At 38.5% G+C, this 72089-nt stretch overlaps 1 protein-coding gene across 1 annotated transcript; it reads right to left on the bottom strand.

Moving 5' to 3' along the window:
* Positions 1–29800: 29800 nt before the first annotated feature.
* On the bottom strand, positions 29801–68922 carry LOC149772827 (uncharacterized). Its single transcript, XM_089947236.1, has 9 exons — positions 68800–68922; positions 59566–59722; positions 47553–47695; positions 45876–45972; positions 39551–39666; positions 33077–33200; positions 32341–32483; positions 30482–30608; positions 29801–30178 (listed from the first exon to the last, which is right to left on the bottom strand). Exons 1-9 carry the CDS (start codon positions 68840–68842, stop codon positions 29962–29964), a joined length of 1167 nt encoding a protein of 388 aa, XP_089803362.1. The 5' UTR covers positions 68843–68922; the 3' UTR covers positions 29801–29961.
* Positions 68923–72089: the final 3167 nt, after the last annotated feature.

The following is a 72089-nucleotide window of genomic DNA, read 5'->3' as shown; positions in this document are numbered from 1 at the left end:
CACCCAGCAAGGCAGGTGAACTGTGGCGGGACGGCACCTTATTGGCTGGGGGCTGCCCAGTTTGAGGCGGGCGGTAGCTGTCCAGTGAAACATGTTGGTCTCTCCCATCGTCGGAAGCAACCCCTGGCGTCTGGCTCTACGCCAATCGAGCAGTGACTTATAACCGGTAAACTGCTGCTTCCCGTGTTGTGTCGACGCTATGGAGCGAAGCTGGAGTGTCCTCTCCAGGGCGCAAGCCTAGGCAGGGTGATATGGAGAATCAACTGTTGCCCATGCAGCTGATCCCCCCCTCTCCACGCAGCTGATGGATCCAAGGGAAAGGATAAGCCGATACGTCATGGCACCAGCTGCGTCGCAGGAGTTGCCGAGATGACACTGAAATCAATGCCAAGTCGCCTTAGGGACTCCGACTCCGGATTTTCTGTTGGGGTTTACTCCCTTAGCCTTTCCTCTGAGAGGGTATAGTCGCAAGGCAGCGATGGTTTGAAATCGGAGTTTACCTTCTCCTAGATGGGCGACCACCCAAGGTTAACGAGCCCCATCTGCCCGAAGCATCTGGTTTTGAGGCGCCAGAAGCTCGCCTTCATCCCTTCTCCAGTCAGTTTAAACAGGTTCCGCCACTCGTGAAGGCCTGGAGCTGGATTTTGTTGTCAGAGGCTCTATCAGACGCAAGCCATTGGAAGATTTCCAAGGGAAGTGGGTTCTTATCTCCCACAACCGCCCCCGGCGATGACAGCCCTTGAAACCCACAAAGATAACAGTGTAATGGCATTGGTTCAGGACGCGGACCCCCCAAGCATCATCATCAACAACTATGAACTTGAGGTGGTGAGTCGGTTCATGTACCTCGGCTCTACCGTCACCAACAACCTCTCGCTCGATGCTGAGCTCAACAAGCGGATCGGAAAGGCATCAACAACTCTCTCCAGGTTGTCGCAGAGAGTGTGGAACAACAGCATGCTGACCATGAACACTAAGATCACCGTGTACCGTGCATGCGTGCTAAGCACTCTCATGTATGCCAGTGAAACCTGGACTCTGTACGCCTCACAAGAGAAAAGACTGAGCGCCTTTCACATGCGATGCCTCCGACGCATACTCGGGATCACCTGGAGCGATCGAGTAACAAACAACGAGGTGCTCGAGCGTGCCAAGATTCCCAGCATGATCACACTCCTCCGCCAACGCCGCATCAGATGGCTGGGCCATGTACGTCGGATGGTTGACGGACGGATCCCCAAAGACATTCTTTATTCGGAACTCGCCTCTGGCAAAAGGTCGATCGGACGGCCACATCTCCGCTTCAAGGATGTCTGTAAGCATGACATGAAAGCCCTTGATATTGATGTCAACACCTCTGAAGAGCTCGCTCTAGACAGATCAGGCTGGCGACATGCTCTGTTCACTGGTCTGAAAGCCGAAGAGGACAAGCAACGCTTGCTAGCTGATGAAAGACGATCGCAGAGGAAGAAGAAGCAGCTTCATCCAACACCTGACACAACCTTCAAGTGCAGCAAGTGCAGCAGGGACTGCTACTCCCGCATTGGACTACTTAGCCACAGCAGACGCTGCACAACCACCAACCGGGACATCTCTCATGGGCGCAGTTCCATCGTCTCTCGAGACTAACGGATGCCAACAACATTATATTTGCACAAGCTTGGTTAATCCTTTCTTACAGATCAATATTAAGATGCAATGGATACGAATGTACTCTATTTATTACCCTGTTCATATTACTAGTATTATTGTGCAAGCTATAAGCAGTTTACAATGTTGACTATGCGTCTTACCATTATCTTAACTCTCTCTAATACTGTTCATTGAACAGTAAAACAACGTGTTCAAACATCATTTAAATTCTATTAAAAAACCCAACGTTTATTATGCTCTATCTAAAGGACATAATATTTTCAATAGATGTAATGTCTTTTGAAAGTTACATAAATATTAACTTAAGCCTATTTGACTTCAACCCTCATTTGTTCGTTTAGGATTTTGAGAAAATAGTCCTTCACTATAAATTATTGTACGGTAGGAAAATTCTACCATCCACTGTTGATCTTTTAGCAGAATTTCATTATAGGACAATGACACTTGATTCTATTATCCAATGCCAGTCTCTTTGCCGCATTGACCTTTTGCCCAATTAGTACTTGGAAGTGGGGGTGGGTGAGAAACTGATGTCGGTGCATTGAACTGGCACGATTCAGAAGAATACAGATAGGAAACAATAGACCTTTTAAATAGTCAATTCATTTTAATGTTCAAATTCTTCTAGTTTATAAAGAGTAAAAATAAGTTTAATCTTTGTCAGGGACTTGGGTACAAAATCAGTCTCTCAACCGGCCCACAACATGTTAATTAATATATCGTTTTGATTTTGTGTAGGTCTATAGTGTCTCTGAGGAAATTATATGCTAACGTATATCTAGCTGTAATCATGCATACATACATACATATATACATGATGGAGAGTTACACATATATATAAACTCTGAGCCATACATACACATGATTATGAGCAATTATACTACGTTGCCAAATAGTAAGTCATATACGTCAGCGTATATTATTATACCTTCTGTTGACAATAAATCGGTGTCACAAAATATGTTTTTCATATCTTTTGTTTAACCGAGTTTTAATGACTTTTAACATTCCTTAAAATATTTCCCAAATAATATATGCTGCAGGTAAAATAATGACTAGAACAACAATAATTGTAGTGATATGTTGTTACATGCATGTATCAAATTATAAGTTCTCGCCCGCCTAAAGGAGCATGTGCATTATTTGTTAATTTTTATTCCTTATATGCCATTGTACTGTAACATTTTATGTTGAATTTAACCTTGTCCAAAATCAAGTTGACTTTCTATTTAATCTGAATTATTCACTTTTTTATTTTGTAAATACTTAATGCTTAACTAAATATTCTTTTTGTGTATTGTTTTAATATTAGGATTATTATTAATAGAAACAGACATGTTTATTTGGGAATGGGTATAAGTTATGGGTATTGCCCTGGCATACCTAACATGTTGATACTTTCTATATAATAATTTTAATAACGGAACTTCGATTTATAACTAACATTTTGTCTAGTAAATATTTAGAAATTTCCAGATTTAAATTTTCCATTACATAGTTTTTATTTCTAATGAAAATTGCAACCTGAGAACGATATAATCATGTGACTGAAAAACGACGTATTCAACGTTGATTTAAGATCTAGCATAATCAAATGTATTATTGTTATGTCCAGAAATGTATTATGGCTAGAACTTATTTATTCAAAATTATTTCATTCAAGTAAATAAAGTCTGAATTTTATGTAAACTTTGTGAAATACAGAATGTTACGAAAGAAATAAGATTCTTGGACAGTGACATTCATTAGATTTTATAGTGAATTAAAACCTGGAAGTATAGTACTGTGCTGCAACTAATGACTGTTGGTATATCACCACAATGCAAGCCACCACAAACTTATCAATGCTTTCAACGTTGGATTTAATTTTGATTTCCACTAAAGTTTATCCAAAACTTGTATTATTAGGTCTTGTACTTTTTGGATCATTTAGGATTTAATTCGCAGTATCATTGGTTCTTTTCTTCAGAAGGTGGCTTAGATGAAGCGACCATTTGGCCAGATTTTAGACAAACAAAAGTGGGTGCACATTATTCAGTGAGTGTTATCTGAGATAGATTCATGTTTACGAGCAAATATTTGGCACATGTTCGAGTGTTTCCTGAGTTGGTCGCTGGGAACAATTGCTCATTCTATTTAAGTATATATCTTGCATGGTTAACCATATTATGTCTACTCTTTAACTGGTCGGATGCCAAGCTTTGGAGGACACGTTGTGAGTCGCTCGGAATTACTAGTTTAGATATTGGGGTAGTTTTGACGTACGTTAGTGCGGCTAATATTGCCGTGAATTCTACAGCATAAATCGCACACTTTTCCTGTAGTCTTGTTCCAAACGAGATGCTTGGTTTTGGGATGACTATTCCTGCTGCTGTTTTCATTTAAAATTTGATCCTCTTATTTATTATCTATTTCAGTTAATATTACCCCCCGCATTCTTTCTGTGTGCTCCCTAATTCCTGAAGTTTGAACCCTATTTGTTGGTTTTGGTTTTGGGGTCTTCGCGGTCTATCAGTGCTTTTGATGGTGCAGCCTTGTGCTGCTGGACCTGATGGTCTTTGGAGTTTAGACCACCTTATATGTCATAATTTGGGGTCTTTTGTTCCTAAAGCTGTTGGAGTTGAGCCACTTAGTGTGGCGGTCCTGATGGTTTGGTTTCAAGACCACCTTATATAATCTAGTTTTTGGGTCCTGTGAGTAATTCTAGGTATTAAAATATGGCTGTCATCTAGGTTGAATGAGTAGATTCATAGTAGTGTTAGTTTATGCAAGATTGTTTAGACGTTGTTTAAGAAGACAGAGAAAAGAAATATAAAATAATGTTTACAATTTTTAAAAAAAATATAAAGTGTGAGGTCCTATTTTTAATTAATCAGATATTTAGAATTCCAGGCTAGATATATTTTAGTTTCAGACGCGTGTCTTTGCCGAGCTTTCGGGTCAATGGACGCTCAAAGTTTGAGATCCTATTTTAATCAGTTTTTACTTTAATTTAGTGAGTTTTTAATTGGATTATTGTTAGTAGTAAGGTGGGGTACATTAGCGACAATGGGAATTAGCATTACAGAGACCCCTGGGTCAGATTAGCGACAAGGGAAATTTAACATGGCGAAAAATCGTGGGTCAGATTAGCGACAAGGGAAATTAACATGGAGAAAAATCGTGGGTCACTCTAGCGACAAGGGGAATTTAACATGGAACTATAGTGTGGGTCTGTCTAGCGACAAGGGGAAATTAACATGGGGAATAGAGTTTGGGCTTTTGGAATTTTTTTTTTTTAATTTTTTTTTAAATTTAAATTTAAATTTAAATTTAAATTTAAAAAAAGGGGTAGGCAATGGAAAGGCTATCTCTTTTCGAGAAATATGGCTGGCCCTGAAAAGGGCCTTTGGGTTTATGTTAATGTATTCATTAACATAAATGGTACCGCATTGGTCTTCTTCTTGTCCTTAGGCTACGTCTCACTGTTGGTCCGTAAATCAGCACTCTTTTCAGGCATCCTTGTCTTTCAACGTAGATCCTACGTATCCACAGGCTGGTGTTTGTCCTGTGGACAACGGTCCACTTGGATCGGACATACATAAGCATGTCCGTCCGGAACATCATGGAAGACACAAGCGTAGAAGATTGCACATCGGTCCACATCTTGAAGCGACGAGAACAAGTGAATCAATGCAGTGAACTGCGCTTATTTATAGGTACAGGAAGGATTGAAACGGATTGAATTCATTCACCAATCCTAACACGCGTTACAAAATTCAGTCAGCTCGCATCCAATCCGAAGAGAGCAGTCTGTGACGTCACGTGGTCTATATAGATTCGTTAGCGCTTGTGTGCAGTCAATCTATGCGACAGTGATTCAACATGACGGAAACTCAGAAAACGATCCATTGGGGTGCACCAACAGGGGAGACTGCCCAGGGGAACCCGGACTTACTTTCAGAAGAGGTACATTGGGATTTTGTGGATTTTCTTACCTCGCAAGAATTTGTTCCGGAACCTTCGTTACCTTCTTCATTACCGCAAGTGGAGAATTTTAGACAGAGACAGAAAGAAGAATTGGAGAAATTTATGCAACGACAAAAGGAAGCGGAACAAGCTTTTCTCCTACAGCAACAGCAACAGCAACAAGAAGAGGTAAGAAAGAAACAACAGCAACAACAGCAAGAAGAAGTAGCAGCAAAGAAACAAGAGGGTGAAAATCAAACGGCTACGGTACTGTTGGATATTTTAGCGGAGTTAAGAAGTCTGAAACAAATGTATCAGACTTCTTTATCACGACCGAAGAGAGTACGACCTTCGCGAGCTAAACACGCCAACCCTGTGACTAAGCCTGTCGTACAACCCTTAGTGATTTCAACCCAATCATCAGAAGTAGGCCTTGGCCGTGGCAAAGGCTTAAGGCAGTTAAAGTTGATTGGTTAAACTCACTCCTACACCATAAAGAGAAAAGGCCCTTTTCAGGGCCACCCACATTTCTCGAAAAGAAATACAATTTCAATTTGCCAATAACTCAAAAATAAACCCCACCCATTTTACCTTATAGTACGTGTCTGTGTATGAGTGCGTGAGTGTAGCTTCTTATTTTAAAATCAAAACTCAAAGACACTTACCTTATATCATTCATGTATTCTTTTATCCATTTTTTTACAATCCAATTCACAATTCACCACAGAACACTTTAATTAAAAGTTCATTGACTTCTTCTTTCTCCTTGTTTAGTCTCTCTGTTTTTTTAATTTCTTCACCGTTTTTTCCTCATTTTCTTCCCTTCTTCTTTTCTTCTCCTGTTTCTTTGCTTCTTTTAAATAGAATTGTCTTCTTTCTTCCTCTTCTTCCTCTGAAGAATCCCTCTCTTCTTTCGAAGAATCCCTCTCTTCTTCCGAAGAATCCCTCTCTTCTTCTGAAGAATCCTTCTTTTCTTCTGACTCCTCTTGTTTCTTTTTTGGGCAATCTGGAGACCAATGTCCTTTTTCTTGACAATAATAACAGGTATCTTGACTTTTGTCTTTTTAGCCCCTGTTTTTTTTTTTTTTTTGACGGTCTGGACACTCTGAAGACCAATGCCCTTTCTTCTGACAGATATAGCAAGTATCTTGACTTTTATCTCGAAAGGAAGGAGAGTAGTCCGTGGGCTGGTCTGAAGAGAATTTTCTAATGACCCCTCGCAAAGCTCTGACGAAACGTTCCATCTGGGTAGTCTCTTCCATTGTTGTGCTCGGCTTGAGAGTGAAATGAATAGTGAAAGGACAAGACACACACCCTTTTTATATACGCTGGTTTGCCAAGACTATAAATTAGTCTATGGTGTTTAAACTTGAGTCATTTGTCGTTTTGCACTCAAGATGAAACGATCCCATTCATTCGAGAAGAAAGAAGAAGAAGAAAGTAAGAGGCAGAAACGTGATCTATCGCCTCGTACCAGGGCTGAAATCTTGGCACAAATTCATGCCAGTGATTTTGAAGAGGACATGAGTGAACCAGAATCCGAACCCTCTAAGCCAAGTTCACCACCCTTAGTCAACCCTGAAAAGTACTATTCCATTCGAGAGACGGAAAAGCGCTCCTCTAGAAAATTTAGAACCACGGCTTACACCTACACGGTGAAGTTTAAAGATTTCAAGGCCGACGTACCCTTGGAGAAAGCAGAAGGGTTTATCACCGAGATGTGGGATTCTTTGCTCACCGCACTCAAGCGACAATGTCAAGCCAAAGAAGACGATCGCTTGACACTATCCATAGATCACGACGGTTTGAAATCCCCTGTTTGGATCGGGTTTAGCAGACCCGCAGAACTGATCCCTTCCAAAGTCATGGACAAGATACAACAGGTGCAACAATCTAATGACCAGTTTGACATCACCGATGGTAAAGCCACATTGAAAATGGCCCACGTCTCTCCTCGTCATGGAACTGGATGCAAAAAGATGTTATTGGTGGACGACCTTCGCAACACCAAAAAGAGTCTCGTCCGAATTAACAACCCTCAAGACCAGATGTATTTAGCCCGTGCCATCGTGGTGGGACGAACCTATGCCAACAAGAAGGACACGACAGAATGGAAAAGAACCTGGAAAACTATTCAACGATGCGATCGAGCCAAACAACGAAATGAAGCAGAACTCCTGTTGCAAGAAGCCGGACTGTCCAAAGACACACCCTGTGGCATTCCTGAGTTGCAAAATTTGCAAGATGCCCTAGCTCCACGCTACACCTTGAAAGTGCACCCTCAAGAAATGCGTGGAACTCTGTTGTTTCGAGGCCAAGATTTTAAGGACGGAAAATACATTCATGTCTATCATCACGATGACCATTTCGATACCATTACCAGTATCACTGGATTCCTGGGATACAGTTATTATTGTGAGAAATGTGACTATGGTTATAACAATCGAGAGCAACACAAGCATTGTGGAATGAAATGCCCAGGATGTTTGGCCTCTCCACCCTGTCTGAGCGAAGGACCAGTGCCTTGTTCGACTTGTTTGCGCACGTTTGTCAGTCCTACCTGTTACCAACAACATTTGAAAACACAAGGTTCACAGAAGAAATGTGCTTGTCAACTCCTGAGATTGTGCCCTACCTGTAGACAAGGCATACTTACCAATAATGCCAAGGCACACGTATGTCGAGGAAAGAAAAAATGTCACATTTGTCACCACATCGTGGACTTGGAACACCAATGCTACGTGCAAAAATACCAACCCCCACCAGAGAAAGAGGACGGTCACAAGAAGAAAGGCAATTTCATCTTTTTCGATTTCGAATGCATGCAAGAGACTGGCATTCACATTCCTAATTTCTGCGTGGCTCATCGAGCGTGCGAGAAGTGTATTCAAGAACCTATCTTCAGTCATTGCCCTCACTGCAGCGAGATTCCTGGAGGACGTGAAAAAATCTTTCGGGGACCAAACACGTTAGCCGATTTTGCCCAATGGGTCTTAGACCCCGTCGACAAGACGTGGAGCCAAGAGGACATCGAACGTTACGGAGATTGTCATCGTCATGCCACGGTGATGGCTCACAATTTCTCCGGATACGATGGACAGTTTCTTCTCAGATACTATACGGAACAAGGCAACGAACGTCCTAAAGTGACTTTGAACGGAGCCAAAATCATTTTCATGCAAGTGGGACAAGTACAGTTTAAAGATTCGATGAGTTACTTGGCCATGCCTTTGAGCCGAATGCCTAAAACGTTTGGAATGACAGAAATGGCTAAAGGGTACTTTCCACACTTTTTCAATACGGAAGCCAATCAACATGCCGTTCTACCCCATTTGCCTGAGGCTCACTATTACGACCCCGACAACATGCGTACCGAACAACGAGAAGCTTTCTACGCTTGGTACCAGGCTCATGCCTCTGACCCCTTCGACTTTCAGGAAGAAATGTTAAAGTATTGTCGTTCCGACGTGGACATTTTACGGCGTTGCTGTGGAAAATTTCGAGAACTGTTCATGGAACACGGAGGGGTCGATCCTTTGAAAGAAGCTTGCACCATTGCCAAAGCGTGTTCCTTAGTGTACCGCCAACGATTCATGCCTGAAAACACCGTGGCTGTCATCAGTCCTCAAACGACCCACTATGTGAAACGTCAATACTCGGTCAAAGCCCTACGTTGGTTACATTACTTGTGCGACAAGGAAGATAAATGGATTCAGCATGCCCGCAACGGAGGAGGCGAAAAGACCATCGGAACGTATTCGGTCGATGGCTGGGACTTAGAAAACCCCAAGATCGTGTACGAGTTTAACGGTTGCTTATTTCACGGATGTCCCGTCTGCTACCCTGACCGTGACACTAAAAATCAGTTTTTGCAACGAACCATGGAAGACTTGTACCATGACACTTGTCAGCGACGCCTAAAGTTAGAACAGCAAGGATACCAAGTGGTGGAAATGTGGGAACACGAGTACGATCACCGTTTGAAAACCGATCCCGAGTTTAAACGCCTCGTGGAAAGTTACCAGTTCATGGACCCGCTGAACCCGAGGGATAGTTTGTTCGGAGGAAGGACCAATGCCACCTGTTTGCTGTACCAAGCCGACGAAGAGAAAGGAGAAGAAATCAAATACTTGGACGTGTGTTCGCTGTATCCCTACGTGTGCAAATATTGTCGCTTTCCTGTAGGGCACCCGCAATTGTTGACGGAACACATCGACCTGAAAAACATTCGACAATACGAAGGCTTGATCAAGTGTAAAGTTTTGCCTCCCACGAACCTATACCATCCCGTCTTACCTCACCATTGTCAAGGCAAACTGATGTTTCCCTTGTGCCGTACTTGTGCCGAAACGTGCAACCAGGACCAACCTTGCCATCACAGCCAGGACGAACGTGCCTTGACGGGAACCTGGGTCAGCGTGGAATTGTTCAAAGCTCTGGACATGGGATACCAACTGTTAGAAGTGTACGAAATTTGCCACTTTCCCAAGACACAACAGTACCACAAGGGTGACCCTACTCAGAAAGGCATTTTCGCCGACTACGTGGATGCCTTTTTGAAACTGAAACAAGAAGCCAGCGGCTATCCTTCCTGGTGTCACACTCCCGAAGACCAAATACAATTCAAAGAGAAATACTATGCACAAGAAGGCATCTCTTTAGACCACATCGAAAAAAACGAAGGCAGGCGATCGTTTGCCAAAGTGATGTTAAATTGCTTGTGGGGTAAAATGGCACAACGACCGTGTTTACCCAAGACGGAATAGTTGACAGAACCTTCCCGCTACTTCCAGATGATTCACGACAAAACCAAATACATGAAACACGTGGACGTCGTTCGAGAGGATTTGATCTTGGTCAATTACGAAGAAGATCTGGACTTTGTACAAGACGACCCTTTTGGAAATGTCATCATTGCGGCTTACGTGACAGCTCATTCTCGCTTAAAATTGTACGAAGCTTTAGAACTGTTAGAAGAACGCGTCCTGTACTTTGACACGAACAGTTGCATTTACATCCATCACCCGATTCAACATCACCCTAACATCGAAGGAGACCGTTTAGGAGCCTGGACAGACGAGCATCCCGACGACAAGATTCTAAGTTTCGTCAGAGGCGGTCCCAAAAATTACGGCTACGAATACCGTGACAAACAAGGAGAAGTGCACACGACGTGCAAAGTGAAAGGACTGACTCTGAATTATCGTACCAGTCGTGTGGTCAACTTTGGGGTATTGAAAGAAGCCTTGCAATCGGGAGAGGATGGAAACTTTAAAGTGACCACCTATCAACCGAACAAGATTGTACGTTTACCCACTCACCACATCGTCAGTCGACCCTTGGAAAAAGTCTATCAAATTGTATACCAGAAGCGAGTGCGACTTCCCAATCATTTCACCTTACCGTACGGTCACGTCGGTATTGGTCTGTATATAAAAAGGAACCCTAGGCAAGATCAATAGTTCATTGTTCATTGAAGTAACTTACCATGTCGTTGACGAAGAAGAAACCAGATTGGTTAGGAGTCAAATGTTGGACATCACCGAGACCAGGGTTTTGAGGCTTGGACACAAGAGGTGGCCCAGTATGCACGAGAGTTATTCAAGGAAGAAAGTTACTTTTCAACCTGTGTTAGTGACGGTGCCAGAAGAACCCGTCACCCAGGACAGGACTGTCGTGGACAGGCCTGAAAGACCCTTTCGGGAGGACACTTGTGTGACCTTACCCCCTACTATAGAACTGGTTAGAACTTTACCCAAAACATGTTGTACAGACACTTGTGTTTATTCCACGTTCATGGTTATCATGTGCCTTTTTTTCTTTTACTTAACCCTTTGGCTTTTATGTATTTTTGTCTTTCGTATTCATGTTTGAAAAAAAAAACATTCAATAAACGTGTTCTGAAAAAGTATATAAACTCTTGTCTTCTTTGTTTTTCGTGTCACAAGTGACATTTCTCACACCATGGCTACCTCTGCTGTCTCTGCTCCCTCTTCCTCTACTGTCAAAGTCATCGACGAACACTTAGATCGTGCCAGTTGGGAGGCTTTGTATCTTCGCCATCCCTTTAACATGCTCATTGCTAGACCTAGCGGTTCAGGCAAAACCGAATTCGTTAAACGTTTGATCGAACATAAAACATCATTTGATCGATCGACCCCCTCAACGAATCGTGTGGTGTTACAAAGAGTGGCAATCGGCGTACAGCCTCTTGCGAGAAAGTCAAGGCGATTCCATCGTGTTTGTGGAAGGCATCATCTCTGACTCCCGTCTAACCCATTTGGTCATTTTTGACGACATGTTAGGAGAAGACGAAGAAGAAATTAAACTGTGGTTCACGCGCAAAGGGCATCACCGTAATGCCAGTGTCGTTTACATCACCCAAAATTTGTTTCAACAAAGTAAAGCCCATCGCGCCATCAGTCTCAATGCGCATTACGTGGTCTTGTTTAAAAGCCCTCGAGATAAATCGCAAGTGCAAGTCTTAGCCAAACAGTTAGGAACGCCTTGGCTGACTCAGGCGTACGACGATGCCACTCAAACTCCACACGCCTATTTACTCGTCGATTTGAAACCTACGACCCCCGAGGATTTGCGATTTCGTACCCACTTGTTTCACCACTGGTGCCAAGACGGAGGGCCTGTCCTGTACACGTCTCCATCCTCGACTTCATTTCACTCCCCATAAAAAAATCTATAAAAACCTCAGACCCTTTTTCGTCTGTCTCACTCTCAGTGCGAACATGACGTCCCTTCAGTCGCATCTTCCCGTCAAATTGATTCGTGCCTTGTATGGCATCAGTCGAGAAAAAGATCCACAAACACGATCTCGTGTCTTAGAAGCTAGTCTCAAAGAAGTCTTACGATGGTTCACGGTGACGGCACGTCAATTACTCCAAGGAATCATTCAGATTCCTCATCAAACCAAACGCTTTTTCGATCGAAACAAAGTCGCTTTGGTCCAACTGGCCGATCCCCGCATCGACACTCAAACCAAAAAACAAATCATTTTGAAACCTGGAGGGAGCGGTACTCTAGGAGGGGTCATCATTCGCTCACTCTTTAGATGGGATCCTGATGCCCCCAAAGTTATACCCAAGACAAAAGTCCAACGAAGCCCCAAGAAGAAAAGACCAGGTCCCCAAGGAGAACTTCTCCAGTGGCAGGACCCTCCTCTGACCAGACACCACCCCGGAAAAAGAAAAGAAGCCCCCAGAAAAAGAAAAGTCCACAGAAAACTAGTCGCAAGAGAGGCACTTCGGCCAGGACGCAACCTTACACTCGCAAACCACGACCTGCCACAGCGGTGACTGCGTCTCCGGCAGCTTCACGTTTGTCCTCTTCTCCGTTAATGACACCCAGAACTGAAGAGTACTTGGAGACGTTGATCACACCAAGAACTTCTCCGTTGATGACCCCAAAAAGAACTTTCCCAGTGGCAGGACCTTCCAATTTAGTGGCAGTGGCTGCTGCTCACAAAGTACCTTCTCCCAAAATCAAAGTTCAAGAAAGATCGGGCATGTTACAAAGTTTACTGGATTTGTGCAAGCAAGAACTGGCTCGATTTAGTCCGTTGCGTACCCCTGCACGACGTGTCATGCCTGTCCTCAAACTAATACGACGTAAAGACAATCAGTGGCGACGCGTACCAGTATAAAAAAGGCCTGTGACCAAGTCGGTATCAGTGTTTTTTTGGTGCTCCTGAAGACTCAAAGATGTCACCCTCCAGAAAACCCCAAGGAAAGAAAAGGAAAGGACTGCCACCACGTTTAGCCAAACATGGGGACATGTTATCTGTCCTGTCCAAAGCTTCTCCACCCCTACGAAAAAAACTCATTCAAACAGCCTCCAAAGAGGTCATCGATACCGTGTGCGAATGTTGTTTGAACGTTTTGAAAGGCACGATCCCTTTGTCCAAACACCAGAAACAATGCTTAGGCAAACATCGTCACGTTCTTCGCCAAATGGTTCAAAAGAAAATTCCCATTCGTCAAAAAAAGAAGATGTTAGTGCAACGTGGAGGTATTTTACCTCTCTTGTTAGGCCCCATACTGAAAGGAGTCTTGGGAACCATGTTGGGAGGACTGGTGGGAGCAAGATAAAAAGGCCTCGGAAGTTCCCAGATCTCAGAATCGACCGCTGACAACCCCATGGAAGGACGAAAACTAGCTTTAGTGCCTTACAAACGATGGATGGAATACCATCGGTGGCAAGAACAACGCACCCCGCATTTACCTCCCAATCCCCATTTGAGCGAGATGTCCCAGTTACAACACGAATTGCAGTCCTTGATGGATCGCCAAGATTTGTCCGAAACAGAAAAATCGCAAAAGTACGGTCAACTCTTGCAACGACTGCAACTCTTTCACCAGAAAGCTTTAGACGAAACAGCTCTACCCACTCTGAAAGATTTTAAGACCTTGATGAAAAGTCCAGCACCATCACCAGTACCAGTACCAGTACCAGTACCACCAGTACCAGTGACCAAGACAGAAAAAGGAGAAGAAGAAGAAGGGTTTCAAACTCCACCAGAAAAAGTACGCAAGTTAACAACACCACCTACCTCCAGAATTGGATGGATTAAAAAGATGATGGCCACCCCTTCTTCATCACAAGAGAAAAAGAAAGTGAAGACAGAAGTGAAGACAGAAGTGAAACAAGAACCGATATCCCCCGCTCAGACGTCCTCCTCCTCTTCAACACCTATTGCCGGTCGCACACGCAAAGCATTGCAATCCAAGAAAATACCCCAAGAGAAAAAGAGTAACATCCTCCAAGAGTGGGTGTCTTATTAACACACCAACCAACACAAAAAAATGGAAAAAGTCTTAGCCAGCATTTACTACGATGCCTCCCATCCTGCAGGTTACGCAGGAGTTCAAAAATTGTATCGTGCTGCCAAAACGCGACTGAAAAGTCTCCGTTTACCTCAAGTGCAACGATGGTTACAAGAACAAGCTACCTACACTTTACACAAACCCATTCGACGCAAGTTTGCCAGAAGTCGCACCCGAGTGGAAGGCATCGATCATCAATGGCAAGCCGATTTAGCCGATGTCTCTCATTTGGCCAGCTACAATCGTGGCTACAAATATTTGTTTTGTGTCATCGACGTCTTTTCCAAATTTGCCTGGGTCGTGCCCTTGACTTCCAAATCGAGCAGCGAGTTAGTGCGAGCCCTGCAACGGGTGTTGAAACAAAGCGGTCGTCACCCTCTTCGATGGCAAACGGACAAAGGCACCGAATTTCTGAACCAAGCTTTCCAAAAAGAATTAAAGAAACGTGACATTCATTTTTTTACCACCGAGAATCCAGAAACCAAAGCCAGCATCGTGGAACGTTTTCAACGCACTTTGAAAGAACGCATGTGGAAATATTTTACGCATCACCACACTCTGAAGTACATCGACATCTTACCGCACCTGGTGCAAGCGTACAACCAATCTTACCATCGAAGCATCGGACGTGCCCCGCAAGACGTGACTTCCGACAACGAAGTGTTGGTGTTTGAGCGCCTGTTTGGTACGTCCCCGACGAGGGCTGTCCCCAAGAAAAGTGGAGACTGGGCCGTAGGAGATTGGGTGCGCATTGGCAAAACCAAACGCACTTTCGACAAAGGTTACTTACCTAACTGGACGACCGAATTGTTTCGCGTCACTGGACGAGTGCATGGCCGTCATCCTGCCGTCTATAAATTGGAAGACATGAACGGAGAAGTGCTCAAAGGAACGTTTCATTTGCCCGAGTTACAACGTGTGACCAAAAAAGAAGACGACGTGTACGACATCGAAAACATTCTCGAACCCAGAACCCGTAAAGTGGGCAAACGACGTGTCAAAGAAGTCAAAGTACGTTGGAAAGGATATCTGCCCAGTTTTGATTCTTGGATCGACGCTTCGCAAGTCATCGACTATAAAAAGAAGTGACCATCATGCCTTTTCACACAGCAGACGCAGCTACGTCGACCACTCCTCCTTCCCCTAGTTCTTCTGTGCAAGATTTACAAAAACAACCCTTGTGGGTGTGGTGTGGAGAACGTGTGCCTAAAACGCAAATGGTCTTTTTCTGCCAAATCTTCGTGGTGTATTGTGTCATCGGGGCAGCCATCGCCAATTTGAGTTTGCAACAAGGAGACAAACAATTGTGGACCATTTTATTGAACAGTTGCATCGGTTACCTGCTTCCTAATCCCTCCCTGAAATTCACCTCGAACGGGATCCCCGGGAACCTTGTGTCCAGTGCCAGTGCCAGTCACCACTTCAATCACAACCAGAACCCCATTTTAGACGGAGACACGCCTCTGACGTCCAGTAACCCCTCGGGCAGCCACAGAACTCTGGAATTATGAGTCACCAAAACCAATTTTACTTAACTTTACCCAGTGACAGTTCCATGGAGGTGTTTCCCAAGAACACGTTGTGCTGTTACACGGCCGAATTACCTCAGGCCATCCAGTTAGATCACGAAGCCCATTGAGAAGTGGCTTTAGTAGAAATGATTCACCCGACCCAAGTCCTCAATGTCCTTCCCAATCAAAATTTTTTTGATGTGGAAGTTCATGACGAGCAAATGCAACAGTGGATGGATAGCAATGTCAAATATGACAAGAAAACCCGTACACAAAAGTACACCACCTATCACTTGTTCATTCCCCCAGGCTATTATTTTAGTGGTCAACATTTGGTCAGCAAAATAACCTCCAGGTTTAATGTCGTGTTTCTGAAAGCTTTGGAGCATGTCAACAAAAATGTCACCATGGAGTACCACAAAGCAGCTCGTCGCTTCTTGATGAAATTTGAACGAAGTAAAATCCTGTCCATTTTATTTTGTCCTGAATTGTTTGACATGTTGGGCGGAAACATGGACATGAGAAAGACCATGATGAAGAAAACGAATTACCCATCGTTTACGACAACGAGTCTTTTAGCAAGTTATTTCGTGCCCCGATAGAACTGAACCAAGGACTGAATTTGATGTTCGTGTATTCCGATGTGGTGGAGTACAACGTGGTGGGACACACCTCCGTACCGTTACTGCGTGTCATTCCTTTCAAAGTAGATTCTGCCACGGACGCTGACGAGGAAGGTGGAAACACTTACCACGTCCACCGCGAATTTGTACATCCTCACTATTTGCCGGTCAGCAAGTCGTATTTGGACTCGGTCAACATTATAAAAGGAGATTTGGGACAAAATATTACATTCACCAAAGGAAAAGTCACGGTGAAACTCCATTTTCGAAAACGGTTCTCTCACGACTCTTAAGTCATGTATCCAGTGTACCGAGGGGTTGCTCGACAGCGAGGACACGGCTTAGGAGACATGTTAAAATCGGCCTTTCGTTCGGTGGCCCCGGTGTTGAAACCGATGGTGACACGCGGATTGCACGCCTTGAAAGATGCGGCACTGACGCAAGGCAAAGAATTTCTCCAAAATGTCATCATCGACAAACAAAACCCTAAAGAAGCCTTCATGAGGGCAGGCAAAAATGTCTTGCTGCAAACGGGCAAAGACATTTTAGGCCAACGAGAAACACCTATAAATGCCCTGCACGCTACCGAGTCAAGCATTCAGCAAGGACAAGGCAGAAAGAGACGACGAAGAAAACACCCTTTCACCAGACTTCAAGCGAGAAAGGCCAAGAAAAGAAGAACCGTTCGAGACTGAGACGTTTTCGATTATTGAGAAAAGAGACAAAAAAAAATGATGCACCGAGAATCTTGCGCTTGTTCCAAGACGGAACTGGATCTGTTTGCCATGCCCCCCACGATGATGACGATGCAAGAATCACAGTGGGTGGAATTTCACCCCGTCTCCTCACTGACCGATTCCGCTCCCATCGAGTTTGAAATCAAAGGACAGCCCGAAGATTACATCGATCTGAATAGCAGTTACTTGTACCTGAAAGTCAAAATTCTAGATAAGACTGGAGGTGCTATAGTTACTTGTACCTGAAAGTCAAAATTCTAGATAAGACTGGAGGTGCTATAGACGATGAAGCAGTAGCTCCCGTCAACAATTTCATGCATTCCTTGTTCAGTGGAGTGGACTTATACTTGAATAACAAACTGGTCAGTAGCAGCATGGATACTTACCCTTATCGTGCCTACCTGGAAAATCTCTTGACGTACGGAATAGATGCCAAGAACACTCATCTCAATGCCTGTGTGGTATGGGAAGCTGACGAACCTACCAAGTTTGAAATATTGGAAACTGATGAAAAGAAAGACAACAATGATGGATTTGTAGAACGAAGAAAAGAGAATCACGGGAGCCGACACAAGTTTAGAACTGATGGATCGTTTGCATTTGGACATGTGGTTGCAAGAAAAGTATTTGCTGAACGGGGTGGATGTCCGCCTGAGACTGAATCGTAGCAGTGCCGCTTTCCATTTGATGGCTGATAGTGACGGTTACAAAACCAAAATCCTAGAAGCCAGACTCTACGTACGCCGTGTGGAAGTGTTACCTAAAGTGGGAAACGACATCAGTCAGACGTTGAGCAGAACGACCGCCAAGTATCCCATACAACGCGTGGAAGTGAAAACCTTCACCATTCCCAAGGGACAGCGATCCATGATCGAAGATCATCTGTTCCAAGGACAGTTACCCAAACGTTTGATCGTTGGTATCGTCGAGAATACAGCCTTCAACGGAGCTGCCGAAAAAAATCCATTCTACTTTCAACACTTTGGCGTGTCCAAAATCGAAGTCAGTCGCGATGGCAAGACCTTGTGTACCCGACCTTTCGAACCTGACTTTACCATGAAGAATTACTTGAGATCGTACTTGTCCCTGTACGAAGCCACCGGACAGTTAGGAACCAATACCAGTCACGGTATTACGTACGAGGATTATGCAGGAGGCTACGCTTTGTGGGCTTTCGATTTCACTCCAGACCATGGCAGCGACGAGGGACATTTCCACTCTCTAAAATCCGGCCAGATTCGTGTGGAAATTCAGTTTAAAGACCGAGACCCTGATGAAACGGTGAACGTCATCCTGTATGCAGAATTCGATAATACCATAGAAATCAACAGTTTGAGAGAAGTCATCCTAGATTACTAGAAACCATGGAAGACTGTTATCCCTCTTTACCTAGTGGAGAAACTTTAAAGATGGAATGTGATGAGACTGTGGAAAAAATGTTGTGTTTTGAAAAAAAATTGTTTGATGTTATGATGTTGGATTATTGTTAAAAATGTTAGAGTTGTTGTTTAGTGTTAAGTGATTTTTGAATAAAAAGTGTTGTGTTTTGAAAAAAATTGTTTGATGTTATCATGTTGGATTATTGTCAAAAATGTTAGAGTTGTTGTTTAGTGTTAAGTGATTTTTGAATAAAAAATGTTGTGTTTTGAAAAAAATGCCTTTGTCTTTTGTTTAGCTATAAGAATGTTGGATTGATGCTCTTTCATTTCTTACTATCCCTCTCATGACACTCACTAAACGTTACGACTCAAAAACCGTGTGGGGGATGTTTTCCTTCACGTCCGCGCTTTGACTTTAAGAACCGGGTTGTTTCCAGTCTAACCATCCATTGTCGACTCATCCTCCTAAGAAGATGTGCTCCAAACTAGCTAAACTCAACGAAGCCTACGTGAATTTGCATAGGGTCAGACACAGTCTGATACCGAAGCCAGAAGAAATAGAGAATGTGAGAATGTTAAAAATCACTGAAGACCTGATAGAAGAGCTCTTCAGAGAAGAAATGAACAGGGAAAAAGAAGAATGGACAGAGAAGTACAGACTTCAGAGACAGCAGCAACAACAACAACAACAAGAGCAGCAGCAGCAACCTGAAGCTGACAGAGGCTTTGTCGATTGTCGTATCGACACCAAAGAGTTCTTCTTCTCTTTCCGAAGAAGCAGACCTATCGCCAGAAAGTCTATCCTCAGAGGACATCGCATTCTTAGAAACTAAAAAGAATGCCATAGCAAACAAAAAAAGAGCCCTTTTCAGGGCTACCCAAATACTCTAGAAAAGAAATAACGATCGATTTGCCAATGTGTGTAGGTAGAGTAGTGTGAAAATAAACACTAACTCTTTTTTAAAAAGATGTGAGGGTATGTGTTTCTGTGTTTGTGTTTGTAAGTGGTTAAGTAAGTTGGTATGGATAGTAGATTAAAATGATGTCTTTTTTTGGTGTTTGAGGTGTATATTTGGAGTTAGATTGGATTGCTTTGCGTATGTGGATAGTCTATTGAAGTGATTTATAAAAAAATTTAAAATAGTGATGGGTGGCATAAAAAAGTGAGTGAGTGTTTCTTTTAGGTCCGAGCGTTGTTGTTTTTTGGTCATGATCTAGGTAAGATCAATTTTATGTTTTTAGGGGGATGTTTTCCTTCACGTCCGCGCTTTCACTATAAATTGAAACTCGTTCGGCAGTCCAACTACCCTTGTTGATTGATCAACACCAAAAATGAACACGAGACTGGAGAAACTGTTGGAACTTCATGTGCATCTGGAATATGCCAGGCGCATATTAAATGAACTGGCCGCGGAAGCCATTGTGGAGGAGGGAAGGATAAGAGAGGAGGAGGAAAGAAGAAACAAAGAAGAGGAGGAGAGAAGATATAAAGAAGAAGAGGAAAGAAGATACAAAGAGGAGGAGAGAAGATACAAAGAAGAGGAGGAGGAGGAGGAGGAGGAAAAGGAGAGAAGAAGAAGAAATTTCAGAATCCCAGAGAGCGAAAATTGGGATTCTGAAGCGACATATCCTGCCTCTGCTCTCTCCCCCCAAAAGGTAAAAAGTAACCGGGGGATAAGATGTGTATGCGGCGCCAGGCCTGGAAGGTGCCACCATTAACCAGGTGTCCATGAAGTTCCAAACAAAAAACAGCCCTTTTCAGGGCTACCCAATACTCTAGAAAAGAAATAACCATCAATTTGCCAATGTGTAGGTAGAGTAGTGTGAATATAAACACTAACTCTTTTTTAAGATAGTGTGAGGGTATGTGTTTGTGTGTTGGTGCTTGTAAGAGCTAAGGTATGTTTGTGTGAATAGTAGATTATGGGTTTCTTTATTGTTTCTTAGCGTAGGTGAAGAGTATAGTTAGGGTTTTGTAAGCGCTCACGTACGATTGTGTGGATAGTAGATTATGGATTTTGTTTATTGTTTCTTAGCGTATGTGGAGAGTATAGTTTGAGTTTTGTAAGCGCTCACGAAAGATTGTGTGGATAGTAGATTATGGATTTTGTTTATTGTTTTTTAGCGTAGGTGGAGAGTATAGTTAGGGTTTTGTAAGCGCTCACGTACGATTGTGTGGATAGTAGATTATGGATTTTGTTTATTGTTTCTTAGCGTAGGTGGAGAGTATAGTTAGGGTTTTGTAAGCGCTCACGTACGATTGTGTGGATAGTAGATTATGGATTTTGTTTATTGTTTCTTAGCGTATGTGGAGAGTATAGTTTGGGTTTTATTATATCAAATGAAAAAGTAGGGGATGTTTTCCTTCACGTCCGCGCTTTTAGTATAAGACTCCACAGTATTCGTCGTTCAAACCATTCTACAAAGAATAATCTAGACAAGATGACGCAAATGACTGATTTATTTAATCAATTGAGGCATATCTATTTCTGGATAATAGATGCAGAATATGCTATAGAAAGGATACAAAAGGAATGGGAGTATGAAGATAAAGAACACCTGGTAACCAGTCAAGTCGAACGTATAAAGGCCGCCAGACATATAATAGAAGGAATGATAGAAGATGAAGTCAACAAATCAAGAGGATTTATTGACCCACCTTATGTAAGAGTGGGGAGTTTGAAGGAAGCACTGGATTATGTCATCCAAGTCCGGTGCTTCCTAGAACATATAGTGTATTGGACGGAGTTGTCATATATGAAGAGGGGACTGAACAGGTTGAAAAAAGGAGAAGAAATAATGAAACAAGTGATGACCCAAGAAGTAGAAAACATAAAGGAAAGGTGGACTAAAGAAAGAAAGGAAGAACAGAATAAGAAGAAGAAATTAGAATTCGACCAACTGAATAACAACTGGATGAAAATACAGGCCAAGTTCCGAGCCATGGGTCACCCGGACTGGATACCAGAAACAGAAAAGAAAAAGAAGAAAGGAATGATGGACAAAATAAGAGGATGGTGGAAAAAGTTAAGAAGTTAAAAGAAGAAGAAGAAAAAAACCAAAGGCCCTTTTCAGGGCCAGTCATATTTCTCGAAAAGAGATAGCCTTTCCATTGCCTACCCTTTTTTTAAATTTAAATTTAAATTTAAATTTAAAAAAAATTTTTAAAAAAAATCCCAAAAGCCCAAACTCTATTCCCCATGTTAATTTCCCCTTGTCGCTAGACAGACCCACACTATAGTTCCATGTTAAATTCCCCTTGTCGCTAGAGTGACCCACGATTTTTCTCCATGTTAATTTCCCTTGTCGCTAATCTGACCCACGATTTTTCGCCATGTTAAATTTCCCTTGTCGCTAATCTGACCCAGGGGTCTCTGTAATGCTAATTCCCATTGTCGCTAATGTACCCCACCTTACTACTATTGTTTAATTTTTGTTTAACTTGATAATAACCTGTTTTCCTATATTTTCTTTAAGTGTGAGATTCTATTAATTGGATTTATTATTTAGTTTTTTAAAAACACTTAATTATACTTTGATTGCTATTTATTGTTGTGGTTGAGATATTTAGAATTTCAGGTTATGTATTATTTTTGTTCCAGATAGTTGTCTTTGCCGAGTTTTCGGGTCTTGTGGACGCTCAAAGACACCTGATCTGGACCCCCTAGTTAATAAGCTTGTGTTTCTAAGTGTGTGTACTGATTTATACTCCGGTGCAAGCCCGTAGCGCTGTTTTTATTTGCAGCTGTAGTGAAGTTGAGCTCGTAAGAACACCACATAACGGGCCACGAACGTCTTTTGGTCAGACAACATCACCCCTCAGTTCGTGCCTCTGGTTTCTACATCCCGGTTTGCAAATTATTTGTGTTTGGTTTCTTTTTTGTGGGAACTTAAATCCCTATGTATCTGCCCATTTACCTATCTCGTTTAGCCCTTGTTGTAGTTGTCCAGTTACTTCTCTGCTTGTGGGGTTGTCAGATTTCCACATGGCGGCATCAATGGCGAATTGTGATTGGTCGAGATGGTTATGGTGGACAAAGATTTCCAGATCATTCATCATGATATTAAATAATGTTGACTGGTGACTCTTCCCTGTGGTGTGCTATTATCGACTCTGTATTGCTCGGAGAAATCTTTAATGATTCCGACTTGTTTCGTTCTGTCAGATAGAAATTGGGCAATCGTCTTATTACCAATTATGTTTTTAGTATTTGCGATTATATATCAGTTCTTTTGCCCACAACAAATCATATGCTTTGTCCACGCTATTTAGTCGAAAGGGAATAAATAAATAGCACAAACTTAATTATCTGTGACCTAGCATGTAGGATTTCATTGGATTGAATCACTTGCAGAGACAATTATAAGCTATGCAATAAACATTCCACCAGTGTAAAGTCTTGTTTATCGAATGCATATTACGCAAGAATGTCGAAATGCAATCATTTTAACTTCAAAATAAATAGCAATACGAACACACACTTTACTCACACAGAAAAATAAAAATAACGATAGCCTAAGTCCATTGTATCGATGTCATTTTGTTTTCCATTGTTCATTGTTATTACCCAAATCAAACTGAAATCATCCTGCTTACATTCTCGTAACTATTTCATGCGTAAAGACATATTATCCCGCAAACCTAACCTCACCCTAAGTTGGTCGTAAATCAGAAGAGAAAACTTTTTAGACCACGTATTTCAAGGTGACAACAGACTTTGATTAAGCAAAACCTGCAAATTGCTCGTTGAGTCTGTGGACGCTTGGCCAAAATACCACAAATATTCGTGTCCTTTTTAAATGGTTATTTGTTTTTTCTGTCTGAATAATTTAGTCTATAACTAAGAAAATTGTTCTTTTGATTATTTGCATTATCGCAAATAATTTGTGGCAGCATATGCAACTAATGTTTTATATCACATGGCATTAAGCAATTGAATGTAATCCTCGATGAAAAGAGGAAAGTTGAAATTTCCTTTTGTGGATGTTAGAATAATTAAAAAAGAATTGTTATTCTTCATATATTTTTGTCAGATTCAAGAAAGAATTATTATTATCCATATCTTTTCGTCAGATTCTCGTGGTCATCGCATATTTCAATTATTACGTAAATTGCGTATTATTTTTAGAAACAGGAGGTGTCTGAATTTTAGTAACACAGATTCAGAGTTGCGGAACATGGCATTCAAATTTTTCCGATGACCTGAAGTGAATTTTTTAAACGATATATACAAAAATTTGAAATGATTGTACCAATAAAAAGGTGTTTTGTAATAACACAAAACTGAATACGTACTTTGCTCCATGTATTGGCTTTTCGGACTCGACATATTTCTGCACCGTATCAAACTAGTTCTTTCCGCCAAGTCGGAACAAAACAATTATTAGTTTTATATTTTGTAATGAGATATTGAATTATAAAATTGGATGAAAAATTATATACCCAAAAATGGCAATAACATTTTTATGGCCACATCATTTTAGAGAACTGCTTTATATTTCCATTAAGGAATTATTGTCTGCCCTTATGCCTTTATGTATTTTATTTTGACCTGTATTTCCATATTTCGGCCTAATTCAATTTTTCTCATTTTCCTTCTCTTTCCGTCTCTCTCTCTCTCAGACATACGTACACACAAATACATACACGCACGCGCGTGCGCCCTCTCTCTTTCCCTCTCAGGATTAATGGATCTTAAAAATGTGTCACACAGGGCCGCGGACAGGATTTATTGGCCCCCATGAAAATTTTTCCTGTAAGCTCCTACTAAGCACAAATTGTGAAGGCGGTGGGCCACCTGACCATTTTGGGTCAGCATGACTTCTGTCATATTTTTCCTACCCTGTCCACGTTTCAAGACTGTTGACATACGAGTAAACAATTTACGTAACCAATGAGACGGCGCCATCAGGAATGCCTAAAAATAAATCCTAAACAACAAAAGGTAGGCTCCTAGTCTTCCTTATATACAGTAAATCATATGCGATTTATTCTCTCGATGCCCAGTGTGAATCACTATGTTAGGATTGTTGTACACTTCTTAGCGGCCACATTGTTACTGGCAACTAGTGATTTCGATTCGGGGTCTTTAATAAATATCTGAATATAATGCCAATTGTATGCCATGAACAATCAAGTTTCAAACTTTATTTCAAAATTATGCAATTTGAAAATTAATTTTCAATTTCAATTTTGAGAAAGAACATATTCGCGACTACTGTCGATAAGATTTAATATTATATTTCAAAGTGCGTTCGTTTAAAAAACTCATAAATAAAAATAGCAGGATACTTCTAAGACCTTTCTAAGTAAAATCAGTTAGACATACGTTCAGTGTTGCTCAATCAGTTTTGGTTTTCACTGTCCTTGTTTGAAGGAAGCTAAGGGGAAACAACCGTTTGGGTGAATTACAAGTTGAGGGTGATGAGATATCATTCAGTAAAATCAGCACCATAATTTGATTAAGCTTCTTACAAAATAAACAAACAACTCCCAATCTATAACATTTTCATGTAAAACCTTATATTTATATCCGATATCACTGGAAAAATACTCAGCCGGTCGCACCATAGGTTCTAATATCAACAGCAAATTCTATCAGATTTGTTGTTGAATACATTATGTTATGAACCCCAATCTGTTTTTTCGAAGTTCTCCTCGGTTAAATTTGTAGATATCTAATAGTCCGATATAGAACTGTCACAAAACAGCAAAACTAGACCATTGGAGGGAAACAGATTGACACGTCTAAAGCTTTGTAGTACATAATGTTGTACTCCTTTAATGTATCAGAGTAAATCTTAGAAAATGCATTTCCATATCAAGTGTTTCGACATAAACTTTTACAGTAAACAAACTGTAACAAATTTAATTGAATTGGGTTAATTCAGCGAGGTAAAAAAATTATGTCACAGTGACCCACTATTGTACCATTACATATGTCATTGGGAAAGACATTTTTTCCCACAATAGCTACTACTAACCGAAACCTTTGCGATTCTAAAAATGTAGGTCCGAATCATCTCAGTTTGGTTAAATGATACAGCTCCGTGGAAATGGGTCATCCCCATTAAATTTCCAACTATACAGTAATTATTGCCCGGGATGCACTGTACCTTATTTCTGTGAGAGTCAGCAAGAAAATAAATGCAATTTTGAAATTTAAAATATTTACAAATTGTCTTATAGCCAATGAGAGATGAAAAAACAAGGTGTCATGTAATTTGATACCCTGTGATGTCATACTTGCTGATGTCAGCATGTTCGTGTTACTTTTGTGTAGAATGCATGCCATACAAAGATAAAATGAAAATACAAATGCAGAAAACAATTATTTTAATAACAGGAATAAACCACTAATAAGTACAACACAGCACAAGCAACATGTAATGAGGATGCAATTTAGCTAAATAAAGTGGTATCACATAAAATGCCATTACACTATTATCTTTGCACAAGCTTGGTCAATTCTTTCTTACAATTATGCTCCAATATCAATGAGTGAAATACATCTATTTTTAGAACTTTTAAATCTGGTTATAGGACACGTTACTAATTATATGGAAAAGCTGTGAATCAGTCTTGAAATCAATGTACAAATAATAGAGTATATCCGGTTTTTGGTGGTCCATAATTGGTTAAAAATGAAAAATACAATTTTAGTAAAAATATCTTTTGAGAACTTATACTATCTGTAATTAAAAAAATATTGACAAGTTTCTATTGATCCAATTTTAGTATTTTTACAGACTTGACTTAAGGAGTACTCAATAATGAAAGTTGCACCTGATTCGTTTTATTGCAGAATCGATAATACGTGTTTCATGCAAATATAGATGAAAGATATGCAGCGGTACATATGGTGTTCTCCACACAGAAACCAAGGATAGTTGTGCATGGAGAAATATAGCTCTGATCATTAACATCCATAAATATTAAGTTATTGAATTTTGAATATGATGGTGTTTCCATATGTTTACTATGGGATTAGAATTAGTACCTGAGTCCTACAGTAAAACCTCGTCTAGCCGACTTCCATTATCATTGTGTTAAATGTAAACACTTTGAGTGTATAACGAGACTGTACCGTGTCTCAGGTTCTGTCTTAATTGCACTGTATATACGTTGATCACATGATCACGCATTACGGATACAAATACTTTTATAACTGAGCTGTGTATTCCCCAGGGCCAAAAATATAGGCCTCACTAGAAGTTAATATGATTTCCTTTGGTGATAAATATCACGAGCTGTAATAATTGTAATAATGAATAAGGAAATGGACAGACGGACAAGACTTTGATGACCAAAAATGTAAATGAGGACATGACTAACGATGAAAACGTAGAAGACGACAAATGATGACGACGATATGGTATGATTCGGCCGGGGATAGAATCCACGACCTCCCGCATCCGAGGCGGACGCTCTAACCACTAGACCACCAGAACGGTTATACAAGTGGAGAAAGTTACTGCAGAGCAAAGAGAGGAGAGTCAAAGTGGGAGGGGTTATTAATCTTATTATTAGCAAGCTGCTCAATGTATTTAAAGATGCACAGTATATCGAAATCACAAAAGATGAGCTTACAAGCCTCATGAAAAAATGAGAATCTTAACATTAAGGAAGAAGACAACTTGAAGTGAAATAAAATGAGATTGTAAGTTAAGGAAAACAAACTTAAGTTAAAGGAAGAGAAACTCCAAAATTTGATTAGGAGGAGGATATAGTGGAGGACAAAAAAGGAATCCATTAAGTGAAATGGAGCAAAAATAATATGGAAGAAAAACAAGGTAAATATTTAGTTCATGGAAATATGGAGATCTCTATGAAAAAGTGGAAGAAGATCAAAAGGGGGATTTAATAAATATAGAAGAAAAAAAGGAGGGGAAGACAATATATAAAGAGAACATCATCGAATATTGTGAAATATACAAGTGGAGAAAGTGACAGCAGATTAATGAGAGGAGAGTGAAAGTGTGTGTGAGGGGAGAAGTTAATCTTATTAATTAGCAAGCTGCTTAAAGGGAAATAGCCGAGACAAGATGGATTAACGGCAGAATTTTACATTACCTTTAAGATAAAAATTTTACCAATACTTGAGTCCTTTTACAAAATCATTTTCCTGCAAGGAGAAATGTCATTGTCCATGAGAGAAGGGATTATAGCAATCATAAGTGGCGAAAGAAGACATTACAAATTGGAAGCCAGTATCCCTCCTAAATGTAGACTACAAAATACTCAATCGTCTATAAGCACGAATAATTAGGGGAGGGATAATTTAATTATGAATAAACATCAAAGTTTGGGGCGATGGGGGTAGAAGGAGGGCGAGACATACAAAATAATAGTTTAACCATTTATACAACAAATGACTACCTAAATGTAAGATGGACACAACTGAACATTAGTTTTATTTGATCAGGAGAAAGCATTTGACCAATTAGAACATAACTATATAGACAGGTTGTAGAGAAATTTGGCTTCCAAAACAATTACGAAAGTGGACTCAAAATCATGTAAACTCAAATCGTATTCTATAGGACAGGTAAATGGAACATTAATTATTCAGGGTACAGGTAAACAGCCTTAATTCAAAAATTTGCATACCGAAAGATCGGTACGACCGGGATGTCTCCATTCAATAATGTTATAGGCCTACGTAATAGTAAATGAAATCTTATGCTCCAATATAAAAGACAGAAATGATATATATATATATATATATATATATATATATATATATATATATATATATATATATATATATATATATATATATATATAATACATATACCGAACTGGAAAGATGAATTAAAAATGTTGCAAAATGCTGATGATTATAACAACTTTATAACCAACTCAAGCTCCTTTAATCACCTAAAACAGAAATTTGAAAATTTCGGGAAAGTATTTGGGTCGAGAATTAATCGTCACAAGGCGGAGATTTTATTAACAAGAAACTAGAGAGGGAACCAGCCTGTGCTCCCTCGCCATAAGAGACAATGTGAAAGCCCATTGAGTTATCATAGGAAAAACTTAATAATAGATTACTAAAAACATTTTGGGAAAAAAGTGGAAAAAAGAGAGTTCTGGCCTCTACGCCACTAAGCATCATGGAGGGAGCACAGGCTGCAAAATCCTACGTATGTTGCAATATTAACTACATATTACAAACAATCGCTCCGTGGCCTACTCGTTGGAGCGTCCGCCCAGGATGTGGGATGTCGTAGGTTCGAACCCTAGTCAAGTCATACACAATGACTTCAAAAAATGGTACTAACAGTTACCTCGCTAGGCGCTCATCATTGAAAGTTTAGTGTTAGGACTGATCGGCCGGTTGTCAGAATAATGTGTCTGGGTGGGACATCTTACTACACGTTTTCGGCATAATACCCCAGTGCTAATGATCACTTTGCGCTGCCAAGCTGCAGACATCGTAGCGATATAATAATAATAATAATAATAATAATGAGGACTTTGTATAGCGCCTAATCTATAGAAGCTCTAAGCGCTTTGCGACATTAGACAACACCTATAAGAGAAAAAAAACATATAATGAGATGATTACAAAAAACAAAGATACTCGTAATTCATGATATACGTGGGTAGTTTACCCTTATTTGCAGGCAATTCTGGGAAGTTTGTGGTTTCGCATATGCTACATGCGGAGACAGTGACTCCGTGATCTTGTCAGGTAGTGTGGACTTTACAGACAGTTTACAGGAGCCATATGGGTAAGTACAAGTTTACTTTCTAGCATTAATATATCTTATCAAGACTAATGTGATAGACCAGGGGTCTAAAACTCGAACCACCCAGAGGGCCCATTGAGGACATTTTCGATGGTCAAGGGCACCACTACCTTTGTTATTTCTCATGACACTTTGTGACGCCAATCATTTTGCGGGCCACAGGTTACGGCTTAGACGGTCGCGTGTTTGTTACCCCTGTAATATACAATATTTGATAATACGAACCTAGTTTCAGGCACATTAAGTGACAGGTTGCTATATAGATATAATTCAGAGAGTAAACAATGCAAGGAAGAAACCATCAGACAGTGAGGTCTTAAAGATAAGCGAATGGAACAGTTCATGTACAGTGCCGAGATTGCTGTTACAAATAAACGGAAAATAAATTTGAACGATTTTGAATCGAAACTAAATTTTAATTGCGCATCAAATGCTGTTGTAGGGGAAGTAAATCAGCAAAAAATAAAAAGTAAACAATGGGCAATCGAGCGAACAAGGAAGAACAGCAGGCATGGTATTCAGTTCTTAAAAAGGAAAAACAAGACAAACGAAAGCTGAATCAAAATCAGCATTGTGATCTTTTCCGTGGAACTTGCAGAGGAGACTTTCCAAGAACCACATCCTTCATCCAAATGGAACACGGCCGGAGACCACTTGATGTAGTAGTCAACAACGTCCTGTCCGCATTTTGTTGCGATGTTACTATTCATGCAGTTCGAAATTCCATTGTATATACTGTAAGTAGAAAAAATGATAATATTGTACCAGCTGTAGTTTGTACAATATATCGGCAAATGGATTTAATTCAGAAATTAAAAGAATCGTGTATTTGAAAACGCATAAATAGGCCGAATAAGATAATATAAATGACAGGATACATAAAATGTGAATATGACCTTCAACTATAAATAGGACTGAATACGCAGCAATGTTATAAAAATAACATCTTATGAAAATATCACGAGTAAGTAGTATAAGACATAATGTCATACCCCATCCAAATACAGGTAAAAGAGACCAATAGACATGCAGACATACCTGCATGGTATGATGTCGTGTTCCATAGAAGGAGCAGGGCTGATCGTGTTGAAAATCGTGCTAAAACATTTTTCTAACGCCAGTGATCCAAATTGTTGATCCAGACATGTAAGCTTCGACGTCAAAGCTGTAACAGAGACAAGACATTTAAAATATCAGATATAATTGATTTTGATTGAGCATTGTGTTGCATTATGACCTTTGATACTCCCTTTGTCACTCTTGCATCACTCGTTGGATATATGCCATTTCAGGAACTATCGACAACGCAGTTAGTTCGTAGGAACGACTTTTTTATAACCGTAGTCAAAGTCACAATCAGACCAAGACTTCATAGATGTTGGGGTAACCTATAAGCATATACATACATACATGTATGGTTTGGGGCACCAGTCTCTTCGGACGCGTTGAATGGAATCCCACCTCTGCCACCATAAATGTTCTTGCTACAAGCCTGGGATATTTACTTGACCGAGCAGTGTTAAACCCTGAAGCGATTCCCGCTAGAAAACATTTAGTAAAGTTTTCCCCAAATTTCCAAAGACTTCCATACAACTTCAGTTGTAAATTAGAAAGCCAACGTGTCCATTATATACATAATGTTTACTCTAATCAATGCAAGACCAGAAATTTCACAACTTACCAAATATAAATCAACCACAATTCTCCATGGTTTCTCTTCATCATGTTTCCGTACCGTCAGCAGTTCATGACATAGAAACTATACAACTATCCCCTAACGCAGGGAACTATTTTAACTAAGCCACCTTAGTCCAGTCAATTCATGGTTTCAAGGAATATTTCGCCAGTACAACTGCATCACATCTGCCACCATAACGACATAAACGGTATCTGCCGAGCCCCTTCTTATTGACTCCACTGTGCAATTTACCGGTGTCCTACCGTAAATACTGCCACTGCAGTCTCAACTCCAATGTACACCATTAGATTTCAATAGGGACTATGGTACGACAGGGTAATTCATATGGTTTTGACCTGAATTCACTACTATTGAACCAAGTCGTCAAGGAAACTTACTAACGCTTTACTCCGTGACGTTTCCTCCTAGAAATTGGCTAATTTGTTCGGGCTAAGGAATATTTCCATTGCACCGAATTCCAATCATCAGACAAGTACTCACACAAATCTAAGATTTCCTTAAAACGGGGAGAAATAACCAAATGCGCATAGTCCAAATGTATGTATCTCTCTCTCTCTCTCTCTCTCTCTCTCTCTCTCTCTCTCTCTCTATATATATATATATATATATATATATATAGATAGATAGATAGACATACTTCGACCAGAAGATGTATTTTATTTTCAAGAAAATTTCGTTTCGCTCGCCTATTATTGATAAAATATATTAGGAAGGTTGTGTAACTATAACTTAATTCGCATGCCCGAGATGTTTAACAGAAACACAGACGCACACGCACACACACACACACACACTGATTTGTTCCATTATTAAGAAGTCAAAAACCGACATGGTTCAGTTCTTTTAACCATAATTAAGTGTATTTGTTCAGCTTTGTTTTATGTATCTTTTGGCTAATTACAACTGAATGTGTCTGATATGACTGGTGTGATTCAAAAGCCCACGTTTTCTTGTACCATAAAGAGAAAGTCTGTCTTTTTATTCTTAAAATGGAATGTGTATGGCGTTATCTTTGCATTATTCAATGCAATTCTTTTTCTAACAAAGCGGTGACACGAATAAGCACTAAAATGGTTAAAGACGGCCAATTATTACATAATCCTCTTTTGAAGTTTTTTTTTTTAAAAATGAAAAATGAGACCAAAATAGCGAGTAATGTCTCATTATAATACATATTTATTCAAACAAGAAGACGTACCGTTTATGTCTTTGCATCCATAATTCACTAGATAGCTGGCAGGCTCTAAATGGATTCCAAACATTAAGGGATAGGACAATATAGTTTTGATTGGCTCACAGAATTGGTCTTTCATCAAGCACTCAACATTGGACCTGCCGGATCTGGTCAGAAAAATGCAGGTTGATTAAGTGGTGAAAGCATCTAACTGAGTAATATTTACAACAATAAATATGTTGTCAGGAAATGAACAATTGGATGATTAAGATTAGCTTGTAATGGAGATGTCGGCTTGAGACTGCAAATGAGAATGCTGAAGACGCACGAATGCACTTACTGAGAATCATCATGCATAATGGTTGAGTGTTGGTTAAGATCTTACTATTTTTAATTCTTCTGGGAAATGTAATTTATTTTACGAAAAGTAGAATCTCTTTCATGTTTAATGAAATTTTTCACACGAAAAGCCGACTTTGTTAGTCGGGATAAAACATCTAAATATCAACCTGATTTTGCAAATTGACTGAACCAACCTAACTCGCACAGTATGGAGTAGCTAAAACCTTGAACTATTTCTTAAAAGGTATTTACCTTGGGTACAACTGTTCTATGCAACTAAGCAAAACTTTCTTCAATGATGTTGCTTATCAGTAGAAGATATATTATATTCAGTCTGTCTATTATTTTAATTAAACAACAGAGACAGGTGCAGAACTTTAAACTAAATAAAGACAAATAATATTCATGCCCAACATACCCACATATGTACTTGATCCTATGACCTAAGGCTGAAAACTCTGTCACTGGAGTTTGGACTGCTTCTTGAGGCATGTTACGCTGAAAGTTTTCACCGCAGGCACCAAATTCATGTAAGCATTTACCTGTTATTAATAATAATAATAATAATAATAATAATAATAATAATCAGCAGCAGCAGCAGAAGAGAAATTTCTAGAAGATACATATAAGGACCTGAAAGAGTAACCGAATGAAGACAAATACCAAAAGGGGCACAAAATGAAAATGAATAACAACAGTAAAACGGAAAACAGCACACACAAAACAACAGCAATAATAATACTAATAATAATAATAATAATAATGATATTAATAATAATAATAATAATAATAATAATTCCGATAATAAGGGCTTTATTTTATTGATAGTAATCGGTCAACAATACTAATAAGAAAGTAATTTAATTCGAATATTACTTTATCCTCTTCATCTACCTTCTAGAAACTAAAGTACAGCGATTAATAGCGGAAATCGCTCTAATTTGTACCGTGGTCTGTAAAACTAAGATGAAGAGTTGCCTTTTCATTATAACAAATTCCACCAATTTTAAGAAAAATGTAGTAGCAATAGTACTATTTGCTGTATTTGTGGATGTTGTTGTTATTGTTGCTGTTTACTGGTGCTGCTGTTCTTCTGATATAATTGTTTTCAGCATATCAAATACTTGCAAGCAAAACTGTATGGACAATTATAACACGGATAATTAGTTTGCTCAGGCACATGATTGTAGTTGGATACTTCGGGAAAAGATACAAAATGCTTCGTCAGTATATAAGTAGTATTCAGAAAGCTTTCATAATAGTATCATAAGAACATCGTAGGATATATGATGTATAATAACGCATATATGTCGCAATGGAACAGAGGTGACACGGGTCAGAAAGTTGCAGTAACCTAAAGAACCAAGTATTTCTACTACTAATAACAAAGCAATTGCGCCTAGAACTGGCAAAAGCAACAATAGTATCAAAGGGTATACCACTTCCATTAATATCTTTCTCATATATTATTAATGGCATATGCTTCTTCGAATGTCAGTGGTGTATGCTTCTTCCATTTACACCTTCCTTCAAGAGTATAAATCGTGTATGCTCTCTTCCATTTATATCTTCTTTCAAAAATATCAATGGCGTATGCTTCTTCCATTTATATCTTCTTTCAAAAATATCAATGGCGTATGCTTCTTCCATTTATACATTCTTTCAAAAATATCAATGGTGTATGCTTCTTCCATTTATACCTTCCCTCAAGAGTATCAATGGTGTATGTTACTCTATTTATATCCTCTTACAATAGCATAAATGGAGTATATTGATTCTAATTCTATCTTCCTTCAATTGTATCAGTGGTGTATGCTTCTTCCATTTATGCCTTCCTTCAAGAGTGACAGTGAGGTATGCTAGCTCTATTTATATCTTCCTTCAATAGTATCAGTGATGTATGCTAGCTCTATTTATATCTTCCCTCAATAGTATCAGTGATGTATGCTATCTCTATTTATATCTTCCTTCAATAATATCATTGATGTATGCTATCTCTATTTATATCTTCCTTCAATAGTATCAGTGATGTATGCTAGCTCTATTTATGCCTTCCTTCAATAGTATCAGTGATGTATGCTATCTCTATTTATATCTTCCTTCAATAGTATCAGTGATGTATGCTATCTTATATCTTCCTTCAATAGTATCAGTGATGTATGCTAGCTCTATTTATATCTTCCTTCAATAGTATCAGTGATGTATGCTAGCTCTATTTATATCTTCCTTCAATAGTATCAATGATGTATGCTATCTCTATTTATATCTTCCTTCAATAGTATCAGTGATGTATGCTATCTCTATTTATGCCGTCCATCAATAGTATCAGTGATGTATGCTAGCTCTATTTATATCTTCCTTCAATAGTATCAGTGATGTATGCTAGCTCTATTTATGCCTTCCTTCAATAGTATCAGTGATGTATGCTAGCTCTATTTATGCCTTCCTTCAATAGTATCAGTGATGTATGCTAGCTCTATTTATATCTTCCTTCAATAGTATCAGTGATGTATGCTAGCTCTATTTATATCTTCCTTCAATAGTATCAGTGATGTATGCTAGCTCTATTTATATCTTCCTTCAATAGTATCAGTGATGTATGCTAGCTCTATTTATATCTTCCTTCAATAGTATCAGTGATGTATGCTAGCTCTATTTATGCCTTCCTTCAGTGATGTATGCTAGCTCTATTTATATCTTCCTTCAATAGAATCAGTGATGTATGCTAGCTCTATTTATGCCTTCCTTCAATAGTATCAGTGATGTATGCTATCTCTATTTATATCTTCCTTCAATAGTATCAGTGATGTATGCTATCTTATATCTTCCTTCAATAGTATCAGTGATGTATGCTATCTCTATTTATATCTTCCTTCAATAGTATCAGTGATGTATGCTATCTCTATTTATGCCGTCCTTCAATAGTATCAGTGATGTATGCTAGCTCTATTTATATCTTCCTTCAATAGTATCAGTGATGTATGCTAGCTCTATTTATGCCTTCCTTCAATAGTATCAGTGATGTATGCTAGCTCTATTTATGCCTTCCTTCAATAGTATCAGTGATGTATGCTAGCTCTATTTATATCTTCCTTCAATAGTATCAGCTTACGGGAAGAGGGAGCGAAAGAATGTCGACTGGTATGAGGCAAACTGGGAGGAGATGGAGCCCGTGACTGAGGCAAAGAGGAAAGCCCTTCTGGCATACAAGGCTGCACCTAGCCCCAGAACACTACAAGCCCTCAGGATTGCAAGGAATAACGCCCAGAAGACCGCCCGCCGCTGTGCCAACACCTACTGGCTGAACCTTTGCAACAGTATACAGACAGCTGCTGACACCGGGGATACAAGAGGAATATATGAGGGTATCAAAAAAGCGACAGGCCCCCCCAGCTACAAGACCGCCCCCCTCAAGTCCAAGACGGGCGAAGTCATCACAGACCAGGGGAAACAACTGCAGCGATGGGTTGAGCACTATCTTGAGCTATATGCAACCCAAAACAATGTCACTGGAACTGCCCTGGACGCCATTCCAGACCTGCCTGTCATGGAGGAGCTAGACACACAGCCCACCCTGGAAGAGCTCGGAAAAGCCATCGATTGCCTCGCCTGTGGGAAGGCTCCTGGAAGCGACGGCATTCCGCCTGAAGTCCTCAAGAGCGGAAAACCAGCACTGCTCCAGCCCCTACACACACTCCTCTGCCTTTGCTGGGAACAGGGATACATCCCACAGGACATGCGTGATGCCAATATCGTCACTTTGTACAAAAACAAAGGAGACCTTAGCGACTGCAACAACTATCGGGGCATCTCCCTCCTCAGCATCGTCGGAAAGGCCTTCGCCCGTGTTGCCTTGGCACGCTTGCAGATCCTAGTCTCCCGCGTCTACCCAGAATCCCAGTGTGGATTTCGAGCCGGCAGGTCAACTGTAGACATGATCTTCTCACTACGTCAGCTGCAGGAGAAGTGTCGCGAGCAGCGGATGCCCCTCTACATTGCCTTCATAGACCTGACGAAGGCGTTTGACATGGTTAGTCGGAGTGGACTCTTCAGACTCCTGCAGAAGATCGGCTGCCCCCCACGTCTGCTTGCTGTCATTATGTCGTTCCACGAGAACATGCACAGCACAGTGTGCTTCAATGGCGCAACATCTGAAGCATTCCCAGTCGTTAGCGGAGTCAAACAAGGCTGTGTCCTTGCACCGACGCTCTTTGCCATCTTCTTCTCCATGCTTCTCCAGTACGCATTCAAGGACTGCAGCGAGGGAGTGTACATCCATACCAGGGCTGACGGCAAGCTGTTCAACATCGCCCGTCTCCGTGCTAAGACTAAAGTCACAGAGGTACTCATCCGTGAATTGCTCTTTGCCGACGATGCAGCCTTGACATCACACACGGAAGATGGACTGCAGCAGCTGGTATGCTGCCTCTCCCATGCATGTAAGGAATTTGGACTGACCATCAGTTTGAAGAAAACAAATGTCATGGCACAGGACACAGACTCCCCTCCCTCTGTCTCCATCGATGGGTACAATTTGGAAGTTGTCGAGAACTTCACATACCTCGGGTCTAACATCTCCAGCTCACTCTCCATTGATTCTGAGGTGGGCGGCAGGATTGCCAAGGCAGCAGCAGTGATGGCCAGACTTAACCAGAGGGTCTGGAACAACCCCAACCTCACAGAAAAGACCAAACTGCGTGTCTACCAAGCGTGCGTGCTCAGATCACTTCTCTACAGCAGCGAAACATGGACCACCTATGCAAGACACGAGAGGAAACTCAACAGCTTCCACCTGAGATGTCTGCGGCGCATTCTGCACATCCAGTGGCAGGACAAAGTACCCAACACAGAGGTTCTAGAACGCGCCAACATGAACAGCATGTTCTCCATACTCAGCGAGAGGCGCCTTCGCTGGGTCGGCCATGTCAAGAGAATGGACCCAGGTCGCATTCCCAAGGACCTGTTATATGGGGAGTTAGCAGAAGGTGCACGACCAACTGGACGACCACATCTGCGCTACAAAGATGTTTGCAAGAAGGATATGAAGACAGCAAACATCAATGTCAACGACTGGGAGAGCTGTGCAAACAACCGTTCCAGCTGGCGTCTAGCTGTCAGGCAGGGAGTTCAAAACGCAGAGGAAAAGAGAAGAATAAAGCAAGCTGAAAAGAGAGCTAAAAAGAAGGATAAGCAAAAGCGTACTTTGGAGCTATGCTATCGTCTCTCGTAGACGGACGGATGCCAAGAGAGAGAGAGTATCAGTGATGTATGCTAGCTCTATTTATGCCTTCCTTCAATAGTATCAGTGAAGTATGCTAGCTCTATTTATATCTTCCTTCAATAGTATCAGTGATGTATGCTAGCTCTATTTATGCCTTCCTTCAATAGTATCAGTGATGTATGCTATCTTATATCTTCCTTCAATAGTATCAGTGATGTATGCTAGCTCTATTTATATCTTCCTTCAATAGTATCAGTGATGTATGCTATCTCTATTTATATCTTCCTTCAATAGTATCAGTGATGTATGCTAGCTCTATTTATGCCGTCCTTCAATAGTATCAGTGATGTATGCTAGCTCTATTTATGTCTTCCTTCAATAGTATCAGTGATGTATGCTAGCTCTAGTTATGCCTTCCTTCAATAGTATCAGTGATGTATGCTAGTTCTATTTATGCCTTCCTTCAATAATATCAGTGATGTATGCTAGCTCTATTTATGCCTTCCTTCAATAGTATCAGTGATGTATGCTAGCTCTATTTATATCTTCCTTCAATAGTATCAGTGATGTATGCTAGCTCTATTTATGCCTTCCTTCAATAGTATCAGTGATGTATGCTAGCTCTATTTATGCCTTCCTTAATAGTATCAGTGATGTATGCTAGCTCTATTTATGCCTTCCTTCAATAGTATCAGTGATGTATGCTAGCTCTATTTATGCCTTCCTTCGATAGTATCAGTGATGTATGCTATCTCTATTTATATCTTCCTTCAATAGTATCAGTGATGTATGCTAGCTCTATTTATATCTTCCTTCAATAGTATCAGTGATGTATGCTAGCTCTATTTATGCCTTCCTTGAATAGTATCAGTGATGTATGCTATCTCTATTTATGCCTTCCTTGAATAGTATCAGTGATGGATGCTATCTCTATTTATATCTTCCTTGAATAGTGTCAGTGATGGATGCTATCTCTATTTATGCCTTCCTTCAATAGTATCAGTGATGTATGCTAGCTCTATTTATGCCTTCCTTCAATAGTATCAGTGATGTATGCTAGCTCTATTTATATCTTCCTTCAATAGTATTAGTGATGTATGCTATCTCTATTTATATCTTCCTTCAATAGTATCAGTGATGTATGCTAGCTCTATTTATATCTTCCTTCAATAGTATCAGTGATGTATGCTAGCTCTATTTATATCTTTCTTCAATAGTATCAGTGATGTATGCTAGCTCTATTTATACCTTTCTTCAATAGTATCAGTGATGTATGCTAGCTCTATTTATACCTTCCTTCAATAGTATCAGTGATGTATGCTAGCTCTATTTATACCTTCCTTCAATAGTATCAGTGATGTATGCTAGCTCTATTTATACCTTCCTTCAATAGTATCAGTGATGTATGCTAGCTCTATTTATATCTTCCTTCAATAGTATCAGTGATGTATGCTATCTCTATTTATATCTTCCTTCAATAGTATTATCTGTACTTTTAACATCACAGTGTCCACAGTAGCTACTACTAATTCTAGCTCTACAACAACAAACATCAACACAACCACAACTGCTACTACTACCACTACTGTTTCATCTTAAGCGCAAGGAAGGATAGAACTGAAGCACAAACAATATATCTTTCGGTCTAAAACATCAAAAAAAATTGAGTACCTATCGCGCAAGATGGTTCGAAGTCTATCAGCATAACGTCAAAAAACAATTCGATAATACCAGGGCACGTGGTTTGTATCTCATTGAAAGTACACACTAGACCAGCCACTTTAGATCTGTACAAAAAAAAGATAATAAGGTGCTTATTTATTATACATATATACATGCATACATAGGAGTACGAAGACAGACAAATATGGAGGTTGATTATGGCGATAATTATATGCATGTATTTTCTATTCTTCATTGATGCATCATTGCAAATGGTTGCTTGCAAGTGCTACTTTCATCATTCTATCCATGTATGTTGTATTCTTCAATGATGCATACTGCACGTGGCAGTTTGCAAGTGCTACTTTCCTTCTGCATTATTGTAAATGGCTGCTTGCAAGTGCTACGTTCCTAATTCTAGTCATGAATTTCGATAGTCTTCACTACTGCATGCTGTAAACGACTGCTTGCAAGTGTTTCGATCTACTTTCTTTCTGCGTCTTTGTATCTTGCAGTTTGCCAACTACTGAACTGATTCTGTAGTTTGTCGGATGACAAACGCTATGTCAGTTATTATAAATTGTAATATTCTATTTATAAACTTGCTTTATCACAAGTTACATTCTTCCAACTGTTGATTATATTTTGCACTGCATACGTTTTGTCTTGCTACACTATAACTTCGAAATATTCTCCTTGTACATGCTTTATGACAGATTGCACCTTCTTAATCTTCATTAAAACATAGCATCAAGCACGTTGCAAGTTAGCATCAAGGAAGATAGCAGAAAATAATGCCTCATTATGACAACAGATGGCGCTGTGACACTTTGATTTCTTACAACACGACAACGCCACCCCCCCCCCACCCCCCAGACCCTAGCAGCAAGAGGTTATACCACTTTGCGGCATGTTTGGGTGTCTTATTTAAATATCATTCGAATTATATTGCTGCATTATATTATAGCGAATTGTTTTTCAAGAGTGTGAATAGCTGGAAGGGAGGTGGCCTGCAAGAAGCATAAAATAAATTAAATATATCAAATTGTATACAATTAGATGCATACATAATTTTATATTTCCGCTGACCCTTTGCATACCATTTTTATTTTGGACATTTTGTGGGTGTAAATTAACGCTACCGCACGGTGACAGAATGTATGTGTGTGTGTCTGTGTGTGTGTGTCTGTGTTTGTGTGATTTAGATTTTTAACGTAGCTTTAACAATTTTTCAGTCATATCGCTATAATGTCTGCAGTTTGACAGTATATAGTGATGTTTAGCACTGGGGCATCATGCCGCAGACATTATGTCCCTCCCAGTAACATTATCCTGAAACCAGGCCGACCAGTCCTAACACTATCCTCTTAATTTTAAGTCTTTGGTATTATTAGGCTGGGATTCTAACCCACGACCTCTCTGATCCGAGGCGGACCCCTACCACTAGGCCACCGGAGCGGTCACGGTGACAGAATAGGGTAGCCGCTAACAAGGAATGTTTAAGATCCTAATTTGTTTATATATTCTCATTTACAATGTTGGCAGTATTGAGCATGTTTATTATTTTATAGTAATGCAGTGCAAATACGGTATTTTGTAGCAGTAAATACCTCATACGGCTTGAGTAAATTGCAGATAATTGCACATCAAAGCCGTACTTTCTTGTGTGTGTGTGTGTGTGTGTGAGAGAGAGAGAGAGAGAGAGAGAGAGAGAGAGAATACATTAAGGAGATGAGCATTGCGTTTATTCTTTCATTCCTATGATTTCTTTTTATACTGTTAATCTGCAATTTACAGTGGCAGTGTAATAGGTTTAATTTAGTTAAATAATTAAACAACCAACAATCATTTTATCTATCTATCTATCTATCTATCTATCTATCTATCTATCTATCTATCAAGAAATAGGGTCAATATTTATGTTACACAATTATTATAGATGTATGGCATGGATGATTATGCAATATTTTGCAAATATTGTCACTAGCTTTCTGCGACAAGTATCTCATATCTCCAATGTAAATTTTTAAAAACACTATGTACTTAGTGTGAGGTCTATCTCTCTCTCTCTCACACACACACACACACACACACACACACACACACACATATATATATATATATATATATATATATATATATATATATATATATATATATATATATATATATATATATGTTTGTATAAAGCAATTTGATATATCAAATTGTGATCCGCCTATCGCGTAATAATACGAACATATAAACATACATGCAACTCAGTGTTGTCGATACTAGGCCTATAGAGAAATGATAAATGTCCACTCGTTAATCATTAGTGACGCATGAAAGTAAATATAAACAGTATTAATAATCTCCGTTTTCTAAATGAATTTAGTATTGTACCAACGTTCATCGTAATCATTTCTGCTTTCAGTTTCCCTCTCCCCTCTCATGCATAAAGGACAAAATACGCAGAAATCTGGAGAAAAAGAATATGGGCTGGATGAAATCCTTGAAACTAAACTTACAGACAGTAACCTAAAGAATACTGTTCGTCGTATCGGTATGTGTACACTTTCCTTGGGATTTATCTATAATGTTTATTTAATCAATGATACAAATTCTCAATATCCTGTCGACGCTATACTGTAAATTGTTGGTTACGAGGCCACACATACTGTAATTTAGTGCGTTGTTGTTGTTTCTTTAACCTGTTATAATGTTCTAAACTCGATTCTTATTAATTAAATATGAACATATACAAAGCCCCCCCCCCCTCTCTCTCTCTCTCTCTCTCTCTCTCTCTCTTTGGATAATAATATCAAGATACGGGGAAAACCAGAGGCGTAGCTGGGGTGGGGAGGGGGGTACATATGTCCCCGGGCGCCAAGGTGCAGGGGCGCCAAAATGAGGCTTACAATGTTACATTATAATAAGTAAACAAGGGTAATATTCAAAAATGTGATTAAACGGGGAGGGGGCTGGGGCGCCAATTTTATAGTTCGTCCCCGGGCGCAAAATATCATAGCTACGTCTCTTGGGAAAACACATGGCAAGACGAGCGTACAGTATTTTCACTTGTTTATACGACACTGAGAAAGAAGATAGGAAGATGGAGAGAACACTACTCCCAGCTGCTAAATAGGCATTCCGCCATCCCATTCCACGAACATGCTAACGCTACCAATCTAGCCGAAACATAATAGTCAAATTGTTGTGTCATTGAGGGAATTCAAGGTGGTTACTGCACTTAAGATACTTAAATATGATAACGCAACCGGCTACAGCTAATTGCTGATAACCTGAAGAAATGACTGCATAGCGTTGCTAACCAGAACTTTTCGTTACGAGCTGGAGAAGGAAGTTATCGCAGAACGATTTGGACAAGAGTATTATCTTGCCATTTTACTAAGGCAGAGACGGAATGTAGTACTACCCGTTGGTATATCGTGCGATCTATGTGGCGAAATACATTCGCCTCTATCCTCCCAATCAGGGTAAAAGACCCTTTCCTGGAATTATGCAGGGAAGAACAGAGAGAATTGACACCAGGAAGATCAGTCAATCAACGGTTATGGAAAGCTTAGGCTGACCTCGAAGTTGTGCATAACTCGGTCGACCGAGCAGCTGTCTGGATTCTTTTCAAGAGTAATCAGCGCAAACTTACTGAGTAAAGCGTCCATAAATATTTCACAAGTTGTAAACCGTGGGTAAAGATATCTTTGTTAGAGAATAATTCCACTACGTTTAAACGTAACTTTAGTGAAGTAACTGCTAAATAATATAGCTCCAGGATGCGGTTTCTTGCCGTTTGAACGGAGTTAGGACTGACTACAAGTAACTGTGTATTGACCGAGTGAATTAACTCCACACATCCCTGCTGTGTGCGTTCGCTACAAAATGTAGTTCTGTGCCGTTTGTGCCTATTAACAATCACCTTTGCATTTTGATAAGTTGATTGTTTTCGTTTTTGAGCTTCTTCTTTTATTTCTATTGATTAAATCAATATAACGCACACGTATGTAAGCCTGAAGAAATGACTGCATAGCGTTGCTAACAAAAACTTTTCGTTACGAGCTGGAGAAAGAAGTTATCGCAGAACGAGTATTATCTTGCCCTTCTACTAAGGTAGAGACGGATTGTAGCACTACCCATTGCTATATCGTGCGATCAATGTGGGCGGTTTTATTTTCTTGATATTTAATTATTATGACAGATGGTTTTAATGAAGAAAGAAAATCACATAATAAATACAGGGTTTCTTGAACTCTGAAACCTTAGCCATTCATAGAATTTAGTGTGGAACAGTAACTAAGCGAAACGATGAACCAAAAGATGTAATTAATTTTTGTTATATCTTTACAGTTGATATAAGTCATAATTGTGCTTTAATTAACGTTACTACAGACTTTACATACTGTCTGTCTGTCTGTCTCTTGTTTTGGTTAGTTTGACTTGAATTTTACCATCATTCCAGGGCCAGAGACATCGTCGTATGACACACGCGAAAATTCTCTTTGTTCGTCTTTTCATGCATTTCCGCCCTATCTTGATACGACGAGAGAGAGAGAGAGAGAGAGAGAGAGAGAGCATTTTCATATTTAATTATTGATAATATATTGCACGTTGCATTATCTAAACCTTGCATGCAACAAATTTATTGTATATTTTCGACAGGCTATTGCATCTTTGTATCATTGATTATATAAATATTGTAGATAAATTCTAAGAAAAGTGCACACAGACCGTTAGGACGAATGATATTCATGTAGGGTTCCTTAGTGTAAGTTCTGTGCAAGGGTTTCACCCAACCCAAACTCTTTTTCTCTCTCACATCAGATGTCTGCAAATTTTGTCACTTACGCAAGGAGGGGAGGGGGAACGGAAGCAGAAAGGATTGTGCTGAATTTTGTGTACCATATTAAATTCATTTAGAAAACGGGGATTATTAATGCTTTTTATTCTTATTTTTTTACGTTATTAATTATTTATGACCACAAATTCATCATTGATTTATAGGAATGGAATTGACATCACACATATGCAAGAACGTTTATACATGCGTATGATTGCGCCATGGGTGGCTCACAATTTGATATATTAATAGTACTGGTATATCAAATTGCTTTGTACCAACACTTTAAAAGCCATGCTATTTTTAACACACACACACACACACACACACACACACATATATATATATATATATATATATATATATATATATATATATATATATATATATATATGTATGTATATTGTACCAATATAACATAGAACTTCCTTGTAGCAATGGATTGGATTAAAAAATGTAGAAAATTTCCATGGAAAACTAGAGAAAAAAATCCAACTAACAGTGCATACATGCCATTAATATTCAAGTAGGAGAGAGACAGAGAAAGGCCGAATAGGGAAACCAGAAGGAATTTCGACAAACTGTGAAACTCTTAATAAGGATATATTTATCTTAGGTTATAACTGACTGGCTTTGACGACAATTTTCTCATACACTATTGTCTTTTATGAGAACAAGGAAATGGGAGTTAATTTATTCCCAACGGCAAACCGGGGCAACCGATATAATCCGGCCTGGATTCGTATAAATCAAGCGGATTATGAGTCCGACACCCTGCCAACTGAGATACCAAAGATCATTGGAAACATATCACTTCTAGAGAGTACAGAAGCAATAGTCTACTACTAAAACTATACGCAGTTGATGCAGTTTGAGTCTAAAATGATCAATAGTAAACAGTTCTGTGATTTGGTACTTAAATAATAAAACCTTACCTTCCTAAAATTGGTTTATGCTGTCTTGTGTTTCCAGTAATATTTATAAAAAACACACTGAAGATCTATTTCAATCGACCTACATGTACGTAAGTACGTGTGTGTGTATTGGTCATTCTATGTATGTTATCATGGATGTATGTATCTAATTGTAATCGTTCATTTTATCTTGTTATCGCATCGAGGATGATGCGGGGGGGGGGGGGGCGGCTAGTGACTGAGTGGTCTAAATTGCCTGCCAGGACAGATCACTCACACATCTCACCTTTGTCTGCACGAGTTCGAGTATAAGTTCGACCTATGTGAAAACTGTTTCCCAGTAGCTTCCCGTGAATGGCTGCTTCTTACCGGATTTCTGTGTTCTTCCTCTACGAAATTTATTGGCTACAGTAAATAACTTATCGTGTATTGAAAAAGTGACCTAAAACTCTACAAACTGAACCCTATTATATACATCGATTGTCTTTCCGGAATACAATTTACCCATATGTCCTTTGTATTAGCTATTTATTTTTTTTATTCGGTTTATTTAACGTTATATGTTAACATTCGAAGTACTTACCTGCAAGGGTCCACGGTGCTGGCACTCGCTCGGTTACATTGTTGATATGTCGACGAATTTGGAATACCATTCAAGCAGGGTAGGTTTTGCTCCAAGACTAAAAGTGGTAAACAAAATCAAAAGTTAAATCTAGGTGTGATTGAAAATCTACCTTGTATTTGAGGATTTTGCCATTAATATTTTTGTTACTTTCGAAATATGGGTTTTACATCAAGCTTTAAAATATGCTATCCAACAGGCCTGAAGGCATGTATTGTGTAGTTTGGCATTGATCATATCCTATAGGTCTGAAGTAATATATTGCGTAGTTTGGCATTGATAATATCCAATAGGTCTAAAGTTACGTATTGTGTAGTTTGGCATTGATCATATCCAATAGGTCTGAAGCTATGTATTGTGTAGTTTTGCATTGATCATATCCAATAGGTCTGAAGATATCTATTGTGGAGTTTGGCATTGATCATATCCAATAGGTCAGAAGTTATGTATTGTGGAGTTTGGCATTGATCATATCTCATAGATCTGAAGTTATGTACTGTGGAGTTTGACATTGATCATATCCAGTAGGTCTGAAGTTATGTATTGTGTAGTTTGTCATTGATCACATACGGACTTGCATAAAGACAGTACAATTTGAAAAACATTGTAATATATCGTCACTTGCCGTGTAAGCAAATGCATAGCATAAGGAATTTATCCTACTATAGACAATAATTGTTAATGTTTTATTCCTTCTTTTCATTCTAGTTATAATAGTAACCATTTTACCTGTTGGATTTCTTCATGTAAACCAGCTGTTCGGTTCTTTGTCGAAGCAACTTTATCTAATCGTTTGTAATAAGTACGTTACATATGCTGTTATTGATCCCTTTCTTCGTGACAGATCAGCTGTGTGGAGGCTGCTAACCACTAAATGTCCCACTTTTTCGATTTTTGATTGGAGACTTCCTTTTATAAATCGCTAAATATAACTGATTATTACGTATGTATTTAAAGCTCGTACTTCTTTTTATTTCAAATTCTTTTTTTTTTACATAATTTTAAAATGACATTTTTTTAATTAGGGAAAAAGTATAGCACACATAATGAGAATACACTCTTTTGTAACAGAAGAGGAAGCGAAATCAGTTATTTTGTTCCATTCATATTTTAGAGCATGGCAAAGGCAACTGTTGAACACTTTTATAATGCAATATACAAATGAACATATGCAATAATACCAAAATGAGGTAAGTTCCGAAAAACTGATCATAATATCAATTAGTGCTTGCGAAATCAATTGCCCAGTCATACAATAGCCCGTGCACGTGTCTATATGATTCCTACATTATCCGATATTCATTTACCGTTAAAAACAAATCACAAGACACTGTTCTTTACCTTTTACTTATATCAAAGTTTGCAATCTTATTGCATTTCAATTTAGATTTTACAATCTAATTCACGAGATCTTTTTGATGAAAGAAGGTGTGGAGTCAATTTAATGAGGCGTCTGTGATATATGTGTGCGGTTGGGGGTTGGGCAGAGTAGGACCTTTGTTAGTGAGCTATCTATTTGTATCGGATATTACTTTGATTTCTTCAGTAAACTGCTTTATAATTTTTTTAATATTTAAAATTATGAAAATAATACAGATTTGGACATTCACAGACAGGTGGTTATAATGTATTAATTACCTAGCATGCGTCTACAGAGCCCGTCTATGAAGGTTTCGTCCTTGTTTCTCACCAATAACATAATCTCTTCTGGGTACTTGATATCTTTTGCGCACACTTTCAATCCATTTATAGCACAAGCGAAAGCTTCGCGGTACTCTTGGCTGAAAAAAAATAAATAATAATAATAATAATAATAATAATAATAATCGCAACGCCGCACCGACGTCGCCGACGATGATGAAAGTTCAAAACGATATAAGGCGACAGATCCGTTCCTATGCAATTCTTTACCAAAAAAATCGCTACGACGGAAATAACGTTTATATCAGAAATATTAAAGTATCGAAATTAAACTAACTATTGCTGCATCACGATCGTATAAATCGTCACCAGCCGTTACTTACTAAATATAGGTTATCGGCACAGTCATTTGATCAGCGGGTTGGTATTGTCTCGAGTTTGGTAGAGGAAAGTCTTTGGATCTCAGGAAATCCAGGAACTCGAAGACTCAAGTTTGCTTGTATATCTGTCGGCTATCAAACGAGATGCAATCCAAGTACCATATAAAGTTTCTGTACTTTACCGATTATTTCATAATATAACGTTTAATGTTCTTGTTGGTCCTTTCTGTAGATGTTTTTATCATATATAATCTTCTTTGTTTGTAAGAAAAATGAAACAACAAAAATAAGTTATAAAAAGATATAAAAAGGACAAACAAAAAGCAAACATAAAAAACAAACACCCACCCCAAATATGTATACTGTATTTTTTAACAGAAATCTAACAGTCTATGTGTTTATGAAAATGTTAAGTACTTCCTCAGATTGTACTGATTTCTTGTACTTGTCATTGTGATATTTTCCTGTCCGAGAAAGATCTATTTACTGAACATAATTAGATCATATTCCAATTGGGTTTTTAATTCTATTTTTACATGTTGTGAGACATGAATGATCATATGTATCTCTGTAGCCATTAATGTGGTAATCAGTCAAAATAACCACAGAATGCTAAATCAAAGAAGCTGGTGACAGGACTTGAACAACTCATACTCACCACGTTGTCTTTTTTTTTCAGCAGTAGACTAGTTCTCAATCAGAGTTCCGTTCAAAGTTAACTACTATGCCCGGTATCTTTCAAACGTTATGAGCCGAAAACAGTAAGTAACACTGTCTTTCCACAGATGTTTGAAAGCTAAAGAACTTGCACAAAGAAACTATTACAAATGGTTACAGTAAGTAAAACGTTCTACAGACGATATGTTTAGATTTGGAGATTTGTGGTTATATCTACTTTGTATAATATATATGCACATCATTACGGTCTGGTTCAAATTGCTAAACACAGAAAATTGTATCACTTGAAAAATACAAACTTTAATGGTTACCTAGTGCAATTGAATGAATTAAAAATAACGTTGATTCCCAATTTGATATAGATAATAACGATCATATCTGGATTTGGAGACATGTGGCACTATCCTAATTCAGTCCACGTTACTTCCATTGTATTCAATTTTAACAGGAAATTAAAAACACTTTTAATTCTGACTGGAGTCCTACCGTTACTTCGATAACTGCATGCTAGTATACATATTACGATATTCAAGATATCGTACAAACCGCCTCTTATCTTAGAATAATTGCTAATTCAAGCCAAATACACGCTTTAAGTAAATAAAGATTTCAACATACCCATTAAGTATCGATAGAGCTAAACATGTAGGAAACGAGCAGTATGACAGAAAATGTGAACCTTTTCTAACTAATGATGTTTAAGATGATCAGCATTTTCTTAGAAATGTCCTCGACACCTATTAGATAGAAAATGTTACCTTGATCATTATCCTTTGAGAAAAGCAAGCACTTATAAATAATTACATTTATTTAAAAATGAAGATTAGATAGGAAGATCTCTCTCTCTCTCTCTCTCTCTCTCTCTCTCTATATATATATATATATATATATATATATATAAAATTCAGCTTTCAAGTAAATATGATAATTTACATTATTACACGTACAGTACGTTCGTCTAAAGTATACCGGGGCTGTGAGTAGTATATTTAGTATTTTTCTTTGTATATGTTGCACCACATCCAACGCACGCAATGAGTGTTCCAAACTCAAGACTGTTATAGGACTGAAATTCCATCAATGAAACAATGTCTCTGTTTTGCTTCACTTACGTGTCCTTTTTTGCCCATTCTCGCTTTACGTGGTGTTAACTTGCTAATTCTACAAAAAATTTGTTCGGAGTTTCGTTTTTATAAACTTCAATAGTGCAATGCGACAACACCAAAATAAAGATAAGCTCAAAGTTACCAATATCTATTTCGCAGTAAATTTATTAGCCTTTAGTAGTAACTGAAATTGAACTTCATAAATAATTTACAATCAATATTTGACATCTACTCAGTGATACAATAAAATAAAGCTGCAAACAACGAAAAATATAATGTCAAAGAAGCAAAGTTTGGGAATATCAACTGGAAATTTCAAGAAATTTTGTAAAATTTAGAAAGATAAAAGAAATAAACAACGAATTACTCGGGATCTCTCTCTCTCCCTCTCTCACTCTCTCTCTTTCTCTCATGTTAAACAACAGTACAATGGAAAGTTAAAGATATTTGCTTTCCAGCAGAAAAGGCAAATACACATAATTCAACAAGAATCTATCATTATTGAAGTCACGGGCAAATGGCCTAAAGTATATATCTGCTGATACTTGATTCTGGCTAACATTAACGGATTAGTAGATGTCAGAATGGAAAAAGGCAGTTTTGTCTTTGCCTTGTCCTTCAATTCAGTTTGATCCTGCGTACCCAGACTTTCCATACGTATATAAAAAGGTATCAGACGTATTTACCAAAGGTTTCACGTGCATTAAACAGTTGTGATGATAATACTAGGTTTATCATACAACGACATGCACAGTGTAAAGAATAGATAAAAGGTTTGATTTCTGCATGCTCTATGTGACTTACTGCCGGGTCCGGACCTGTGCTGACTGCGTTTGCGAAACCGATAGATTTGTCTCGTGTATTTAATACCAATATTTCATCAGAGAATGTGGAGATGCAGTTGGCAAGAATAAAGTAAAGTTCAGGGTTAATCTAGCCTAAACGCGGAAACCAATCGGTTGTGCTGATTGCCTTACTATATTACGGTTGTCCATTTCCCCATTTAAAACTTGGTAAAACACTATATAGTTTCATACAAAGATCACAGTAGAGATTCCAGTAATGTATTAGCTCTAACTAAATAAAGGCATAGTTCGTTCACATTATTAGTTTATAGACGATACATGTAACAGATTGTGTATTCATTATTGGTGTATAGACGATACATGTAACAGATTGCGTATTAATTTGATTTATCTAACCGACATTTATATTAAGTTTCATAATATGTGCTTTAGGTGTAATTTTATGATCAGTTATGAAGTTGCACTGAAACGCTTATTATATTTCAAAACTTGCAGTAATCCCCAAAAGTAATGCAGAAGATCACTGTCACAACCCCGCTACTGTATGATAAATAATACTGATCCACTACGGTATTATAAATAATACTGCAGAAGGTGTGCATTAAAATTTAATGACTCAGGAGCCCCCAGTCATCAGTTCCGACTCTCTAAATGCGTATAACAACTCAAGGTTGAATAAATAACAATTTTATCAAATATACGAATGCAAGAATTTCATGGATATACAATCTTCAGCTCAGTATATCATAATACAATAATGGCCGGGTTGACCAAATGCCCTTTACTCTTTACTTCGCCATATAGAAATTACTGTCCTATTGTAAGAGAGTCTCTGTTCAGTGAGTTTTCCCAAGTACTCATCTAATTTCTCTTCTTTCCTCCTTCCTTCCTCTTCCTCCTTCTATACACTGTGCCTCTTGTGTACACACTGGAAGTCTTCACGGCTTCCTTCTTATTCTCTCGGTGTCGAAATTTCGTACACCCTGGAATATCTCAGCACCGACTCTCACGGCACCCTGTGAGCTTCCTTTGAGAAGCTTGTTTACCCAGTTCAATTTCCTTCTTTTTACGAGTTAAGTCTTGGAGTGGCTTTTAGCTCAAATTCCCTCCTGAACATAAGCGTCCTGCTTTACTAGACAATACGTCTCTTTCCCCCGAGAATTAGCAGCTCACTGACGGTCTGTGGGCGTTTACGACTAAAAATGAAGCATTTTCCCGCCCAAAGTATTAGCCCCTCCCAGCGGAAGATCTGGCTTCTCTCATCCCTAATTAGTCGACAAGCCTACTGTTTGATATTCTTTCCGCCTGGGTCTAGGTTTATTCACACCATCTTGACGGGCTACGGGGTATCCGGTCCGAATATGCCCTTCGGCAGAAGCCCCGCTTGCACAATGTTTAAATACTTTTGAAGCCAGTTTAGAGATCCAAAATTATGTAACTCCTATTAAGACGTCCGGCCACCATGCTCTGATTCTGCAAAATTCTGACTTCGGTTCGTTACAATCAACCCCACCCCCCACAAAAAAGACACCCCCCCCCCCATTTCAATTAAAAGAGCCATATCATTTGAACCATCAATTATTCCAAATATCTATCCCTGGTACTGGTTAGTAGCCATGTTCGAGAAAGCGTAGTTAAATTTATGGGCGAGATTGTGCTTTGTCCCAATTCTATGCAGATTGATGGGTACTTGCCTTACTTCCTGGTTTGCAGTCTTGAGACCATCTTTTACTATGGTACATTTGAACAAGACTGCGTCATATTAGTAGCTCGTATGATTTTTGAGTTATTTGAGACTTCCTTTACTGGGATATATTTTAACGAGAGAGACCCATAACAGTGTCTCTTATCATTTGCGAGGTTGTCATTTCCTGAAATATTGCAGGCGAAATTGGACCATGAGGCTGTGTTTTACTAGAGATATATGAGAACCAACCTGTGTCTCGAGACTGACTTTAATTCAGATAGGGACTTTTATTATAGGTGAAGGCAATAGTTCCATGGCATGTTCTGCTGATCTTGTGGTTCACCAATCAAATCGCAACTTTTAAATACTGAAAGTGACGCGTCATATTTTATTGCTCTCCTTTACTCGAACTTGCAACAGTTAATCTGATAGGATACTAAAATTAAGTGGACAGGGTCTTCGAACAGTCACCAAAAATAGTTTGTTTTAATTTGTTATCGGTGTCTCCCATATTTCACTATAGGACTTTGGAGATCTGACTTTAATCAGATTTAGCTGAGGATTAATTTTACTGAAGTATATTCAAACTTGACTGTTCCGTAATGGAGGATCATCTTTTTGTTTGGTCGTCTTTCATTGCGATATATTCGAATGTCACTGTGCCACGAGACAACAACAACAACAGTAGTATATGGGGATACCCTAGAGACAATGTGAATTAGCATTACAGCCCCCCCCCCGGGACTGTTTAGCAACTATGTAAATTTAACATTAACCACCCTGGGACTGTTTAGCGACTATGTAAATTTAACATGGGCGAAAAATCGTGGGACTGTTTAGCGACAAGGGAAGTTAACAAGGGAAATATATTTTGGGACTGTTGACCGACAAGGGGAACTGAACATGGGAATATGGGATTGTATAGCGTCAAGGGAATTTAAACAGGGTGGGACTGTATAGCGTCAAGGGAAATTGAACATGGGAAAAATTGCTGGGTCACTCTAGGGACAAGGGGAATTGAACATGGGAATAGAGTGTGGGTCTGTCTAGGGACTAGGGGAATTTAACATATGGAAATTGAACATGGTGGGTCTGTATAGCGTCAAGGGGAATTGAACATAGTGGGATTGTCTAGGGACAATGATGGTAGAGGGTCAAACACAACAGAGACAGAGACATACATACACTAGTACAAGCGTGAGATTTATATATAAAGCATTACCAAGACCTGAAATCTTGTTGGGGTGTTCAAAAATTTGCATAATTGTAATGATTCTATAAATAGCTATAATCAAGGAAATGCTCAACGACAAAATGGATGTGACTAAAAGTAACGCTAAAATGACGAAATTGTCCCAGAATTTAAAGGAAAATAAACATATCCCCGAAAATTAAGTTACAATGGTTTAGACTAAAATGGATAAAATTAGTAACTACTTACAATATCAACTTGTGTGACGATCGTGGATAAACACCCATGTATCTATTTATAGCTATAATCAGCTAAAATTCCTATGAAATCCCACTATCTATTTATACTACAACTTGTGGGTTATTCCTTTGGAAAACCCCACTATATTTTTATAGCCTCAGCTTGAGTGACGTTCCTGTTTATGAACTCTAGTACATATGTATAGCTACAACCTGTGGAAAACCCCAAGTCCATATTTATAGTATCAAAATTTCCAGCGTCACTGACGTCACTGTACTGGAAACTAGGGGATAAATGGCAACAGTGTTGCAAGTGGCTGACCTGAATACGCGCTACTGTAGGTAGGTAGGTAGAATGTATTTGATAGGGGTAAAGGGAGTTTCATAGGGACAAACAGACACCAACACACACACACACACACACACACACACACACACACACACACACCACAGAGGGAAGAACAAAAAAACCCCCAAAATATACTATTCACACAGGGAAGAGGAAAAACCCAACAAATATACTATCCAGACGTTCTTACACACACACATACACACACACACACACACAACAGATCGAAGAATAAAACCAAAATTAAAATATAGTATCCATACAAACGTACGCTAACGCATACAAACCCCAAATATACTATCCACACAAACATACGCGAACGCATACAAACCCCAAATATACTATCCACACAACGTCGCTAACGCGTACAAACCCCAAATATTCTATCCACACAACGTCGCTAACTCATACAAACCCTAAATATACTATCCACACAACGTCGCTAACGCGTACAAACCCCAAATATTCTATAAACACAACGTCGCTAACGCATACAAACCCAAATATACTATCCACACAACGTCGCTAACGCATACAAACCCCAAATATACTATTCACACAAACGTACGCGAACCAATACAAACCGCAAATATACTATCCACACAAACGTACGCGAACGCATACAAACCCCAAATATACTATCCACACAACGTCGCTAACGCATACAAACTCAAAATATATTATCCACACGGAAGGGAGGGAAAACAAAACCAAATATGCTATCCATACAAACGTACCCGAACGCATACAATTCCCAAATATACTATCCACACAACGTTGCTAACGCGGACAAACCCCAAATATATCATCTACACTCGGGAGGAAGAAGAAAAAACAACGCAGTCAGCACAGGTCCGGACCCGGCAGTAAGTCACATAGAGCATGCAGAAATCAAACCTTTTATCTATACTTTACACTGTGCATGTCGTTGTATGATAATCCTAGTGTTATCATCACAACTGTTTAATGCACGTGAAACCTTTGGTAAATACGTCTGATACCTTTTTATATACGTATGGAAAGTCTGGGTACGCAGGATCAAACTGAATTGAAGGACAAGGCAAAGACAACACTGCCTTTTTCCATTCTGACATCTACTAATCCGTTAATGTTAGCCAGAATCAAGTATCAACAGATATATACTTTAGGCCATTTGCCCGTGACTTCAATAATGATAGATTCTTGTTGAATTATGTGTATTTGCCTTTTCTGCTGGAAAGCAAATATCTTTAACTTTCCATTGTAGTGTTGTTTAACATGAGAGAAAGAGAGAGAGTCAGGGAGGGAGAGAGAGAGATCCCGAGTAATTCGTTGTTTATTTCTTTTATCTTTCTAAATTTTACAAAATTTCTTGAAATTTCCAGTTGATATTCCCAAACTTTGCTTCTTAGACATTATGTTTTTCGTTGTTTGCAGCTTTATTTTATTGTATCACTGAGTAGATGTCAAATATTGATTGTAAATTATTTATGAAGTTCAATTTCAGTTACTACTAAAGGCTAATAAATTTACTGCGAAATAGATATTGGTAACTTTGAGCTTATCTTTATTTTGGTGTTGTCGCATTGCACTATTGAAGTTTATAAAAACGAAACTCCGAACAAATTTTTTGTAGAATTAGCAAGTTAACACCACGTAAAGCGAGAATGGGCAAAAAAGGACACGTAAGTGAAGCAAAACAGAGACATTGTTTCATTGATGGAATTTCAGTCCTGTAACAGTCTTGAGTTTGGAACACTCATTGCGTGCATTGGATGAGGTGCAACATATACAAAGAAAAACACTGTTCGTTCTCAGTTTTCTGGAAGTTCGTTTTTGCGTTTCTCAGATGTGATACTATATTTTACGGACTGAACGAAATTTCTTTTGGCGTGAAGCAGGACTCGTGGTTTTCTGGCATATGTGGAGAACATTGATGAAAGCTCAGTTATGTCGTCTTCGACATCGCTGACACGGATTTGAGCTAACACTTCAGCTCTTGTGTGAGGCGACACGGCACGTCATTGCCTTTTACTTTATCAATGAAATCGTTTCATGTTATTGCAAAATTACATTTGACTAGGCTTCATACGCGGCAGGTCCCTGTACATAGGGAGAGTGTCTTAGCGTCAGAGTATTCATTCCACTCTCAACCGATCAAGAAGATGGAAGAATCAGCACAGATCCACCTGCTGGTCAAATATTTGCTAAAAGTCATACGAAAGCATAATTCACAGGCGAAAGTGGCAACAAAACTTATTCTTTTGGTCGCTGATTTGATGAGAGTCATACGAAAGTGTGTAAGTGCTGATGAAGTTTGCTATATCTGCAAAGGTAAATGGGTATTTGTCTCAAGAATACCTGCTTCGTCTAAGAAAGAGAGACAAAAGTCAATATGCCTAATATCGCTGTAGGAGAAAGGACACTGGGATTCAGAGTGCCCTACGAGTAAAGAGAAGAAACAGAAACAAAACGAAACAGAGTAGAGGGATTCAGAAGAAGAAGAAATTGAAGATGATGAAGAACTTGTGCCAGTAAATACATGGAAATGGAAAAATTGACAATGTGAGCCGATGCGTTGGCCCTGATGTGAAATTTCACACTACCTTCTAAAAGAGAATAGACCAGAAAGAAAACGTATGTGTCTCTTAGTCTTAACATTCTATAATAAGGATGACGTGTTTTGTTTTTTACTCACACTTTATGAAATTGTGCTCTTTCACCTATCTCTATCCTTCTGGAACATGTTTTAGTTAGAACTGAAATGAAAGGATGTTTTCCTTCACGCACGCTCTTTAGGCATGCAAGTCGGTAAACAATAGTCAGTCTATTCATCGATCATTTTGTGTCTTGATGTTTCCTAAATCACACACTGATGCCATAAAATAACGGGTTAAATGGGTTTTGTAGTGTTGGGGGTGGGGTGGGGTGTAGGTGCTTGGCAGAGTTGGTCATTGCAGGTGAGGGTTTAGGTGCTTTCAAAAAACTTTTTCTTCTTCACTCTGTGTTAATGGAATATAATGGGTTATTTTCTTCATTCTATGTTGATAGTATATATAAAGGATTATTTCTTCACTCCGTGTGGATAGTGTATAATGCTTTTCTTCTTCCCTCTGTGTGGTTAGTATATTATGGCTTTTTTCCTCTTCCCTCTTTGAGGATAGCGTATATTGGGTTATTTATTTCTTCTTCCCTCTGCGTAGATTGTAGATATGGGGTTTATTTTTTTACATCTCACCTCCGTGTGGATAGTAGGTATGGGATTTGTATTATTCCTCTTCCATGTGTAGATAGTATATTTGGGGTTAGTATTATCTCCCTTCTGTGTGGATAGTATATTTGGGGTTTGTTTTTTTCCTCTTCCCTCTGTGTGTGTGTGTGTGTGTATTCGCGTACGTTATGTAAATCGTATATTTGGTTGTTTTTTTCTTCTTCCTCCCGAGTGTAGATGATATATTTGGGGTTTGTCCGCGTTAGCGACGTTGTGTGGATAGTATATTTGGGAATTGTATGCGTTCGGGTACGTTTGTATGGATAGCATATTTGGTTTTGTTTTCCCTCCCTTCCGTGTGGATAGTATATTTTGAGTTTGTATGCGTTAGCGACGTTGTGTGGATAGTATATTTGGGGTTTGTATGCGTTCGCGTATGTTTGTGTGGATAGTATATTTGGGGTTTGTACGCGTTAGCGACGTTGTGTGGATAGCATATTTGGGGTTTGTATGCATTAGCGACGTTGTGTGGATAGTATATTTGGGTTTTGTATGCGTTAGCGTACGTTTGTATGGATACTATATTTTAATTTTGGTTTTATTCTTCGATCTGTGTGTGTGTGTGTGTGTTTGTGTGTGTGTGTGTGTGTGTAAGAACGTCTGGATAGTATATTTGTTGGGTTTTTCCTCTTCCCTGTGTGAATAGTATATTTTGGTTTTTTTTTTGTTCTTCCCTCTGTGGTGTGTGTGTGTGTGTGTGTGTGTATTGGTGTCTGTTTGTCCCTATGAAACTCCCTTTATCCCTATCAAATACATTCTACCTACCTACCTACAGTAGCGCGTATTCAGGTCAGCCACTTGCAACACTGTTGCCATTTATCCCCTAGTTTCCAGTACAGTGACGTCAGTGACGCTGGCAATTTTGATACTATAAATATTGACTTGGGGTTTTCCACAGGTTGTAGCTATACATATGTACTAGAGTTCATAAACAGGAACGTCACTCAAGCTGAGGCTATAAAAATATAGTGGGGTTTTCCAAAGGAATAACCCACCATGTTCAATTTCCATATGTTAAATTCCCCTAGTCCCTAGACAGACCCACACTCTATTCCCATGTTCAATTCCCCTTGTCCCTAGAGTGACCCAGCAATTTTTCCCATGTTCAATTTCCCTTGACGCTATACAGTCCCACCCTGTTTAAATTCCCTTGACGCTATACAGTCCCACCCTGTTTAAATTCCCTTGACTCTATACCGTTCCATATTCCCATGTTCAATTCCCTTGTCGCTCAACAGTCCCAAAATCTATTTCCCATGTTAATTTCCCTTGTCGCTAAACAGTCCCACAATTTTTCGTCCATGTTAAATTTGCATTGTCGCTAAACAGTCCCAGGGTGGTTAATGTTAAATTTACATAGTCGCTAAACAGTCCCGGGGGGGGGGTCTGTAATGCTAATTCCCATTGTCGCTAGGGTATCCCCATATACTACTGACAACATATCTACAGACTGGGTATCAAACATCCTATCCTGTACAAAGCACATTTTCCTGTATAAAACACGCTTTCCTGCATAAATCCTGTATGAAGCCTGCTTTGTTAAGCTATGGTATGGGTTGTTTTCATTATGCTAGATACAATCGTCATGAACGGCAATTCAGTATTTGTCTAAGTAGCGATGTTAGCATTGACAAAAATCAACAAGTGCAAAATTTAATGAAAGATGTGTTTTTCCCCATTTACTTGTTTTTGTTTATCAGTATGTACAAAAATAACCCTGATCTACCTTATGTAATCTCTGAGATCTGCTTTCCCGTGGGCGAATACAACCATACCAGACGGTAAAACCGGAACTGACCTTGAAACTAATCAATACATTAGACAAGTAGGCAATACACACAAATGAGAATGACATGCAATTCGATTTTGAAACAGTCCAATACCATACCACACATTGTCTAAGACTAAATGGTATGCGTTAGCAAACAATTAAACGTCATAGCTTTCAATCAATTGGTGCAAGATAAAATTTCCAATAACCAGCTAACCAATCTAATTTAATTCTGACTTCACGTGTTAAGTAGGTTTAGAGGTACGGCCAGAGAGCAGTTGATCACTTTTGAGATTAGTACTGTATACAATGTAAAATATTATAACGTAAAATGTTTTCTTCCTTTCATTATAGTGTCAGAACATTCTTTAAAGTTGTCCATCGATTCACGTGACATTTTAAAGCAGACAACACCGATATCTAAGATATAGATAATGGAACGGGGATCACCGATTGTAAATATATAGGTAGTGGGTGAAGAGTTCTTGAGTCCTATTCGATAAGTTATTCTATGTACCTTATCTGTTGAATTAGCTGTTCTGACTGTATTACCTTTTACATACTGTTCTCATGAACAGCAAAGTCGACGTTGAATCCATGACGACTCCTGTATAGTTGGTGCTAATAACAGTAGATAATACATATACACACTGGTTAACAGTCTTTTGATAGTCCGGAGTACACATTTGAGCCTGTGCATCAACCGCTCCTACAAAAAAGAAACACTACAGTAATCGGAACACTTATTTAAAGATATATAGGTTCTCATATGATAGCATAACAACTATTAAAATATTTGTGACTTGTTAGTCTTCTGATTTTTCTTGATTTCTAGTAGATTCATGGTTGTTTTTAAAAATTAATACCAAAGAGTTACAAATGTACTATTCTTAAGTGGAGAAGTCAGTATTGCATATCCCTTGAAACTGATAGTACATTTTTCTGATCTGAACAGAATGTCCGCAACAAATACTTACATACCTGATAATAGCAACTGTAATTCTGGCTCAAAAGATTTACATTAATAACGTCCAATATTAAATGCAGCAGTGAATCTCTCTATGTATATGAATATGATGTGTATTTGTGTGCGTGCGTGCGTATGTATGTATGTATGTATGTATGTATGTATCACTAACAAAATATCCAACATTAGCGTCCAAGTGCACTGCATAACTTTTAAACTATCGGACACGTATAGGGAAATGACAGAACAAATTACAATAACAATAATCAACAAATTGAGCAAAAAATATAAAGTATTTGTGACATGGAATTCCGTATTCCTTTTCATAGGGAGTTAGGGACGTATTTGTTTAGATTCCTTTTGCCACGTTTACATTCGTTCGGTCTTCAAGCCTAAATTGCATTTCAGATCAGACATGTACTACCCTCCTCAGGCATTACACCTTATGCTTGTTTCCTCACCTATTCGGGACACTTCACGCGATGCCTGTAATGGATCGATGTATGTTTGTCCGTTTGTTATATGCAATAATGTATGATGTGTTAACACGATGCGTGCTAGAATTCGTTCATATGTGTAATTTTTAGTACCGACAGTTTTTGTGGCTTAAATCTATTATGAGATGGTTTTTTTTTTTTTTTTAAATATCGATCTTGCATGAACGAAATAATAGGTTTGGTATAAAATTTGGCATTTATTTTCTTGTACTTAGTGCGAGGTTCAAGATCCGCAATTTGTTTTCTTTCTAGCTAAGGCAATACATACAAGCTTTTAAAGGAAATATTGTTCGTTTTATTTCTAGCACATTCAATGCACACAATCATTTGAATATAGTGTTCATTTTCATTGAATGTGCTCTATCCAAACTAAAATGCAATAAAGATAAACCTGTTTTTTAAAAAGTACCAAAGGAAAACCTTACGAATTTCGAAAATAAAATTGCAATCAAAAGAGGAGATTTTAATTTATTTTCAGATCCCAAAATCAATACAGAAAATATGTGAGAGTTAAACATCCGAACGCTGGTGATAAAGTATTTTCTACTTGTACATAAATCAATTTAGTAGATGTATGGTGTGCTTTTAATGTTCATAAGTTAAGCTTACATGCAGCACCACTTCTCTTTAAAAAAAAATAATTAGAGAAGACTTTCTTCTAGTCTCCGAAACTTTAGTCACTGACAGAGATTCAGCAAATACAGAAGCTGTCCACATAATTGATAACACGGCTGTAAGTAGGACATTAAATATTACCCCCATTTGAGCAAAGCATGGACAAGATACTTAGAGCAAGAGTGAGGCTTCTGTCGTAACCCCATTCTACAACTTGCTAAACCTATAGATTACACCATTTTACATTACCAACCTCCGTTACATTACCAACCCCCTCCCCGTCTGATTGGTCACCCAACAGCCTCATTTTGTTATATCTTTAGAGGCATCAGAATAAATTTTACAAAATGAACACAAATAGAATTTTAACAACAATACATTTAAGTGGTTTTAAAAGTCTTCCCCAAACCCAACCCAAAGACATCCCACCAAAGAGAGGACACGTGCCATGCAAAGTGGTTCTTGCTATAATTTTGGAGAAAATATTGGAAAAATTAGCAAAGTGCATATGTTTGTAACGAGCCATTATAAATTACATAACACATTGGTAGAAAATTCACAAACAAATGTGATACAAGGGCATCAATACCCAGATCACACAATTACTGTATATCCCAGCTAGAAAAACAGATCTCTTAAAGACAACTAAAAAAAATAGGTCTAGTATTCGAAGCGCTAACGAACATTTCGATATCTTAATGTCAACTCTCAGTTCTTAGGATATATTTTCCAACTATTTGTGAGGTAAATATTGTTCCAATCAATACAATATATTAATTTAAATATATCTATTCAGTTTGTTGGGTATGTACAAATTTAAACTTCAATGGTATATAACGTTAGTTAATACTAATCTTCTGTGGCGTACTTATTCCTGCGCGTGTGTATCAGCATTAGTACATCGTTCCCTGTGTGTATATTATAGATCTTATATATGTATTAACTAATCGCTTCTCCTCCTCTCACACTCACCTGACGTCACTGAAAAAACGCTACTGATCCTCTCATACTCACCTGACGTCATTGGATAAACGCTACCAATCCTCTCACACTCACCTGACGTCACAGGAAAAGGCTACTAATCCTCTCACACTCACCCGACGTCCCAGCAGGAAACGCTTCTCCTCCTCTCACACTCACCTAACGTTACTGGAAAAACGCTACTAATCATCTTACACTCACCTAACGTGACATGAAAAACGCATCCACTCATCTCACACTCACACCACGTCACATGAAAACGCTTCTACTCATCTCACTCTCAATAGACGTCACGTGAAAACGGTACTACTCCTCTCACACTTACATGATGTCAAATGAAATACATTACTAATCCTCTCACACTCAATTGACGTCACATGAAAACGCTTTTACTCCTCTCAAACTTACCTGACCTCACATGGAAAACGTTACTGCTCCTCCCACACTCAAACGTGATATGAATAACGACGTAGATACTTAGGATGGCATTTGTATTCGGAAACATTGCAGCTTTTATGGCAGACTGCTTAGTAGAAGTGAAATCATTATTAGAACAAGTAATATAAAGGAGTGAGAAGCAACAAGCTTTGGGAAATTCAACAAAGGATTTATTTCCCCAACATACAAAGTGAAGGCGTTAAAAAAGGAACTTACACTAGTATTTCGAATTAATTCCTAGAATTCCAGACACAAGTCCAAATAATTAAGCTTCTGAATAAACTATAGTGGAAACCCAAATTAAATCCAACACTAGAACTGTTGATGTGCCTGTTGTGGCCCGTGTAGTGGTGATGTTCCAACGGTCTTTTGATGGATCACAATAAAAAAGGGAAAATATATCCTTATTTGAAATTTCAATATAAATTCAAGTTTCTATTACCAAGAAGTTTATTTCTGAAAACTTCGTATTTCCAGAGAAGAATCACTTGAAATAAATAATTTAAATAAATAAATAAAGTCCAGCCAAAAGAATTATTACTGGACAAAACAATAAGGCAACTGATTCTGTTAAGATATTACAGCACGAATGAAACACAAAATTACGTTGTCATTTACCTGACGTCAGGTCACAATTAACATTTTCTTTCTTTTTTTAAACCAACAAAAGCCCAACAAAAGGCAACTGTTACTTTTCATTCGTGAAGGTTACAGATGTTTACAAGATAAAATCGTAGTTATCGTTAGAAGTCTATTACTAAAATTATATAATATATACTGTAGTAAACAACAGGTAGAACCGCCATTTCATTGAAATTTTCAAAGTTCTAGACTCATGTTGTGATAAACATATTGTTTACGAAACCAAGATCAATGATTCAGGTCAGGTAGAAAATGAGCTTGATTTTGGACAAGGTCAAGTCCAGCATACAGTGTTACATTATCAATAACATACAAAAAAGAAATAAAAGAAATAGCTAAGAAAACGTGCAGATTAAATATGCATAGCACACTAGGATCGAAATTTGTACTGGAGCCATTATGACAACCGTCTCTGCCTATTTGGGGCTAGTATTGGGCACTTATAAGCACTGATAAATCTGTTTTAAATTGGTACAAAATTATCATCCCTTTTAAGCCCTGTGAATTTCTTACATAATTTTAACTGACTTAAAATGACCCCCCCCCCAAAAAAAAAAAAAAAATAATATTTGTCAGTGGTATCGTCTGTTACTTTTATTGTTTTAGTAATGTGCTGTGCAATAGTTGCACCCAGTTTGGTGGGTAGCCAGGTCATTTATGTTCAAATTATCATTATACGGTGTTCAGTGGTAATATGCCTAATTATTTGTACAGTTTAAAATTTTGAGCGATTACCTAATTGTTTAATCATGGAACAAAAATCCCTTAAGTTTATAACTCTACATGAATTTGATGTAACTTCCTCTACGTTTCGCTTGAGTCACCTCTCCGTTTCTCTCCATAATACCACTTTTCCTTTAGATAAGCTCTGCCATTCAAAATATCACAAGCAAAAATGGTGTTCTAACTTTATTAACGCGACTATGCATGTGAAATTGCAAGAAACAGAGCTCTTGCCGTGTTTAAAATCCACTAAATCACTCCAGATTAAAGAGTGTCGTTTCTTCCCCTCTTATAATTGATAGTTCAAAGGTTTGTGTTAAGAATGAACCGATCGGATTTTTCCCTGCTTTGTCTCGCCTGCTTTATCCGTACATTTTGCAAATCCCAGCATATACATTTTTAGGGAGAAAACTATGACATTCTAACTACAAGCTACGTTTTGTGGACGCTAAAGTAAATGGGAAAAACGTAGGCATGTGTCTAGGAGCCTGTGCTACATTTAAATAAGACAAAGAAAATAGTCATTGGATCATACAAAAATATACGAATATGATCTACCTAGATGTGCCTTCTGTTTTCAAATGTCAAAATACCAAGAAATGTTTGTGACTGTATATAAAAAGTGCGTTTGTGCTATTTTTTGCCGATTGTTAGTAGTACTCACCAAGATCAAGCAACAAATTTAGCGACAATTCGATTGGATTGCTTAGCTGTCGCGCGTAAATTTGCAAATTATTACAAAGCAGCTGTTACGTATATTTGATTTAATTTATATTTGATTCAATATAATTGTTTGTAAGTTTTAAAATCTTCTTATTTTTAATTTCATTATATCTCAAAATGATATAATTTTGTTTACTAGGAATTTGATATTTTCCAGAAAATAGCTTGACCTTGATTCTTTAGTTGTAAATCCCTAAAGCTGACCTAGTTCCCGACCTTAATTCAGCAATCAGTGAGAAAAGCACAAGTATTATTTTTATCGTATTCTTAGAGTAAAATGATTGGTTTGTATCTGGGACTACGTGCTTTTATACGTAAATACTTATCGAAGGTTCTGGAAAGTTGACCCTGAGGCGGAAATTTGTTTTGCCATTCAAGTTACTGTATAATCTTTGTTTATGTTCAATTTACACTGGAAAGTGTCTATTGTGTCAGTTTGGAGTTAGTTTAATGTTTATTCGACTTATTTGGATTCAAAAGGATTAATTCCTTTTCCAGGAAATGTATGAGTGCTCATACAGAATTCTCAAACAAAGACATTTAATGTATTCAAACACCTGATCATTGTTTGTGAATAACACATAACTGTAGACTTTACAATACCACAAAGGATACAGTATACGTCATCGCTTTCCATCTTGGAGTTTTCGTCGGTACTCGAACTTGAATTCATTTGAACATTTCATTATAATTAAATATGTTTGAAAAATATTAGAGTTGATAAATATTTTGCACACGTATTTCCCTTAATTGTATTTGCTATTTTTTAAAATAAAAGTTACCACAAACCGACTTTTGAGAGTATCCCCCTCCCATGTCTAGTCAAACCTATAAAATCTCCACGTGTTCGATGCATATACTCGGGTTTTATAAAAGGTTTTGTCTGACTTTAGAAAGGTTGTTCATGTAACAGTCAAGATGAACTACTGAAGTTCGTTCACACGAAAAAAGCAGAAAGGGAACATGACCATAGTACCGTATATAACAAGAATCACAAGTGGTTTAGATATCATTCAACTTGATATTTGACATGTCAGATTGTGAATGCAAAGTCACTCATGTATCTAAACTTTGGAGGGCAACAAAAAGATAAATATGACCCCTTTTTCGGCATAAAAGGCGTCAAGTCTTTAATACAATCGGAATTGTCCCTCTCCCCACCCTCCCCACCATTATAATACGTGGTACCTCACTCATTTAAGTCATAACCGGATAGCGATTGAGATACGCGCAGAAGAGAGCTGCGGAGGTTCTGTCGTTAAGGTGTGTGGTTCCTGACAAGGAAGTTACGGAATTACCGTCACCTGATCAACCAGGATCTTGATCGTAATTAAATTCATTGGAGATGTTCATGATACAAGCTACATCTGTTCAAAATATTCTCTATATAATGCGCACTGGGGAAATGAATCAAATCCAATGCCACGTCATTAATATGTATCAGTGTTACTTATGCTCGAACTTAAATACCAAATCTGATCCAGCTGTGTCTCATAATCAAATTTTTTTGAAGTCTCCGTGATATAAACTAACAAGTAATATAAATATTATCGCTTGAAAGTAGATCAGAAATTTTTACCTGAAGAGTGTTCGCAGACTCAAGCAATCAAATATTGTATCTCGTCCTTAGTATGAATGGATAATGCACATGAAGGAACTCTTTTAGGATCATAAGCATTCGTACCATGCCTGAAGGAAACCTGAGCAGAACTGAAATATACAGAGCGTTCACAAACCAATGTTGTTGGCTGGGTGAACGACGGATCATAAAGTAACCACAATTGATCTTTGACCAGATGAACTGAATATATATGCAATTATACATATGCAGAAGATGGTAAAACGTAAAATAAATTAAAAGAATACAGCACAGCACAACCACAAGTAGGCAGGAGGGCCTCCCCAAATGATCTGAAAAGATCAACCAGAGAGAGAGAGTACCCCCCCCCCCACAAAAGGAATAGAACATTTGTCATTATAGATCGCCGCAGATAGTAGTATACAGTAATACGCCAGCCACCAAGTATAAGAGTTAAAATGTACGTTTTCATCAATTATTTTTAACAATAAATGAGTATATATTGCTTTATGTTACTGCATCGTGACTCTCAGCTTAATTCCGCCCACCCACCCCCACTTATGACTGAATGGTAATGAATAATACGAAAACAAACAAGTTTACTTGTCTAATTAACAGCAGACAATGAACACGAACGGAGGCACATCACATATTAAGCGGATTCCTCAAAGACTTTCCATTTAGTTAATAAATTCAATGGGAATGAATGTGTATCCCGAATCTGTTTATGATACATTGGATGGGCTAAGAAATTTATTTTCTGTCTCTGTCTCTCTCTCCTTAAAAGATAGATAATAATGATGAGTTAACTCATCCTGCGATACATTTGCAATGGCCAGCTGCTACAGTACTATCAGCTATGTGTAACTCGTGTGGCTTCTCGGATTGGGATCCGTTGTTTTCACGTGACGTCACAAAACGTGTGTACTTCTATATCCGCCATTTTGAGTCCCTAGCCCCGCAAACTGGCACCTAATAGCAATGTTCTTTCCGTATAATTACGAAGGCACGTCTCATTTTGTGCGTAAAAATATAATAATATATCTCATTCTGTTGTGCCTGTCAACCGCACGAGACCGAATGCGTGACTTTTCTACTTGCTTTCTTCAAGTAAAACATTTAAATTTCAACTATCTTTGTTATTCTTTTATAAACAAATAGATCGATCAATAAACAAACGCATACAAAAATGGATACACAAACAAGTAGAAACATGTAATGATTTTCAATTTTCGTTGGCTGAAATCAATCATTTGGTTATCGTTCAAATTATAAAGCTAATTGTTAATATATAATTTCATATTTCTAAAAGCATTTCAGGAAAACTTCGTATTGACATTCGACACAAAGTCAAGTTCCGTTAGGCACGTGTTTCGTTTGAACACACTGAAGATGAAACTTCTTTGAATGGTTATCGCTGTCATTCATTATCATCATCAGCCCATATCCACCACAAATACAATATCTGACCATACTAATTAAATTGGTTTGTCAACTGTCTTTGGCACAAACACCTGTTAACGCGAAAAGTATTTATACGTAAAAGTTCTGACATAAAACACATGCTATGAAATTTTAATTCGTAACTGATATTGTATTCCGAAAAACATTGTCCGGAAATACTCTTTCAAGATGACAAGCTTAGGGATATGATACGAAACACTTAAAAAGTGTCAATATTGTCTGTTTGTAAAAAAATAAAAAATAAAAATAACTGCATTTTTATTTTAACGCAATATACACGATTACGGTTAAACTTCGCTATTCTGTCTTTCGATATAAGCAAGGGAACTTCCAGCTTTATTTTTATTTTCGTGCTATATGGCACTTAATTTTAAGCATAATCTATGTATCGACAGTTAAATCAGATTATTATCTTGAATATACATGATGACTAATGTTGACTAAGGTTAGTTAGAGACTCAAAATGGTGGCGCAAGGTGCGCGCGCGTTGCATTGTGGGTATTTGCGTACTCAATCGTGACGTCTGTGAAAACAACCCAATGGGATCTGATTACGCTGGCATTGATAATGCTGTGTTCACCGGTATGCATCCATCCACTATGAAATTAATTATATGCAACAAAGAGATTTGTAAGTCCTCATGTTTTTGCGAGTATATAGTCTTGAAAAGTCGTCAAAATAAACTTTGATTTGAACAAATTTTTGTAATTCTTGCCCTACGTTCATTGCGCATGTGTTACATATTGGAGTGGAAAAACCCAGAATCGAGTTCCTGCAAAAGGTCGATACAGAAACTATTCGTTTACTTGCCTTTGATTTAACTGATCTTTTTTCCCTTCAACCATACCTTTCTATTTTAAATGTCATAATATCTTATTTGTTGCGGTTTTTGTTTGGCTTTTTTCCCAACCGCTTCAATTTTTAAAATGAGTTTGTACCACTATATTTGTATGAGCATAGTTTTATCTAATGTCGCCGTAACTTGTTGCACGACACCACATGCATCATTTAGCAATAACCAATTATGTTTACACTAACTTACTGCCGTTAAAACCAGGCAACCATTCGTCCCGTTGAATTAAACAGTTGTGTTTCCAAGTATACACATAACTTTAAAGTTATATCAATTTTAGAAAATAAAATAAAATGTTACTCACCAACGAGAATAGATAAGGCACAAGCCCAGAGAAGCGCTGTCATTTTGTTATTTCACTTTCCTCTTGAGAAGAGAGCTAAGTCAAACGTCAAGATGACTAGTCAAGTCAAGATGATCGTGGTGTCACGCCTGAAGTGTTCCTTGTAATGGAATAATTTAATTGGCAAGTGTTAAATAACCTGCCACGCTTAAAGCGTACTTTCTAACCTTTTTAAATTCAGGCAGTATTAAAGAAACTAGAACTCTACAATATTCTCAGTCTTTAAATGCGGTTATTTTGTCGAATCGGTAACTTTCCTTCCAGGACTGTTGATAAAAGTCCGTAAATTCAAATCAGAAAATCCAGTTCAAACATCACAGAACGAATTTTATTTTACGTTACTTCAAGACAAACCTTGTCGCAATGCTTGCCCTTTTATAAACAGAGAAACGTAATAAACGAATTGAACCCGTCTAGCCTGGGGGGTGGTATCAGATACATGCGCAAAAACCCTCCAGTGATCGAGCTGACCCTTGTAATACTCAGCGTAGTGTTTACATCAGATTTTGTCCACATCCTAGAACTTGCCCTGTAAGTGACCTGCGAGGGTTTGGCCATTCAAACGTGTACAAGTTCTATTGTGAATGAAATATGAGGAGTGTACAAGTATAATCATGTACAATTTCTGATCTTTATAACCTCTAAATGTTACATTTTCGTTAAATTTTCACAACAGATTCAATAGGATTGATGTTTAATTTTTTTAAAGAACTTATGATCCATGAAGGGATCTAGACTGGCTTGGTTAGCGTCACAAACATGCGCAAAAACCCCTCAATGACCGAGTTGACCATTGTAATACTCAGAATACTGTTTACATCAAATTTTGTCCACATCCTAGAAGGTGACCTGTAAGTGACCTGTGAGGGTTGGACCATACAAATATATGCAAGTGCTACTGTGAATGAAATATGAGGAGTGTACATGCACAATTTCTGATCTGTATTACCTCTGAATGTTAAATTTTCGTTTCGTTAAATTTTCACAAACAGATTGAGTAGGATTGATGTTTAACAAAAGTGCAGAAATCATGGTCCATGAAAGCATTGTGAAGAAAATAACAAACACATGTATAATTTTAACTAAATTTAAGAACTAAAAAAAACAAACATTTTTAAAGCTTTCCCGCAAGCAAAGTTATAAAAATACCAGAAAACAATTCACATATATCTTATTTCTTATGAACGTGATGAAAAATCCCAACGGACAGCGTCAATATTCGCTAAGAGTTATATATATATATATATTGCTATAACAATAATTTATTGTTATTGTTGTTATTATTATTTCCAAATCTTGTATAGGGTTCCAATAAAGTTAGTATAAAGCTTATGGATCAACACGATATAGAGGGGGTGGGGTATTGTCAAATAAGTTTTGTTTATTAACGGTCGCCACTCACAAGTAGGCAGCCCGATGTATGAAGTTTTCAGCTCGCTGAGAACGGAGCAGGTTTGTCAAAACCGAAATTACGATATTTTTATAAAATGAAAGTATTGCGACAATCTTGCATGCCCATCACTTCTTGGACAATAATTCTGACATTGTTAGATCATTCCAGCTTAGTTATCAGTGTCGTTTTGCCCAAGTTTATTTCCCACATGTCCACAATGTAATACGATGATTCTCACACCGATCTTTTTGCACCTGTGCGCCCGCTCATCAATTTCACCTATTTATCCTTATCGGTGTATTTTACATCCCAGATAAAATATTCAGTCTTGACTGAACATAATGCTCTCAAATCAAAAATATTTCTTAGAACAAATAAATATATTTACTTTCGCAGACTAAATGTCGCGAAACCGAAATGAAAATTTTAAGGGGGCTCTATCAAAAATATTTATTTATTTATTTTTTAAATTTTATAGCACACTTTATTCTTTACCAAATTGCGAATGAATATCCGTAATAAACATACTAAAACCAGATCACTTGCAACACTATCAAAGAACTATTCAAAAATCCCACCGCTGGTACCAGAACTTGTCTTGTAACAAGCCAGGGGTCGTTACTTGACCGACCGGTGTCAAAGCCTGGCGCGATTCCCGCTAGAAGTCATAAGTTTATCAAAAATGTTCAAAGACTTCCATACAACTTCAGTTGTAAATTATAAAACCGATGTGCCTGTTCTATATATACATTTTACTCTAATCAATGCAAGACCACAGATCTCACAACCTGCCAAATATCTATCAACCGCACATTTGTATGGTTTCTCTTCGTTAGGTTTCCGTACCGCCAGTAGTTCACGCCGTAGAAACTATACAAGTATCCCTTAACACAGAGAACTATTTAAACTACATCACCTTAGGCCAGTAAAACCATGGTTTCCAGGCGCATTTCGCCAGTACAACTGCATCACATTTGCCACCATGGCGACATAAACGGTATATGTCGAGTCCCTTCTCATTGATTCCATTGTGTAATATACAGTGGCGTCACTCGGGTTGGTGTCACCCAGTGCGGTAGCTCATGGTGTCACCCCCACGGTCCTCCTTCTGTAACAGACCATACAGAATCCTTAGTAATGTAATTTTGGTGTCACCCCCTCTGATGGTGTCACCCGGTGCAGTCCGCACCCCACGCATCCCCCTAGCGACGCCACTACTGTGCCTGCTAGTCATGTATTTAACTATGATCGGGTTATCCGCTTATGAAATCCGACTAGACCGAGCAGTGTGTGCTCTGTAAAATTTGCAATTTTTCATTTTGGTGTCACCCCTCTGAGATGGTGTCACCCGGTGCGGTCCGCACCCCCCGCACCCCCCTAGCGACGCCACTGGTAATATACCGGTTTCCTACCGTAAATACTGCCAATACACTCACACAGCATCATGGAAACTCACTAGCACTTTACTCCGTAACGTTTGCTCCTAATAATTTGCTAATTATTTCGGGCAAAGGAATATTTATATTGTACGTAATTCTAATAATCGGACAAGTAATCACACAAATGTAAGAATTCCTTAAAACGGTGCGCTATAACCAAATGCCCATATATATATATATATATATATATATATATATATATATATATATATATATATATATATATATATATATTGTTGTTGTTGTGGGGCTTAACGCCATTTTTCAGCACATGATAGGCTATGCATGGCGGTCAGTATTAATGGTGGAGGAACACATATATATAGGTACACACACATATATATAGATACACACACACACACACACACACATATATATATATATATATATATATATATATATATATATATATATATATA

The sequence above is a fragment of the Sinohyriopsis cumingii genome, unplaced genomic scaffold (assembly GCF_028554795.1).
Source record: "Sinohyriopsis cumingii isolate HCF-2022 unplaced genomic scaffold, ASM2855479v2 utg001149l, whole genome shotgun sequence".
In the NCBI taxonomy this organism is placed as follows: Eukaryota; Metazoa; Mollusca; class Bivalvia; order Unionida; family Unionidae; genus Sinohyriopsis; species Sinohyriopsis cumingii.
This window is presented reverse-complemented; position numbering and strand designations above follow the sequence as displayed.

Bases quoted from the DNA above. Each gene is read 5' to 3' on its own strand.
- LOC149772827 (XM_089947236.1), bottom strand. From the start codon at position 68,842: ATGACAGCGCTTCTCTGGGCTTGTGCCTTATCTATTCTCGTTG. The intron at 47,696-59,565 runs GTAATACAGTCA...ATTTTTTTTCAG, and splicing joins ATGAGAACAGTATGTAAAAG to CCAAGAGTACCGCGAAGCTT. The intron at 30,179-30,481 runs GTATGTCTGCAT...TTCTACTTACAG, and splicing joins CACGACATCATACCATGCAG to TATATACAATGGAATTTCGA.